This window comes from Camellia sinensis, chromosome 7 (genome assembly GCF_055761805.1).
Source record: "Camellia sinensis isolate YWXY chromosome 7, ASM5576180v1, whole genome shotgun sequence".
Classification (NCBI taxonomy): domain Eukaryota; kingdom Viridiplantae; phylum Streptophyta; class Magnoliopsida; order Ericales; family Theaceae; genus Camellia; species Camellia sinensis.
The window spans coordinates 33,631,331-33,703,419 of NC_138967.1; the positions used below are offsets into that span (position 1 = coordinate 33,631,331).

The following is a 72,089-nucleotide window of genomic DNA, read 5'->3' on the forward strand; positions in this document are numbered from 1 at the left end:
AGGTCTTAAAAGACCGAACAGTAAATGATGGCCATCAATCAGTAAACAGTAGTGGTTCCAACAAAGGAACCGACGGAGATCTCTATAACAGTAGCAGTAAACAGTAGTTGCTAAGGATGCCACAATACAATTCAGAATATAGGACATACATTCATTCAATTAACAGTATCAGTTCAGAAGGCAGTACAGTTCAATTGTTCAGAAGATAATCATTTTGAATATATTTTTACACAGTTGTTACTCACAGAGTTCTGGGCTACAGTAAAGCTAGAGCGCGTCCCTAGTCGCCAACCCTACACAGTTACAGATTGAACACACACTAAGCTACACAGTTAGGAAAATAATAACTTAATCCCTAATTTGCCTCGGTGTGGTTCTACATCTATATCCTCATTAAGATGCCTTAAACTAGGCCTAATAATGCCTAGGATGAGATGAGGATGCAAAGATGCACTTTAAAAGTATTTTTAGAATTTTCAGAAAACAGGGGTCACGCTCGAGCGTAGGTTACTCCGCTTGAGCGGATATGCAGACAAAGGTTTCCGCTCGAGCGTAGGCTTACCCGCTCGAGCGTTCTGCAAAACAGTCAAAAGTGCTGGATAGGTGAAAATCACGCTCGATTGGGCACTCGACACCCGCTCGAGCATGAGACACAATGTCCCGCTCGAGCGTCAATTATTCCGCTCGAGCGGACTTCAAAACAGTGCAAAGTACTGGGAGCATGCATTTCATGCTCGAGTGCCAGTCACCCCGCTCGAGCGTGAGTCCAAATTCTAGAAATTCCAGATTTGAACCTCAAGCTCAAATTCAACTTTTAAAACATAAATTTCAATCCTCTTGGGCCAATTTTCCAGAAAACATCCCAAAACTCATAGTTTAACATGATTCCAAAGCTCAATTGTAAAATCAAAGCCCAAGGGTGTTTCAAACAACTTAATTTCAAACCAATTTTCAAGAATATGAAAAACATGCAAACATGCATGAACTTAAATCATTTCAAAGCTTTAAATACAAGCTCAAATGAGCTAACTCTTACAAAAACATGATGAAACCATGGACTATCACACTATTATGAATATGCATGCACCAATTGCCATGAAATCAACATCAAAATGCAAGGATAAACACATGTATGCATGATACAAGCTTTAATCCAACACTACAAGACCAATTCTTGACTTAGCTCATTAAACTATCATGATCCATGCTAGAAGGGACTTAAATACACAATAAGAATGATGAAATTCGTACCTAGGTTCCTCAATTACAAGTCTAGAGGCTCAATTATGCACTTAAGCTTTCAATTCCTCAAGATTCAAGCCAAATCGTGAAGAACTCAAGCTTTCACTACCTCTCACTCTCTCAAGTCGGCAAGAACAAAGAAAAAGGGCTGATGAAGTGTGTTATGTGATCAAGTGTGTGTAAGGCTCAAATGTTTAGATGATAGGCCACTTAAGTGGCAAAATTGTGAATAAGGCCAACTTGCAATTTATCAATAATTAATCTAATTTAATCATATCAAATCACATTTTAACTAAATATGCCATAAAATCACATAAATTCCAATGATCTCAAAACATCAATCAATTTCAGATTCGGCCGCCGATAAGGCCTTCAATTCGCAATTTAAACACAAACGTATGAATAGATAATCAAACAGTCAACAGATAGACATACAATTAAACAGATATACTTAATCAATTCAGTTCCAGATTTTAGTCAATCAGTTCAGTACTTCAATCAATTCAGTTACCAATCATAATCGGTCTCAGTTTAGCAGTAATCAGTGGTTAATCGGTAAACAGTGACGAGGGTTGTTACATCGCTCGAGCGTGGATTCCTTCATTTGAGCATAGGAGCAGAATTCTGGAATTTCCAGATTTGCTCCCAAGCTTAAAACTCAATTTCAAATCCTTCAAAACACATCCTTTTGGACCAAAACTTAATAAAACATTGAGAAATTCATAGTACATGATGAATTACAAACTATTTTGCAAAATCAAGCCCAAAAGCATGTCAATTGTGCAAAAAAAATTCAACTTGAAATGTAAGAACATGATATCAACATGACATGCATGTATTCACTTCGGCTCGTGGCTTCCAAAACATGATCAAATGAGGTCCAATGGTGAGAAATGGTATGAATTCTTCAAACCATGCTAGAATTACAACATGCATGAGAAAGAATCTTTGAAGACAACTTCAAAATGTTATGAAATATGCATGCATACATGCTATGATCTATACTTCTTCATTCTAGTTCAATTTCAACTTAATTCTCTTGTATTCATTAACTTACCAACTCAAAAGCAAGACTAAAGGCTTGAATTCTTACCTTATACTTTGGATTCACAAGTATAGAGGCTTAAATTTCTAAACTCTCTTCAAGTTTCCAACAATTCCTAGCAATTCACCCCTTCACCCTTGTTGAACTCACTCTCACTTTTGGTCTCTCTCTCTTTCCCCCACGTTTGTAGCTCAAAAAGAATGAAATGAGAGTGTATGGATGCATATAAGAGTCCACTAGTGCCTTAGTTACACTTGGATTAAAGAATTCATCAATTAGTCTTAATTGAGCACTATTTACTCTAATTTAATTGTTCTGAATCGAATTTCAATTAAACCTACCATAAAATTCTAAAAACTCCAAATAACACATTGATCAAGTCAATTTCTGAATCGGATGCCGATAAGGCCTTCAATTTGCAAACCGAAACAAAATCATGAACAGATCTTTCTACATTAAACAGATATAAACACGCATAAGACAACATATGATGCAAAATTTCACTTTAATTAGTTATTAGGCATAATTAAGCATGGATTAACGTTAATCATGGGTCGGGGTTGTTATAGTATGAAAGTGTGGGTATGATCTAGTGACTTTGTCTTGCAATTTTGTCAAACTATGCACAACTGCAACTTCTCTAGTTTAAAAGAAATATCAAATTTATTTATATCTCAAATCAGAATTTAATATAGGATATTTGGTGTGTTTAGAGCTTATGATAATTTTATTAGCCTCTCATTGTGTGTTTTTAGGGCTTGGATATTTCATTTTAAAAATCTGGTCACGAGTCTTTGAAAACAGTCCACTTCTTGCAATTTTATAAAATTCCAAAAAATTCATCTCATGTTGGTTCTTTTGTCAAAATATAGAATTCTGAGTCCTCTTTCCAACAGAATTTATTTGGGTGAAGATCATCGAGTAGATTGAGAGGAAAGCTAGTTTTCTCAAAAGGTGACAAATCTGAACATGTTTTCGAATAGAGCTTGTAGATGAATTTCTGGATGTGCTGTGAACATTCTGAAAATTGGAACTAAAAATAGACATGTTTTTTATTGTTTCTGTGCAATTTCAACACCTAATATTCCCTAGAGGTATTTTTACCAAAGCATTCTTTTTAACTCTGCAGTTCTGAAAAATGCTGAAAATTGTGTCTTATTGTGTTATTTGTCTCTAAGTATTTCAAAGCATGCCTAATATTGTTTGCTTTCTTTACCATACTTATGTATGATTATCATATGCTATATTTCCTCTCTTATGTTTGTCTCATGCTCTTTTATATTACTGAATATGACTAACCTATCAAAATATCTAATAAACGGGAAATGATAAAAGGTTAGCAATGGGTGACGTTCACACTAGTGTTTCATAATAATTTATACATATGAATGACATGAATTATGATGGGATTAATACCAAATCAGTTAAGTCTTGCGCAAGCGGTCTAAGCGAACCCCTAAGATGACACCGATGTATTCAGACTTTATACGGTGGTTTCAGAGTGTAAACGAGCCATTTGGTATATGTAGACACCCCATTTTTGACCGTCCTCAAGACTTGGACGTCACCATTGGAACACTTGGTGATTATCCTTGTTTGTGTTCGTCTTGAGTTCCCGGAGGTTTCGGTTGCGCGCCTTGCCTCAGGATCTCTCGACTCGACCGTGTTGTGTCTGGTTTTGCACCAAACACTTGTGTTTTGCCTTGGAGGGGCAGGGAATGCCTTGTGAGGCATCCCCACACATCACCGGCCATGGCTTGAGGCCACCGGCTAGTGATTTTATGCCATCGGCAATGTATATTGCCGGTCGGCACTCTTTGTTGCCGGTCGGCCATTTATTTTTTCAAAGTGGCAATTTTGGATGGCCGACCACTGTTCATCTACTTTTAGTAGATATTTTGTGCCAGTTGTGATAGCTGGCACCCACTCTGTTCCCCTCCATACACGTGTATGGAGGGATTTCCCTCTTGGATGGCTTGTTTTGGAAGCCTTACAAGAGGGAGTTGCCTATAAGAAGAGGGCTCCTCTCTTGGCATTAGGGTTAGAAAAAATTGTTAGAGAAGCTCTAGTTCTAGGTTTAGGGTTTTGTATCTATCTTATATCTATACCTCTCCTTCTTTTGTATTGTGTGTGTTTAAGCCTTAGTTTTGTACACAAACACACACTACCACACCTTTCCTTGGAGCTGAGGCCCTTGAGGGTTGTTTTTAGAGTTTTGAAGTTGATTTCAACCTCAAGAAATTGCTGGAGCTCCATTGTTGAAGAAGGTCTACAAGGGTAAGACTTTTGTCCCTTTTTACCCCATTTTTGCATAGCTTTTTAGCCTATCTTGAAGCTGTTTTTGAGCTTTGTGTATAACATAAAAAAGTTCTATTTTTAGGCCCTCTAAATAGTTGTTTAAGGTTGCTTCAAGCTTTAGGGTCGTTTGACCCCTCTTAAGCCTTGTAAGGCTCCATTTTGTGCCATCTTGGGAGAGCTCCGAAACCTTGGTGTTTGGGCCTCCTCACCACTGAAATCTTGAGGGATTTCAGAGGTGAGAATGGTGCCTTGAGGTCCCAAGAAGGAAAGGGCCACCCCCTCTCCTTGTTGTCCTTAAAAAGGGCACTTTTTGCCTCTTGAGAGAGCACCTAGCTTAGGCTCTTGTTGACCATGCCTTAGCTGTTATTTATGCTTATTTTGCCATGAAATAGCATTTTTTTAAGTTGGTTTTGGTACACCATGCTTGCTTAGCATACATGCCTTGTAATGCCATTTTGTTGCCTTAACATGTCTTAGGTTGTAAACCATTGTTCTAGCATGCTTTAGGCTTAGCTTTGTGAAGTTTTCATGTTTATTTTGCCATGTTTAAGATCTGTCCTTAGTTGTTTGGGTCGACTTTAGCATGCATTGCATAGCCTCTTTGCATTTTAGCTTGTAGGCTTCAAGTATGTGAGTGTATAGCATGCATTACTTGCTTTGATTTAGTGATTTGGGACTATTTTCCATGTCATTTCAGCTCACTTAGCATGCTTGTATACTTGCATTTCATGGCTCTTTGATGTTTCAAGAGTTTGTGTTTCATGCTCCTTGAAAGTGCATTTGTGCATGCTTCCATGTGTGAGTCATTTAGATGTCATCTAAGTGGTCTTGGGGGTTCATTTTGTCATGCTAAAAACCCTGATTTTAGTTGCTTAATTCATGCCATGTTTGGTCTTGTTAAGTGTGGGTCAATACCTCTTTAGCTTGCTTTGAATCTTGGACTTTGCTTGCATACCTTGATTGCATTGTTTGGGTTGGTTTGGCACCATGTTCTTGCATGATTTTCAAGGCTTAATTTGCATGCTATATGTCCATGTTTGCATCCTCTTGAGTGTGCTTGAGAATTGCTCTTTAATGCTTGAAGTGTTGGAGATCATTTGCATGCGTGTTTGTGTGCCTATTAGCCCTTCATTTTCGAGCACCTTGGCCACTGTTTTAGGCCTAGTAAGGGCTGCCTAAACCATGTTTAAGTCCATCTCTTTGCTTGTTTGCATGCTCAGCTCGCATGGTTGCTTGCATACTTGCATGTACACATTGCATTGCCATGTTGCATCCTTAGCTCGCATGCCTAGGTTGCATTGCCTCACCTCTTAAACTGAGTCATGATAGAGGTAGAAGCCCCTTTGTTTGTTGGTTTGCATTGCATTTGAAATCAACATGCATAATTTGGTCTCTTGGGCCATCACGCATTGAAATGCGCGATGGATGGTCCGAGAACCAAGGACCATGTCCCTTTGAGTCATAAACATGATAAGGGATATGGTTGGTGCATACATTGCTTGAATTGCATTGCCATGCAAAGCTCTGTCCTCTGCTGCTGTCAAACAGATTCTGCAGGAACTTTTTGCCGATCGACTGCACATAGTGCCGACCGGCAATCCATCCGTGGCCGATATCTTCATCAACAGCCGATGATCACATCTTACTGCCGGTGGCCATTCTCCTCAGCCGGTGGTGTCTCCCAATGTCCAGGGAAGCAACTCTGAGACTTTGGAAGTTTTCAGAGGGGCAGAGCAGGGAAAACAGAGGCAGCCTGCGCATGGCAATGGACTTCCGAGCAAGACCCGAGGGCGCGTGCATTGGGCCCTCTTCCCGAGGCCCTTTTTTCTTGCTTTCTTAAATTAATTAATTTGTTTAATTAATTTAGTTGGTCTGTAATAATTAATTAGCTAGGATAGTTAATTCATTATTCAAATTGTATTATTCTTTTGGTCCCTCCGAGCGAGGGCGAATTTGTAATAAGTGTGGGTGAGTATGTGCATGTCTTCCAACCCCCACTTCTTTCTCCCTTTTACTTACCTGCTTTGATGGTTAGTAATAGGTCATGTTTAATTTAGCATACCTTATGCTATGCATGCGTGCATCATTCATCAGTATTGCATGCACCAGGCTCGGTGCATCATGCTAACTACATTAGTATTTCAAATCTAACTTGAATACATGCTACTTGTGCATTTTCACATGTTATTCATAGAATAGCCGAGCCTACTCTAGTGACATTCCGTATGCGTTGCATTAGACATTTAAACATGGACTTGGATCATGCATTGATTGCTAACGAGTTCTTTGTTTTGACACGGAGTACGATGTAAGTATTTATGCTTTAGCATCCTTGCATGCGTGTGAGTGTTGCCATGATAGCATGATTACTATGAGGCTAGCTGCTTATGTGATATAACTGCTTGAATGCCTGTGGGTGAAGGTTGGATTGTCTGAGTTGGAATGGCTCATTGAAATCTGTGTTTTAGCCTACTTGCGAGTAGCAAATTCCAAAACATTTTTCCAAAATAATCGGATATGCAATGCTTATTCCCAAATTAGGCAATCTAGTCTATGCTTTTGTGCTGTGCGCGTAGCATAGTAATTCTAAGCTAATAATCGGGTTAAGAACACATAACGTTTTCAAAACTGGATATCATGGTCAGTAGAGGCCGATCTTCGGATCGGGCGAGAGGGGGTGCTCATAGCTGACCTTCCCTAATCGTACCCAAGTTCCCGAGCCGAGGCAACTTTGGTGATGACGGACACGTGGCCTTTGGCACCGAGTCAGGGTTTCCTAAATTCCCCCTTAAAAAATAATTAGGTGGCGACTCTGTATCTGGCAAAGCAGTCCATGTTTGGCACTTCTTTTTCAAAAATCTATTTCTTAAAACGATTTTCCGGATTTGGACTCTTTGGTTCAGATTAAGAACCGTGACACGAATCGAGTCCGAACTGTAGTAAGGCCCGCGGGCGCATCTACAGTATGATATGCGCAGAGTGTAAGCAAGCCCTAGGCACGATTTGGGTGTAAGCGAGCCTACTTTTGGCCGTCCCTCTTTAGGTCCATCAGTGTCGTTGATCGGTAAATAACCGAGACGTGGGCATAGGTGGTAAGGTCTGCAAAGTAGTAAAAGGGTGAGTTCTAAATAGTCCGGTGTTCAATCCTTGTGGTTGGGTAGAAGGATTTCTTTAGGGGATTCTAGATGTCTAGTCTAACTACTAATTTATAGAACTTTATTGTAACATTGTATTTTATGTTACTCGATTTGTTCTGTATATGGTTGATTGGTTGATAGAAGGTATAGGTGTGTGTGTGGTTTTACTGGGCATTCCAAGCTCATGGTATGTCATGCCAGGTGAGGAAGCAGTTTACGATGGTAAAGGTTATCCCGAAAGCAATCAAGATGAAGTGTATTGTCCCAAAATATTTTTTTTAAATAGTCAGTGCATAAATTAATCGAGTAATATTTGGATTGGAGTGTTGCGTAAAGTAATGTGCAAAAATAGTTCAATTTTGCAATATTTTTTTAATATATATATATATAATTTTCGATCTCAGAAATTATAAAATTTTTATTGTGGTGTTTTTATAAGAGTCTAGCATGTTAGACAAAAATTTCGAAATTTAATGGTGAGCATTTATTTTATGAGAATTTGCAAACTGATTGGTGTTCAATTCAATTTATAGCAGAATTTGAAATTTGAGTTTTAGGTGTTTGGACCATGATTTGAGATAAATTTGTTGGGTCTATTTTGGTATATAATTGGACCATGTTTGACTTATGGGTGGGACTCATGACTTAGATTTAATTTAAATTGAGATTGTTTAATGACTCATGTTTAACTGTTTAGTCCTTTTTAATTAGGTGATTGGTAGTAACCACATTGAGAGTTGTTATTATTTATTATATAGATTATAATAAATATTTGATAGTTGATTTTATGGTGTGTACCATATGGTGAAAAATTATATATTTTTATGGTGAATAAAATGAGAGTATATTTCGTGATGAGCAAAATATTATATTTTGTGGTGAGAAAAATTATATTATTTTATAATTTTTATTATAAAATTTGAGGTATTATTACAAAAAAATTATATTTTTCTTTTGGAAAAATCAATTTTGGGGACACGAACCCACGTAGGGTTATTGCCCCACGCCTTCTCCATTCTTTTCTTCCTTCATTTTCTTTTCTTCTTTCCTTGAACAGAGAGCTCAACTCTCTCTCTCTCTCTCCATGTTCACCATTGTTACTCAATCTTTGAGCTTGAAATGAGAGTTTTTAGAGTGGGATTTTGTAAAAGTTTTGTAAATGAAACTCAGAGAGCTCATCGTGATCTTTGCGATGGTGGTCTCGGATTCATAATCGGGCGATGTTTGCATTTTCAGATTTGTTTTTCTTCATATTTGAGGTAGGGACTTTCTTCATATTATTACATTAAAGCTATGTTAGGAATATTTTGAGAAAATATATCATTATAGGAGGTTTTGTATATATGTATTTCTCAGATTTTTGTTTGGTTAATTTTTGGAAGAAAAATTATGTGAAATGTTAAGAATATTGGTATTTTGAACATGATTTGGGAAAATAATCTTGTGTTGATAATTTTGTATAAAAAAAAAATCGAAAATAAAAATTTAAAAGTTGTGTGGGTTGTATCAACATCATAGTATGATTAGATAATTTATTTTGAGAAATATAAAGTTGAAATATATATATATATATATATATATTCATCTTTGATTTTGGAATTTATTTTTGAGAAAAAAATAAATTGATATTGATGAATATTGTATAAATTGTTAAATTGGAATTATAGAGTTGCTTTGGGATTAAAAACTCTAAAAATGTTATATTCACGATATTTTATAGAAGGGATATGTTGATGATTTAGTTGTGTTCATTTTTGTGAAGATGAAAATGTGAGACGTAGACTTTTGAACTTACAACCTTGAAAATGTTACTCTTGGGCATATTTAATAATTTTTATGTAAATATCATGTTGATTTATTAATTTTAGAAAAGTTGTGAAATTGATAATTGTAGAGATTTAGGGAAAATTGATTAGGCATGAAATGTGGGTGCATTTAAGAGATGAAACATGTGAAGTTATGTTTGGTGTTATTAATTTGGAAAATGGTGAAAATAATGAACTTACTAATTTGATGAATTACATTAGTTTGGTTAATATTTTAAGTCCTTCGTAATTAAAGGGGTGTTATTGGGTTTAATTCATAACTTTAATATTATGAGATTAAAAGTGACGAAGTTGACTAAGTATGAGATTTGGAGAAATAAACGAAATTAAATTGATGTGGTATGGTATTGGGTTCCTAGTTATACTAGTCGAGTAATATTATAATAATAATTTCATACTTCAAAATTTTTATGAGATATTTGAACAGTTTTGGCAGACTTTGAAAAGAAAAGAAAAGAATATGATTTTAGCTCGTTTGGAGCAAATGGATGGATTGGATTAAAACAAAAATGAGTTATTAAAACTTTTATTTATTTATTTATTTATTTCCCTTGGTTTAATTTGATGGGGTTAATGTTAATAATTGGAAAGTGAACACTCGTGTTATATTTTATAATTATAGTCAAGAGGAGATTTTGATATAATTGATTAAGTGTTGGAATATTCACTTATGCTTAGTGAGAATTATGATTGAACTTGAAAATCACGATATTTTACTTGCATGGGAAAAATGGGAATTTGATTCTATTTAATATTTGGGATGGGGATGAGTTTTAGGAAGATTGTAATTGCATTTCATTGATAAAGTATGTGAGTTAGAAATTGATGAAAACTTGAACCCGCTTTGGTGTCATATATTATTACTATTGATGAACCCATTGTTTAGAAGTTTTGGTTTTGGTAATCGGTAGAGGATTACCATGTTGGTATTTAAATGAGATTCTTGGAAAGAAAAGAAAATGTTTGATTTTTGGAAGTTTTGTTGTGTATAAAGAATATGTTGAATTGTTTTGAAAAGACTAAGTTGGAAGTTGTTGATTTACATGTGATAAATACATGAACATTGACATTATTATATTATCTCTTGGGATTGTATCATGGTATTACATTGATAGAGATATGGAAATTGATCACAATGGAGCATTGTGTGGTGGAATTGAAATTGGAACTATTCTAATGCATTGTTGCATATTGCATTGCCATTCCATTTCATTGTTATCATGGATTTCGAATTTGCCATTGAAAACTATTGTTTTGAGAAAGAAATTGCTTTTGGTGAAACAAGATCATTTTGATTTGTTTTGGGTAAATACGTTGGTAAATTCGGATAGGGGATGTAGTTTGATATTGGTTAAGTTGGCCTGAGTGTCCAGGGTGAAAGACCAAAAACACGCGCGGAGGAGGCACCACTGCCCTTCCCGTGAGAGACCGGTAAAGTGGGGATTTGGTAATGCTTGATATGCCTACTTGCAGACACCAGCTTAGGAATTACCTGAATCGTATTTATCACCTTGAAATTTTATTGAAATTGTTGGATTAATGTGTTTTCAAATTGGTATTGTGCATAAGATTTTCAAAAGATGAAAAAAATATTTTGAGCATGATATGGCATATGCATTCATCTCATAAGACTGTATAAAATGTATTTGATGCTTTTTTAAATGTCATTATGAATTGTTTAACTATTTGATTCAATTGACAAATAAGTAATTGAATGAATTGAAAAGGATGTCATGTTGCTATTGAAGCATGTTTATTTATTTAAGTTAATTTGTTGTGATTAATTAAATAAATTGGATTTAAGAGATTATGTAAGAAAATATGATTTTTAACATGGTACGATTTCACGTATATGTATGAGTATCTTTATACCCTCATATCTTCTAATGTTATAATATGAGATTATTTGGTGAGCTAGTGGTTGCTCACCCCCTACCTGTACAAGTGTACAGGGAATGCTTTTCAGATTTGAAGATCAAACAATGGGTTTTACCATTCATAAGTGTAACGTAGTGATGGATTGTATTATTTCATCTGTTTATTTGGCTGAATGCTATCTTTTTGTAAGGAGTAGTGCCCTTTTTTTTATTGTAAGTCTCTGGGCATTTCTTTTATTTGTATGTAAATGTCCTTGTTGTGTAACGAGAAGGAGCATGTATATTTAATTATTCATCTTTTCATCCAATGATGAATTGTCATTTGTAAATGACTTAATTAATGAATATTGATAATGTTATCCGAGTAATAAAATACGGGGCGTGACATGAAGTGTTGGAACCGTGGTTCACTTGAAGACTTAGATTAGTAGTTTTTTTTCTTTTGAATTTTGGTTTGACAGTGTTTTGTAATCCTATAGCGGAACACAAATGAATTATCTATGCTATTAACTCTGTTTATATGTGCATATAAAATATTTTGGTTATCTATCATGTTTGAGTTGTGTGTTGTACAATTTTTTTTTCGGTCTTCAATTTTGGGGCGTAACAAGTGGCTCTGGTCTTCTTCCGACTCCTTCCAGTGATAATCGACTTTTCTGTCAAGCGCTACTACCGAAGTAGTTAAATATCACACTTTGATAAATGAAAATATTTCACTTTTATTGCAAGTGTGATTAAAAAAAAAAAAGATTAATATTTTAATCACACTTGATAGTGTAATAATATTTATTTTTTATGTCACTTTTCGATTAAGTGTGATTATATATATATTTTTTTAATTACACCTTCTAATTAACATGTGATTATATTTATTTTTTATGTCACTTTTCAGTTAAGTGTCATTTTATCTTTCTTTTTTTTAATCACACGCGAAACTGCCAAGCATCGAAAGGTTTGATCGTTTTACTCATAAATACCTTATTCTAATTTTTTATTTTTGTTTTTCTAAACCTTAAATCGATTTGTTGATCAAGGAACTGTTTGATTTGTCAATTATTAGGTGTTTTATGGATATTATTATTGTTCAATTCTTGATGTAGTGATATGTGTTTGTGTTTTTCTATATGTTCAAGAAATTGATATATGTTTGGAATTGGACTCCATTTTTCCTATGTGTATGTGCTTTTCTGTATTTTTTTTTTGGTTTCAACAAATTGATGTTTTTTGTTCAATAAACTTTTTTTTTTTTTTTGCTCTTTCCTTTAAATGTTTCCTGGAAAACAAACAAAGCCCAAAGTATAATTTTACGGTTCAACAAATTGATATGTGTTTGGAATTGGACTCAGTTTTTCCTATTTGTTTTTCCTAATCTTTTTTTTTTTTTTTTTTTTGGTTGGGCAAAAGAATTATTTTTTTGGTTTAACAAACTGATAATTTTTTGTTCAAGAAGCTGATTTTTTTTTTCTATTCAAGAAACTGATATATATATATATATATATATTTTTGCTCTTTCCTTTCAATGTTTACTGGAAAACAGACAAAGTCTAAAGTAATTGTTACTATCAAGTTGTTACTTTCTTTGGTTGCTTTCTTTGTACCACCTTTTTTTTTTTTTTTAATGTGTTTGTGTATTCTTATATGTTCAAGAAACTGATATGGGTTTGAAATTGGACTCCTTTTTTCTTGATATGTGTATGCAGTTGGAAAATAAACAAAAAGGTTCAAAGGTCAAAATGGTTTATATTCATTTTATTATTCGGTTTCTCTTAAATGGTTTATATTTTGCTTCTCCAAGATACAAAACACAATATGCTTAAATAAATTGTGCCCTTTATGTTTCTAAACTTCATTGACCTTTTGACATTCGAATGCAGCTTGGGTTTGTTGTATCATCTATATAACAAGGGAAGGCTATAGATGGGGCACTTGTCCTAGATGTCACCGTGGATGATAAGATTAGTTTTAGAGTAGAAACTGATATTATTCTACTTTAGATCTAATGGTAGTGGTCCATTTTTATCAACAGTTTACCATCTACAACCAAATTACCTCTCACACATTTGAATTTCAAAATTTGAAACTCCATCTACATAGAACCCCAACCAGATTATTCTATCAATATCTCTTTCCCTCATGATAACGCTAACTAGAACCCCAAACAAATTGTTCAAATGACTTGAATTTGATTTGAATATTACCATAAATAATAGAAACTTTTAATTTCTTTTGAACTAGTTTTCTCACCTCTATGACATTGTTGATCTTATATCGATTTTAAATAATTCATCTCTCTGATTGAATTTAGCTCAAATTACTTAAGCTTGGCTTGAATCTATGAAATTGTTTCTTCTTGTGATTCGAATAATCTATTCACGAGGCTGAATCTAAAAAGCATGTAGGTGATTTGATCGGAACTGAATTGGTCCTCAAAATTGTTTTGAACTAGAGTAATGTAGAGACCCTAATTTTTGTAATTACCATTAAATCCCTAACCTTGAGTTTATTTCAATAAAGCCCTTGAATTTTTGCTTAATTGCATTTTAAACCCTAGAATCGGGAAGCATCGCGGATTATATCGAGTAAACCCTAATCGATCCCGTAGATTAATAATCACCTTTAAAACCATATTATTAGTTATTAGACCCTATCATTATATATTAATCACTCTAAAATTTTAATTCCCGGTAATGCCGTTTTTGCTCGGTTTCTCGCATTTGTTTGCGCTTTAATTTAACGGGACCCGAATTTATTATTTTAACTATTTTCTAATGTTAGTATATTAATAACATATATCAAGGTTTCATAAATTTAGACTTGGTCCCAATATACTTTTATTTTATTTCATTTCAACCCTTAATTGTAATATTTTATTAATTCGTGTACTTGTGGCTATTATATTATGTTTATAAAAAAAAATATCTTATATATATATATATATATATATTTCTTGGAGCCCAAGTTGTTGACCATGTGATGGATGAAAAGAGCCATAATGGCAACTTTGACAATTTGCACTTATAAAACTTGGTCCCTAAGAAACCTTCCCAATCTTTTCTCTTTCTCTATATATATATATATGCACACTTCTCTCCCTCATTATATACATTTTCAGCCGTTCACTAGAGGAGTGAGAAAGAGTGATCTTGGAAAAGAGAGAGAGAGAGAGAGAGTGAGAGAGAAGAGGAGAAGAAAAGGAAGAATTGTGTTAGTCTTGTACAACAAAGGTAAACATACAACATCTCTTCTCTCAAGTTCTCTTACCACTTGTTTTTCCCCTCCTAATACATGCTATTTGTATATATTTGTTGTAGTCTAGGCCTACACTCTTGTATAAAGGTGTATTAATCAAGAAATGGTGTGCTTCTCTTTCTTTCTAATTTTCCAGCAGCAAATCGTTTCCCTCTCTTGAATTTATTTTCCTATCAAAACTCCATAAAATCAAAATCTGCTTTTATGGTACAATATTTGGTATGTCTAGAGTATGTGGTAATTTTTGTAGGTCCTAAGGATGTGTTTTATAACCTAAACAAATTTTCTAAGTTTGTTACTCACAGAACCAGAAAAATAGTCAACTTTATCTATTTTTAGAAAATTCCAGAAAATTAACCTTGAGCCCAATTTTATGTCAAAATCTTAATCTTGGTGTTATATTTTAACTAAAATTTGTTTGAACTCAAGAGAGTGAGGGGTTTAAGAGAAAAACCGATTTGCGTAACGATCAACGAATCTGGACAGATCTTGGTAATTCTGATTATCTTAAAATATAAAATACCTATCCTACTTTCATAAATTGAGTTTGAAACTAGACTTATTAATCTACAAACTCACATGAGGCCAGGTTTTTAGGGCCAATAAAACTATTTTTTGCATAGTTATTTTCGAACTGGTTCAAATTTGGAAATTTGTGTTAATATGCTCTTATTTGGTTTGCAACTCTTATATTCTATGTTTCTTGAATGTTTTAGTCTCGATATGTAATCTATGATAAATTGTAAATTTTCTTTACCATGAATAAATTACTTATTGTTTAGTTTGGATTCGTAATTATATTGACCATGCTTTGCTATAACTGAGAACATAATGCACTTAATAAAGGGGAAATCAAATGGGATGGTAATGGGTTGCGATCATAATGAACGATGGATTCAAGAGTATGATATAATGGAATGTATTCCATTTTTGTGAAGTCTTATGCAAGTATGTTTCCGAACCCTAACATGGCACGGGAGATATTCTGGCTGCTTAACGGAAATGGGAGGCATAAGGGTGGCAGTGAGGGTCTCACATAGGGAGAGTATCCCTGGAAGCCCGTTTCCTTGGGGCAGACCGTGATGTCACCACTTGGGTATGTAACCTAGGTGCGTGGGCATCATTGGTAATTGTGCGGTAAGCGACGCACGGGTGGTTATGCGGTAAGCGACGCATTGGTATTGTATTAACCAAGGGGGAGTCAGAATTGACCGTAGCCAGAGTTAGTGGTTAGGTAGGAACGGCATTCCACGGGGAGTTGCCTAGAACTAACTAAAATTGACTATTATTCATGAGAACTGGAATTTAATTATAAGCTCTGCTTAATTTTTGCTTTCATTGTATGTTATGATTATGCCGTTATGTTCTTGTGTATTTGGAATGGGAAAAGGGTCGGGGTTTGTATGTTTATTGGGCATTCCAAGCTCATGGCGTTTTATGCCAGGTGAAGGCGAGTTTTACACCAAGAACAGAATCCCTAAAAGCTTTGTAGAACCATGGCTGCCTTAGAAATTAGATTGTATATTTCCTGTATTTTGGATAATCTTTTTGTATCAAGGAACTGACCTGTATTTAAAGGGTTGAAGAATTTTATCTGTAACTATTATTAATATTTTATTTTAGTGTAATTATTTGTATTTTGTACTTAAAAATGATGTGTATCCTCTAGTTAAACCCCGGTGCATCGTTGTATTATATTATCAAAATTTGAGGCGTCACAACTTGGTATCAGAGCTTAGGTTCAACCCTTACCCACGCGTTCCGACTTGCAATTAGAAACAACCTTGCTACCGACTATATTACATTATCTAGAAACTAGAAGATGTCAAAAAAATTAAAATTTTCTCAACCGACCCTAGGACGTTTCTTCGAATTTCGGGCATGGCAATGTCGATTCGTGAAAGCATGTAGCCGGGCATCGACGATTCTACTATTGGTACCAGGTGCTGAAGAAAGCCTTTTAGACAAGGGTAGTGGAACTAGAATTTCATAATAAAGAAAGGAAAGGTTAGATTCAATCAGCGAACCGAAACATGCAGTTGCCCCAAAGCGACCAAGAGTGGTGATGGAGTCGATGGTTGAGTAAGATTACCTTAGGTGCTTATTAGGTGTTACTTGGATTATATGTTGAGTAGAGCATTTCACTTTAGTAATTTCCTTGACTAACCGCATTAACAAAACCGTAACCTGCACTTAACTGCGCATTTGGCAGATGGTGAACCATACAAGAGCAAACAAATACGTAGGCAACAACAACGCCACCAACCACAATGATGATGCCAGTATAAACAGGAATGTGGCACCTAAGGTTAACAATCACGATCACGCGCCTACATCCGTTGCCAACTTACCCGAGAATGTTGGAAATCAAATTTTGGAAGAATTAGGAAGGCTAAGGAAAACGCGTCAGAATGAGAGGACACATCTATTCTCCGAGTTTCGCAAATAGAGACCACCGATCTTCACTGGCAAACCCGATCCTAAAATTGTTGAAAATTGGATCCGACAAATTGAAAAGATGTTCAACACAATGGGAATAACTGAATACATTGATAGGATTGATCTAGCAATTTACCAACTTGAAGGGGAAGCAGATCATTGGTGGGCTCTGATTCAGGAATCTAGGGACATCGCCGCAATGACGTGGGCGCAGTTTAAGGAGTTATTTTTGAGGAAGTACTTTCTGAACACGGTCAAACAAGAAAGAATTCGTGAATTTCTGAACCTAGAACAAGGCACAATGACGGTGACCCAATACGTGGCAAAGTTCAAGAAGTTAGCGCGTTATGCGACTTGATATGTAGAAAACGATGAAAACAAAGCACGAAAATTTGAATGGGGTCTAAACCCTACAATTCGAGGAAGAGTTTTGCCCATGCGACTTCCCACTTTTGCAGATGTGGTTGACACAACACTTGATTCAGAACGGGAGGTGGCAGATTCCAAGAGGATTTGGAGTTTAAGGAAAGAAAACAATCATTCCAATGTGGGACCCGAAAGAAATAGTCGAAGGCATGCAGCACAGAAGCCGTATTCTAGGGAACTCCAACAACCCCAACAATCGCAGCAGCAAAATCTAAAGGAGAGTTTTCAGACAAGGCCAGCTGGGTTGATCCAGTGCTATCATTGTCAACAGATGGGACACAGGAGGTTTGAATGCCCCCAACTGGCCGGAAATCGAGGAGAGCGCTCGGGAGCAAATACGCAGGTTATTGGCGGGCAGCAACCATGGGTAACTAAGTTAGGAGCTACTAGGCAACAAAATTACAAGGCGGAGAGCAATCAGAAATCTGGGCCGGTTAACAATCAAAGGCCAACAGACAGAATATTTGCACTGCAAGGAGAAGAAAATGAACATATCACTAAGCAGTATCTTGAGGAAGAGCAGTGCACCACATATGAACCCAAGGAACCACAGTACGAGCCATGGCTAACTTGGGAAAAATATAATTAGGATATTACTTATAACTCTTTTGGATGACCTTTTGTAAAATATATATAGACGATGTAAATTTCCTTTTGTGAATATAGTTTTAGAACTCTTGAGTACATGCTTTATTCATCGTATTCTTTCGTCTTTACTATGTGGATGCAAACCTTTAAGAATTGTTTATGCGTTTGATTTTCAATCTCCAAGGCATGAATAGGTCCAAGTATAAAATCATCTTGGACACAGCTTGACTGTTTGTACACCAATCGTGATCGATGGCAACTAGAAGAATAAGATGAGTTACATATTCGTTGGGACACTTTATTATTTAAGGGGGATAGACCAACTTCCCTAATTATCACAAATCAACGAACGTAATGACACCAAAAATCGAGAGAACGATCATCAGGATACATTCATAGTGAGTACGTGGACTACCACATCAGAAATTGGCAATAGGGGTTTTCACAATGAAGCAACGACATCATTACCTATACAACGGGTAGTTTAAAATTTTTGAGATTAAAATACATTGTCAGAATCTACTTGGAAGCACAATGATGCAATGCTGGTAAATTAACCACAACTTTTCGACTACTTAAAATTTCGAGGACGAAATTTGTTTAAGGGGGATAGGTTGTAGAGACCCTAATTTTTGTAATTACCATTAAATCCCTAACCTTGAGTTTATTTCAATAAAGCCCTTGAATTTTCGCTTAATTGCATTTTAAACCCTAGAATCGGGAAGCATCGCGGATTAATTCGAGTAAACCCTAATCGATCCCGTAGATTAATAATCATCTTTAAAACCATATTGTTAGTTATTAGACCCTATCATTATATATTAATCACTCTAAAATTTTAATTCCCGGTAATGCCATTTTTGCTCGGTTTCTCGCATTTGTTTGCCCTTTAATTTAACGGGACACGAATTTATTATTTTAACTATTTTCTAATGTTAGTATATTAATAACATATATCAAGGTTTCATAAATTTAGACTTGGTCCCAATATACTTTTATTTTATTTCATTTCAACCCTTAATTGTAATATTTTATTAATTCGTGTACTTGTGGCTATTATATTATGTTTATAAATAAAACTATCTTATATATATATATATATATATATTTCTTGGAGCCCAAGTTGTTGACCATGTGATGGATGAAAAGAGCCATAATGGCAACTTTGACAATTTGCACTTATAAAACTTGGTCCCTAAGAAACCTTCCCAATCTTTTCTCTTTCTCTATATATATATATATATGCACACTTCTCTCCCTCATTATATACATTTTCAGCCGTTCACTAGAGGAGTGAGAAAGAGTGATCTTGGAAAAGAGAGAGAGAGAGAGAGAGAGAGAGTGAGAGAGAAGAGGAGAAGAAAAGGAAGAATTGTGTTAGTCTTGTACAACAAAGGTAAACATACAACATCTCTTCTCTCAAGTTCTCTTACCACTTGTTTTTCCCCTCCTAATACATGCTATTTGTATATATTTGTTGTAGTCTAGGCCTACACTCTTGTATAAAGGTGTATTAATCAAGAAATGGTGTGCTTCTCTTTCTTTCTAATTTTCCAGCAGCAAATCTTTTCCCTCTCTTGAATTTATTTTCCTATCAAAACTCCATAAACTCAAAATCTGCTTTTATGGTACAATATTTGGTATGTCTAGAGTATGTGGTAATTTTTGTAGGCCCTAAGGATGTGTTTTTATAACCTAAACAAATTTTCTAAGTTTGTTACTCACAGAACCAGAAAAATAGTCAACTTTATCTATTTTTAGAAAATTCCAGAAAATTAATCTTGAGCTCAATTTTATGTCAAAATCTTAATCTTGGTGTTATATTTTAACTAAAATTTGTTTGAACTCAAGAGAGTGAGGAGTTCTAGAGAAAAACCGATTTGCGTAACGATCAACGAATCTGGACAGATCTTGGTAATTCTGAATTATCTTAAAATATAAAATACCTATCCTACTTTCATAAATTGAGTTTGAAACTAGACTTATTAATCTACAAACTCACATGAGGCCAAGTCTTTAGGGCCAATAAAACTATTTTTTGCATAGTTATTTTCAAACTGGTTCAAATCTAGAAATTTGTGTTAATATGCTCTTATTTGGTTTGCAACTCTTATATTCTATGTTTCTTGAATGTTTTAGTCTCGATATGTAATCTATGATAAATTGTAAATTTTCTTTACCATGAATAAATTACTTGTTTAGTTTGGATTCGTAATTATATTGACCATGCTTTGCTATAACTGAGAACATAATGCACTTAATAAAGGAGAAATCAAATGGGATGGTAATGGGTTGCGATCATAAAGAACGATGGATTCAAGAGTATGATATAATGGAATGTATTCCATTTTTGTGAAGTCTTGTGCAAGTATGTTTCCGAACCCTAACATGGCACGGGAGATATTCTGGCTGCTTAACGGAAATGGGAGGCATAAGGGTGGCAGTGAGGGTCTCACACAGGGAGAGTATCCCTGGAAGCCCGTTTCCTTGGGGCAGACCGTGATGTCACCACTTGGGTATGTAACCTAGGTGCGTGGGCATCATTGGTAATTGTGCGGTAAGCGACGCACGGGTGGTTATGCGGTAAGCGACGCATTGGTATTGTATTAACCAAGGGGGAGTCAGAATTGACCGTAGCCAGAGTTAGTGGTTAGGTAGGAATGGCATTCCACGAGGAGTTGCCTAGAACTAACTAAAATTGACTATTATTCATGAGAACTAGAATTTAATTATAAGCTCTGCTTAATTATTGCTTTCATTGTATGTTATGATCATGCCGTTATGTTCTTGTGTATTTGGAATGGGAAAAGGGTCGGGGTGTGTGTGTTTGCTGGGCATTCCAAGCTCATGGCGTTTTATGCCAGGTGAAGGCGAGTTTTACACAAAGAACAGAATCCCTAAAAGCTTTGTGGAACCATGGCTGCCTTAGAAATTAGATTGTATATTTCCTGTAGTTTGGATAATCTTTTTGTATCAAGGAACCGGCCTGTATTTAAAGAGTTGAAGAATTTTATCTGTAACTATTATTAATATTTTATTTTAGTGTAATTATTTGTATTTTGTGCTTAAAAATGATGTGTATCCTCTAGTTAAACCCCGGTGCATCGTTGTATTATATTATCAAAATTTGAGGCGTCACAAGTAAGTTGATGGCATCAACTTTGTACTCTAGTCCTGTACGAATTCTTATCCCTGTCTCATAAATTTCATTCAATTATTTTACTTCTCACATTTGATTTGTTATTGTTTTATTTGATATTTGGTGATTCAACATATATAGATCTATATATTTTGATCAAAGCCTTTTGTTCTATTTGACTATGGTTCTATTTTTGAGATACAAAAGTTTCTTTTGGTTCTAACTGAATTAGACTTTGTTTGTAAGTTTCCTAATTTGGCAATTATCAATTAGACACTCTCCCTCTCTTTGTTTCTCTTACTGCTGCTTGTAGGCACTTTCTATGGATATTTAAGCTTTTATGCTATGTTTGGTGAACTAGAATGAAATACTTATTCAATCATAATGTTGATTTAAGCATTAGACACTCTCCTTCTATTTGTGTAAAATCTAGAGATTGCAACTTGGTCTCTTTGATTAGATGACTAAATTTGATATTGTTAAGACCAACAAGTTTGTACTCTTAGCATAGTTGACATTTCAATAACTCTTCTTCAGTTCCTATTCTATTTTAGAGTTGAAGAAGTTGAAAAGATAATTAGGATATCAGATGATGGTAGTAGAGGGGCAATTATATATGTGCTATTATTGTAATTTTTAATTAAATATTTGTTGTTTTGCTGATCAAAACAAAATTGATTCAAGGTTAATAATTATTCATAAATTACTAAGTGCTTTTAGATAGAGCTGAGCATAAACCTTATCATAGCCATATGCAGAAATTAATATAAAGGCATTTTTACTGTATAGACTTTGAGAACAAGTTTAGAGACTAACATATCACACATTTTCCAATTACAATATAAGAATGATATATAAATAGATATTTTATATACAAATTTTATATATGAAAATTAAGCGAAGTACTTTAAAATTGTAATTAAATAGGGGCTTGAAGTTTTAAAGTGAACTATAACTTGACAACTCAACCCTTGGCCCCCTCTCCGTTGGATTTTCCCTTAATCCACCTCTTGATCTTTACAGTATTATGTAGCATAGCCTATATATAATTCTTTCTAATGTAGTAAATTTTAGTGTTCCTAACTAATATAATTACAACTTTTATTATTTATTTAGCCTCTTTTTGTATTGGTGTTAAAAAGTCCTCCAATTTGGCAATATAATTTCAATGGGTTTAAATCAATTCCTATGTTTGATCAGTCTATTATATATTTATTTTTATTTTGTATTGGCAAAGAAAATTTGAGAGTTACATTGAAAATTAAAGAAAAGTTAGAGAGATCAATTGAAAATCTATGGCTTCTTCATATATTGTTCTCTCCCTCTCTGAGATTGTATACATGTGAATTTCTATGTTTGTAGATGTCACTAGTTGGGTTAAGATTTCCATGTCCTATTGGGTTAAAACAGCTAAAAACATATTAGTAGTTTGTGTTAATGACTTGCTATTTAATATTCATCAAGAAATTAATTTATTTTATGTGAAAATGGGGATAGAGCAATCAATTTATTAGATTTTCATTTAGAAGCAGGTGCACCTTGAGGTTGAAAGATCAAGCTCTATGACTATATTGTAGATGCGTGGCCATTCTCTTCTCTCAAGTATGTAATTTTTAAGATTTTTGGTTTATACAGTTACATTAATGAATTTTATAGCTTGTTTGGCTTGAGACTTGTCTGTTATTGAATTGGAACTTCACCAATTTTCAGTTGTTGTTTTGGATTATGCACATTATTGGTGTTGCCATAGGTGCCAACATAGTTAGGATGTGTGGTTTTGAAAATGATACAATTTAAATCCAAAATATTATCTTTTTCTCATCAATAAATTCTTTTTTGTTGATTAAAAAAAAAAGTAACAAAAAAATATGCTGATTATCTAATTTTTATTCTTCTTTCACATGTGCCACTACCCAAATTATTTTGTAGTCGAAGTGCATAAAACATAATAATCACATTATCTCAATTATTTTGATCCAACACGCATCTTTGTGAATTTCTTGCTTTTATTTTGCATTCAGCCCAAAATTATTTCTAAAGAAGAGGCAAATTTTGCCTCTGAATTAATTTTTGTTTTCACTTTTCAGGTCAGAAATTGTTTGGAGAGATGCAAAATATGGTCAAAGAATTCAAGGACTTTGTGCTTTAAGTTTTTTCATTTTTTTTAATATATGTAATCACAATTAAATTTTTTTATTAATTCCTTTGTATATACTTTTGAACATTCAACTTTTATTTATGAAATATGTGATGTTATTCCATTTAATATGTAGTTGTGATTCAAAAAATAGAATATAGTGTGTATTACATTCTTCAAATGCGTACAAAAACAATATTAATTATTCTTCAAATATGTCAAATCCTTTTTTTGTTACACGCATTAACTGTGATGAGAAATGCATATAACGTGTGATTTTATCTCATTATTAATCACATATTTTATTAGATATTAATCACGCTTAAAATATGTTATCTAAATGTTTATTATTACAAGTTTTATTACTTATACATCACACGTTAAAAGTGTGATCTAAATATTTATTATCACACGTAAAAAGTGTGATTTAAATATTTATTATCACATGCATAACGTGTGATGGAATCATCTTTTAATGACACTCAAAACGTGTGATTAAAAATAACTCTTTTTAATCACACTCTCAAATATTACACTTTAACAAAACCTAAAAAGTGTGATTAAATAACATAAGAAAAATGCGGCAGACCCCCACCCCCAGTGACCCCCAGCCCACGTGGCTGTGGGTGATTGAAAAAAAAAAAAAAAAAAAAAAAAAAAAAAAAAAACTGACTGACCAATGAAAAAAAACTGGGGGTGCTGGGGTGCCCCCACTGGGGTCCTAGCACTGTTGATAACATAAACAGTGCAATCTATTTATAATTTTGTAGTAGTGAAATTTGTAACCTTTCCAATCACACTGCCGATCATTATTGCTATCATCACTTTGATCGGAACATGTCTCCTCATGCTCATGTCACTACCTATGGCCATAGTTCTCCATCATTAGATTGGTTTCCGGATACCGGCGCCAATCATCATGTCACCCCAGATCTTGCTAGCCTATATAATGCTGAGGAATACACTAGTTCTTTGCAAATTCGCATCGATAATGGTATGGGTATTCCTATTTCTCATATCGGTTCTGCATCTCTTCATTCTCCCTTAACTTCCTTCCATCTTTCTAATGTTCTTTATGCTCCTACATTTTACTAAATCATTACTTTATGTTCAACAATTTACCAAAGAAAATAATGTTTTCTTTGAGTTTCACCCTTCTCATTTTTTGGTTAAGGATCAACACGCCAAGAAAACGGTGCTCCATGGCAAGACTGATGCGGTTCTTTATCAGTTCCATGATTCACCACCTTCTCCTCTCTCCGTGTCACCTTCTGCACTTGTTACTTGTGTCTCTCTTGATCACTGGCACATGCGTCTTGGTCATCCTCATGCTCAAGTTCTTCGTCAAATTTTGCGTTCCAGTCACGTTCCGGTTTCCTCAAATAAAATGTATTCTAGTACAATTTGTCATGCTTGTCAACTTGGCAAATCATCTCGACTTTCCTTACGTTCTTCTTCCAATAAAAGTGTTGCTCCTTTTAGCTTGATTTTTAACAATGTATGGGGCCCATCTCTAGTTATTTCTAGTGATAGCTACAAGTATTTTGTTATTTTTTTAGATGATTATTCGAAATATATTTGGTATTAACCGATGGCAAATAAATCTGATGTTCTCACAATTTTTCCACAATTTCAAGCCATGGTTGAATGCCAATTTTCTTGCAAAATTAAATATGTCCAAACTAATTGGGGGGCGAATTTCGCAAACTCCATCTGTATTTTCAAAAATTGGGTGTCCTACATTGCTTGCCTTGTCCTCATACTCATGAGCAAAATGGGTCTGTCGAACGTTGACATCGCAATATTGTTGAAACTGGACTCACCCTACTTGCTCATGGTTTGGTTCCTTATCAATTTTAGAATTTTGCATTTGAAACTGCTGTTTATCTCATTAATCATATGCCAATCCCCTTTCCAGTGCCTCTTTCACAAACCTCTCGACTATACATTTTTGCGTATTTTTTATTGTCTTTGCTTTCCATTTCTACGCCCATGTAACAAAGGTAAAATTTCTTTTCGCTCTGCTCCATATCTTTTCCTCGGGTATATATAGTCCTTCTCATTTGGGTTATCGTTGTCTTGATCCATCTACGGGTAGCATTTACATTTTGGGTCATGTTGGCTTTAATGAACCATCATTTCTCTTTTCCCATCGTTCTTTTCTCCCTGTCCTGCCCTCTTCCATTGCTCTCTCTACTGCTCTTTATGCTTCATTTCCACTTATTTTACCAACCTCTGCTCCACCACCAACTCACCCATCTTCAACCTCATCACCGACAGTCCTACAACCTGTTTCACCGTCTCTTCTCAGCTCACATTCCCTTATTTTCCATTCTAGCCCTTCCATCCCACTACCTACCTCTTCGCCTTTCCTAGTTTCTTTTTCTTAATCCATTCGATCTTCCCTGGGCCTCAATCTTATTGTTGATTTACACTCTACCTCTCACATTCCTCACCGGACTCATCTTATAGTCCTTCGTCATATGTTTTCCAAACCGCTTTTATTACTCGCCTACTCCTCCTCTATTTCTCTTACTGAAATTGAACCTAGTTGCTTTTCCACAGCTAACAAATCACTCGTTTGGCATCAAGCCATGACCGAGGAAATCAATGCTCTCATCTGTAATAACACTTAGAATCTATGTCCTCCTTCTTCTGGTCAAAATGTTGTTGGTTTTAAATGAGTTTTTTGAATTAAAAGGCGTGTCGATGGCATCACTACAGGAAAAAAGGGTTTAGGCGGCGTTTTTTTAACGACGCATTTTAAAACGTCACTTTTTTAATATTTAACGACGTTTATAAAACGTCACCTATTTATTTAACAAAACGACGCCGTTTTATAATATGAAAACGCCTTCAAATGTGTTGTGCCTCACGCGCTTGGTGTCCCCCTCTTTTCAAACCCTAATTTTGAATCTAAGACTCAGCTAAGACCCAAATCTGTAGCGCTCTCTCTCTCTCTAATAAATCTCAGAGCGATTTCGAAGCTCCACCGCTTGTTCATTCTTAGAGCGAGGTAGCGAGAACCAACGAAGGTGAGCTCCACTGTCTCTCTTTCTCTCTATCTCTCTCAACCCTCTCTAAACCCTTATCAGAGCGATTCAGAGATTCATCTCAATGATTTCATCATAGAGATTCAGAGCGATTTCATCTCAGTGATTTCATCGCAGAGATTCAGATCGGTCTCCACCATCTGCACCATCGTCTACTAAGGTGAGCTCCACTCTCTCTCTCTCTCTGAAGCTCCTCCTTCCCATCTCTCTCTCTCTCTCTCTCTCTCTCTCTCTCTTAGTGATTGATGAGTTGTATGTGCTCTGTTTCAGTAATTGTTTTTCACCAATGAGTTGTATATGATCTGTTTCATTGCCTTATCTTTGTTTGGTTGCTGAGAAAACTGGGAAAAAAATATTAAAGAATATAAATCTGGATTGTTTTCTTTTTTCATGCGCTTGATTTTGTTGTTATTTCAGTTCTAGCATTCATTCATTTGAGATTCAAGTTATTCTGAAATCACATAATTACTGTCCTGTCTTCTAACATTTGATAGAAGGAACCTAGGAGATCTTACGCGCTATTGATCATGTTAGTACTTGCAACTATTCTGAAAAAGAAATTGATAAATGTGATATTTTAGAGTTATCATCCATTCAATTTGGTTAGTATATGACACATTTTCTTGGCCAAAACTAGTGGTCTTTATTACATGTATAATATGCCGATCCACTTGAAAGGGCTTTCCTTGATTAACATTTTTAGTAGAGTTTTGATTATTATTATTCCATTTTCTTTATATTTGCCATTGAAAAAATTAGCAGAAACATCATTGAAATGAAAATAAGAATATTACAAAATTGGAATGTGAAACAGAAGGAAATATTTCAAAAAATAGAACATTATTTGAGAGAACCAAAACTTCTTGTGTGTCTTATGCGGGTTATATATTGTTAATTGATTTAGAAAATGCTTAATGATCTCATACTTCAGCAAAAGTGTACTAAAGAAGCCTAACGACATGTAAAAAGGAGAAAAATAGTGAATTGATAGCTCCAGTTGGTCATTCATCTTTTTCTGCTGCCCGTATAAGGGGGAAGATGAAGGATACAGCTTTTTCTTCCTGCATTTCATCATAATACAATAAATTGATTCTTTATGCGTCATATGCTCACTTTTGGAGACTTGATCAACACCATTCAAAATTTTATTTCATCATGTAAACTTGTTAGTAACTCACACGAGGCTGTTATTGGTGGTTTGAATGTCATGTGCATTTGAAGTCTTATCTCTTTGTATGGAAATCTATGTGTGACATCATTATAATCTTCGTCATGTAGGTTATTAAGCAATTGATGTTTTGTATCAAGAATCTTAGTCTGTAATGATTCAATGAATGCCTATTTTTTTCTTCTTGCATCCAGAATGCTTGGTTATGAGGGGATGGAAGTAATTAATCCCGAGGGAGGCAAAGATGATGCTGAAGAGGAAGCTCAGAGAGGAAGATGGCAGCAGGAGGTGAGTTGTGTGTTATTCTCTTTCTCTCAAGATGTGAAGCTTTTTTACTGAAAGTATTTTTACATTATCAAAATTTTAGAAAGAACGTTATATATATATAAAAAGCCTTGTGAAGATTAAATATTGGCCCGCAAGTAAGCTGGTTTGTATATTTGTCTTAAATGTAGAATTGCTTGTTGCTTTATAACATCACCACAGCATGAGTTTACAGTCCTGACAAACAAGTCTTGTTCTGGAAAAATTACTTCAACCTATATCAACTATAATAGCATATATATAATCCTCTGTATCTGGGATCGCAGGTATCCCAGTTTGGTAATTTACTGTACTGTTTTGTCAGTGTGTAGTGGAATAATTGCAAGTTCAATTTTTTTGTCAGTATGAGGATTTGCCTTGTTAGATATCTAGTCTCATATTTGCAATTAGAGAGGAGGCAATGGTCTCCATAAGAACTTTCTCTTTCTTTTGATTGCTTGTGTATATCTTAGGTTGCCATGCTATTGAAAGTCACCTACATTGAAATTTCTTTATTTTATGCATGCTGAAATCATTATTTTCTCGAAGGAAAAGGATAGTTATTGGAAGATGATGCACAAGTATATAGGGTCGAATGTGGCATCGACGGTGACACTTCCAGTCCTTATATTTGAGCCAATGACAATGATACAAATTTATTAAAATATGATGTTAGGTTTCTCACGATTTTGGCTCCCAAATAGCCAAGAATCTAGCAGCCAACAAGTTTTGGCTGATTTGAAATTATTTTATTATTATTTTTTAAATCATGGAGTTTTTTTGCTTGTTGAAACAAAAAGAACATGAATTGTAGGAGTTAAGAGTTAAAATTTAATTTACTATTTTCCTAGGAATTTCCAGTAATCGCATGGAGGATCAGGTTTTGAGAGTTTAAGTTTGTCAGATTAGTTAGTAAGGGGTGGAACATGCAGTTTGATTTTTTTTATGCTTGCTCATTATTGGGCTGCTTTACACTGCTTTAATCACAGTTGCAACAGGTACTCAAATTGTAGAAAAGGAGGAGTTGTAGAAGATCGCCAATCCCACTTCCTTTAGGCACTCTTGGATGGCCTTTTCTCGGCGAAACCATCTCCTTCATCTCCTGTGCTTACTCAGACCACCCTGTGACCTTCATGGACTGACGTCGTCACATGTATGTCTATGTTTGATAGAGTTTATCTGAGTTCTTTATTTTTTATTTTAAGAATCTATTTTAGATTGTTTAGACTGTTACTAATAGTCAAGAGTATAGATGAGGCTGCTACCATATTGTTGCCGCAGACCCCTGACAAGATGAGGGAGTTAGTCGAGCTCACGTTTTGCAAGCCGCCCAAGATCCTGCCTTCATGCGTCCTCACCGATTTCATTCGAGTAAGGTCTTCAAAACTTTATGCTCCTCATACGCAGACTCATACTGCCTAATTCACTTGTTGGAAACTAGGATTGTATGATTTTGTTGCCTTGTCGAGTCTATAATTAGTGTTAGGTGGGGTCATATATCTTAAGTTGGAAAATGCTGCAATCATTTGCTGCTCTTTTTACAGAGCCTGACATGGAAATTTGTGGATGACAAGAATTGTAAGTTCGTAATGTACGTCTGATTATGCCATCATCTATTGAATGTAAAAGTTCATTGTCCAACATTAAGAAAAAGAACTTTTAAGCTATCTGAGTTATGCTGCTGATTTTGAATCAATTTCTGTTTGTGTATAAGATATTGTAGAATTCTTGCGTGTACACCACTTAGCTGCTTTCTACCTGTGAGCATGCTTTACTTTTGACATTATTCTACAAAATACGTAATTTGGAAACCTTTTGAAGCTGGTTTTTTCAATTCTATTTCACCAATTTATATTTATTTGCTTTTGTTTTAGTGGGCTTGAAACTTATTTTGCTAGTTTTTTCTTTTGTTCATGCGATGACAGATGGCTTGTTAAGCTTTTTGTAGCAAGTGGGACATCTTGGTACCCAGCATATTTGGAGACTTTTCGTATGATGTTTCAGAATTATAGTTCAGCCTGTCACTCTACTCAGTTTCATGCTGGTGCATACCATACTTTTTTTTTTAACTTGAAGTATTTTATATTTTTCAGGTAAAAAAACGCTACTTCCATACTCATGATTTGGGCCAGAAAACTGGTTTGCTAAACCTTTCCATTAAAAGGATCTGGAAGATCATTTATACTTATTGAGGATTCATCCGCTCCGATTTTGTTTCCTTCTTCACCAGTGCAACATGAGTGCATACCTCAAGCTATTTTAGGAATGGATGTCATCTGTCAAGCAAAGTCAGGGATGGGGAAAACTGCTGTGTTTGTTCTTTCTACTCTGCAGCAGATTGAACCTGTTGCAGGACAAGTTGCTGCTCTTGTCATGTGTCATACGAGAGAATTAGCTTACCAGGTATGCTGGGAGACCTGGAAGTTAGTATTTAGGCGTATTTGTTTGAGTTCTTGGACATTGTATTTCCAATAATGTGATTTTGTTTCTTAACTAACCATTACTTTTTATTATTTACAGATCTGTCATGAATTTGAGAGGTTCAGTACCTATTTGCCTGACATTAAGGTTGCTGTCTTCTACGGTGGTGTCAATATCAAGGTTCACAAGGATTTACTGAAGAATGAATGTCCTCATATTGTTGTTGGTACTCCTGGAAGAATATTGGCTCTTGCAAGAGATAAGGAACTCGGCTTAAAGAATGTGAGGCATTTTATCCTTGATGAGTGTGACAAGATGCTCGAATCACTTGGTAAGCTTCTGCATATGATTTCTACGGTCAAATGTTTTCAAAAATTTGGCCTGCATTGTTTGTTCTTTTTAGTACCTCTTTCTTTTTCTTTCCTTCAAACATTGATAATTTATTTATTTGTTTTTTTATTTTTATTGTTACCTTATCAGATGTGAGGAGAGATGTGCAGGAAATTTTTAAGATGACTCCTCACGATAAACAAGTTATGATGTTTTCAGCTACACTCAGCAAAGAGATTCGTCCAGTTTGCAAAAAGTTCATGCAAGATGTAATATTCTTTCTCCGCTGTTTCCTTTTTGTTGTGTTAGATTAGGAAAGTCTGCACTTCTAATTTGATTTCCATAAATCTTCTTCTTGGGGACTGTTTACTTGTCTCAAGTTGATATATTAATTTCAGAATTATGTGGTTCTAATATTGCAAAGTTACTTTTATTCTGTAGACTGTGATTTCTGCACTGCAATCTGTTTTACAAGAGGATTTCAAGGCTACTGAGATTGAGGTATTGCCATTTTCTTAGCGACTTCCTGTGTGATATGTTCCACTTCAAAGGTCGTCACTTATTTTAATTACTATTTTATGATGTGTGCATCAGTGATTTTGTTTTATTTTCTATAGCCAAAGTTCTCTCTATGCTTGGCATCCTTCAGAAGGTTCTAAGCCTCATTTCGGCAGCCTCTGTGAGATAAATCTAAAGATATATCTTATTATGCTCTAATAACCCTTACCTAATGTAGTGTTGCTATAGGACAATTATTATTATTATTTTTTTGGTCAAGTATTATTATTATTCTTTTATTATTTTAGTTTTTTTTTCCTTCCCTTCAGTGAAGTATTCTGAATTCTGATAGCATCCATTTGTTGATTAATGCATTTGTGTTCTTGATACTGCTTCCTTTGCAATCATTTAATGTAGAGGTTTTGATGATGAAATGAGAGCAGTGGTTGCAAGAAATCTGGAAGGCAGGCAAATTAATTTGCATCCCAGGACAAATCTGACAGAGGTTTCATGAGAAACAAGCACATTAAGTTAACACATTTACTTTGATCTGTGAAGTAACTTGACAATTATCGTTGTGTTAAATGATTGATTTTTGGTAGTTCTACCAAGATTTGGCAAATTCAGAGAAGGCTCTTGAATGCCTCCAACGGGTCCTGCAAATTGATGGAAGGTATTATGTTGTGGATACATTGTTTTCTTTATCTTTTGGTTTACGAAGATTTTGTGGTGCTTGATTCCCGATGTGATGTCCATTCTCTTCACTTACGTTGGAGATACTTGAGAGTCTTTCTTCTTTAATAGGTTCACCAAAGCAAATTACCTACTTCTCCATGGGATGGGAGAGCACAGGTAACCTGTCCATCAACTTAGTTTTTCTTTTTTTCATCCTTTTCTTTAAGAGTATGTCCAAATCACTAATTTAATGCAACCACCAATGAGTTAACTGAATAGTCTTTATGATGTTATTGACCATCCATATAAACAGCATTGTTTGGTGCTTTTTGCCTCTTATGTGCTATACAAATTCTTATACCAGTTTCACATTTTACCCTATGCACAAGTCTCCCTTGTGTCTTTATCTCGTTTTTTCATTCATTCCATTCCTATCCCTCATTATTGGGTGTTAGGAGGGGTAGATTGGGTCTGAACTTAAATTTACATGTAACATTACAACCTATTGCTTTTATTGTTGCCCTTTGTAATAATCAATGAGAGCATTAATGCTATTGCTTAATATAGAAACATAAACTGCTTTCATTTAACTTTTCTACGTTTTAGTTTCTACTTTCTAGTCTTCCCCGTCATATTAATGGTAATAAAGATAATTCAAATGCCTAATCATGTCCTTTTTCCTTCACCTCTTCTTTTTTCACTTCTCTGTGATTTTATGTTTTTTTTACACGTTTATCTAAACTCTATACTAAACCATTGGAACAGCTTAGCTCAGCTAACTCTAATCCTTAAGGTTTGTTGATGTCTATTGTTTTTATGTTACTGTTTGGTCAGAGCATTTTCATGTGGAAACTCCCATCTTCTGCACAAATATATTGCACCTACATGGTCTTAGCTATGTTTCTAACCATCTTTTGCCTGGCCATACCGTAACTCTCACTCCTGCATTCTTATTCCTGATTGAAGGCAGTGCGACATGGTAGAGCTCTTGTGCGAGTATCATTCAACAGTAATCTGCAGAAGTCGGACTACATTATGGTAACGGCTGATCCTCTTCAAATCCTGGAAATATGTGCCTTTAAAAGCAGATATTCCTTTCTTTCATAGGATATTAGAGTGTTGAAATTGTACAAGAAAACTGCAGGAAAATGTTTACTTTTGCATGATTATGTCTTGAAAATAGCTTGCCTCTATAAACTGCAGTAATTCTAGAAATTATTCAAAATACTAGTCCAGTCATTTTTGCTTAAAAACCCTATTCTCTTTGTAGCATTTTTCTTCGCTCACCATACACATGTGCACACATGTATGCACCCATACATGCGTTTGACTTTTTTGATTGTTTGCAGACACCTGCATAGTGGTGCAAGACCAGACACTAGATGTCTAGAACTAGGATATTGTTGAGGACAATACAATTGAATGTGTAAGGAGAGGCTTCTGTTTGTGCTAGATGACACAAGCAGCAAACGATAGAGGTTTGGAATTCTTTAAGTGAATGTTGAAGCCAGATCTAATGGCTGATAGTTATTTGTTGCAATTATAAATTAAAACCTTATAAGAAATTTATTTTTGAATCACTCAGTTCTCTGTGTCTGAGATTGTTTTACTTTTACATGGATAATTTTAGTTTGGGCTGCATGTGAGCTTATTTATGATTTTGTCTCTGTTCCAATGAGTTCATAATAATTCTAGATTATGTTTAAATAAGTCCTCAATTTATTATTTTTTTTATTCTGCTTTCAGTGCAAGCCTTTTCTGGTATTTTTTATGTAGTCCTCTTTGCAATTTAAAATCACTGTTAAATTGTGAATTTCTTCAGAATGCAGTTGGTTCTCATTTATACCCTCAGAATCCAGTCCTCCGCCTTGGAAGTCAGCTCAACTTCAGTGTAGAAGGTTGGTGTATGATAAAATTTTACATTAATTTTTAGTTGGTCACAACTAAAACTCACAAATCCATTTCGGAAATCTAGATCTAAAAGACAACATTGAATTAATGTTTAAAAAGCCATACTAATTGTATATGTCAGCTAGAAATCTTAGTCTGAAATTGATGAATAATTCAAATGCTATTTTTTTTTGTCTGAAATCTATACTAAACCATTGGAACAGCTTTGCTCAGCTAACTCTAATCCTTAAGTTGGATATGCCCAGTAGTTGCAGGAATGCCATCAAGGATTTATCCGTTGGGTTAAGCTTGAAAGCTCAAACATTGAGTGTTTATATTTAAGAGCTTCTTCCTTCCATGCTATTGGAGCATATAGAGAAGCGGTATTAGGGATTCTTTTTCTTGATTTTCCCATTTAAACTACTGGGCATCATGCTCAATTCTTCTTTGCTTTGGTTTACTAAATTTCATTTTATGATAAAGGTGAAGGATTATGATGCAGAAAATTACAAATTATATGAAGAAGTTGGAAAAGGTGTCAGCGCCACTGTTCACCGGGCTCTCTGCATTCCTTTGTGTTGATTGGGATTTGGGAATGTATCCTGCTCAAAATTGTCTTTGTTGTACATGAACCTATTATGATTAATTGAATACGAATCCCTATTCTGCAGTGTAATGATGTGTAATATGCTTGACTATTCCATTGCATCTGCATGTGCAAGCAAATGACTTAACCTATTTTTTCTTTTTATTTTTTGATTGTGTTTGTTGTTTGATTTTGGTTCAGACACAATCATGTAATGTTTATTTAGTCAATATATTGAAGTAGCTGTAAAATTTTATTCATATTATTGTTATTTTTCAGCTTTATTACAGGTATGTTTTTTAGTTAAATATAACAGATTCAGAACAAATTTTTTTTTTTAAAAAAGAGCTATAACAGCGTTTTTTCAAAACGCCACTACAGTGCCAACGGACATTTTTTTTAAATAAAAAAATCTATCACGGCGTTTTAAAAACGTCGCTAAATATTGGATGACGTCATTTTATCATTATTTATCGCATTTAGCGGCGTTTTTAAAAACGCTGCTTATACTAATTTTACGACGTTTTTAAAGCGTCATAAACTTATAGCGACGGCCGCGTCCTCGACGTTTGGTGATAAGCGTCACTAAAGGAATTAGCGGCGTTTTTCATACATATAGCGGCGTTTTTAAAACGCCGCTAAAAGTCATTTTTCCAGCAGTGCATAATTGAACGTTACAAGGCACGTTTGGTGGCCAAGGGGTTTCATTAACAAGAAGGGCACGATTATTTTGAAATCTTTAGTCCTGTCGTTAAACCCACCACCATCCAAACTGTTTTCTCTCTTGTCCATTCTCATAGTTGGCCTGTTTGACAACTTGATGCTCATAATGCCTTTCTTCATGGGTTTCGTCAAGAGGATGTTTACATGCATCAACCACCTGGTTTTGTTGACCCCAATCATCCTGATTTTATCTGTAAACTCAACAAATCTCTCGATGGGCTGAAGCAAGCACCACGTGCTTGGTTTTCTCGTCTCACCGAATTTTTGCAACGCCTTTATTTTCATCCTTCTCGATCCAATAACTCCTTATTCATCAATGTCAGGATGGTTATACCATTTATATTCTTATTTACGTGGATGATATCCTTATTACTTGCAATTCTCCTTCATAACTCCAACACATTGTCAACACTCTTGGTATTGAATTTGCTATTAAAGACCTTGGTCCACTTACATATTTCTTGGGTATTGAAGCTCACTCATGTTCTATTAGTCTTAGTCTATCCCATAGAAAGTATATTATGGATCTTTTATGCAAATCTGGTATGACAAATTCTAAGCCTGTGAAGACTACTCTTCCTTCCCATTTCCAGCTATGATGATCGGTTTTGTTATACATCTCTTTCCTTTATTTTTTTGGGAATTGTTGAGTCTGGACATCTTCTCTCTAATTGCCATCCTTGTTCGTTTTGAATTTATTTTTCTTTTGTTCCGGAGGGTGCGTGGCCGGGTCCAGAGTGTCCGGAAGTGAGCGGGAAATTCTGGGCTGCTGGGCCAGCGTCGCACGTGCGAGGCCCTAGGCTGCACATGCAGAGTGGGGCCGCTCAAGCGGTGGAGGTGGCCGCACGAGTGGTGAGGGTGGAGTCTCCTGGGCTTGCATTCTGAAATCGACGCACGAGCGGGGGAAATGGGCCGCATGAGCGTTGGAGGTGGCCGCACGAGCGGTGAGGGACGCTGCACATGCGGGGAGGGGCGCTGCACGTGCGGCCAACTGGACAGTCCGAAACTCTATTTTTTACATCTTTTTGGTCCGAATGTATCACTCATTTTACATATTCCTCTCTCACTGTAAACCCTATTTTTCTTTCCCTTCTCTCTAGAAAACCTGTTCAAACACCCAAAATACTTTGATTCTTGCAAATCTTGAGTCAAGATCATCATCATCTACCTCTAATCTTGAAGATCTAGGGCTAGAGCTTCACTTGGTGTGGTGGAAGTCAAGGCTCTTCCATTTTTTGATCTAGCGTTTCATCTCCATTTTTCTTCATCAAGACCTTGAGGTAGGGATTTCTTGAGTCATATATACAAGTTTTTCTATATTGATGTTGATTTAAAAGTGTTCTTGAGGTTTTGTGTTGATTTTAGATTTTGATTCAAAATGTAGAGAGAGTTTTGAATGAGGGTTTGTATCTCAATCTTTTTACTGCTTCTTGAGGGTTTCCCTGTATTAAACTCATGAAGAATGGTTTGATGGAGTTTCTCTTAGAAAATGAGGAAAGTTTGTTTTCAATGAAAACCCTAGAAATTGGGGATTTTGAAAAATAATGAAAATGCCTCTGAAATTATTTATTTTGTTGTATTAAGAGGATGTATGAGAGTAAGTTTCACCAAATGTTTAGTAAAATAGCAATATGCTTGATATATGAGATGTGAGATGTTATTTTAACATTATTACTAACACTTGAACTTGTAATGTGGTGAGATGATAATTGTTGAGCACCATGGATTGTGAAAATTGAAATCTTGGAGGATAATGTTTGAAAATTTCATATAATCTTGGAATGGCTAGAATGTTAACAAAATGTACATGATGAGAAGTTTTTGCCATGTGTTGATAGCATCGGTTGAGCATGTGGTTATTTTGTGAGATGGCATTGGAAAAAGAAAAAATGAAGAAAGTTTATGAGATATTAATTGTTGCATCATATTCGCGTTTAAATTCTTATCATTATTGTACACCTTGTCATGAATTGGAAAGTATTTACATTGAGGAAGATTACATTATAATAAGAACTATGGAATTGTTAAAGGGGTAAATATGTTGGTAAGTTCGGTTAGGCGGTGTAGATCAGTTTGTTATGTTGGCCTGAGTGTCCGGGGTGAAAGACCGAAAACACGTGCAGAGGAGGTACCACTTCCCTTCTGGTTAGCAACCGGTAAAGTGGGGTATTGGTAGAGCTCATAGAGCCTACTTGCAGACACCAACCTAGGGATTACCAGTGTCATATTTACCACCTCCATTGATTTAAATATTAGAAGTCTTGAAATTGATGAGATTGAAGAATATTTTTGAGAATATGGTGATTTTCGAACAGTGCATTGAAGTGAAATTCCCCTTTATTTTTGGCATTTGCATTGCATTACCGTTGCATTTTCAATTGTTAAGGGAATATGCATAACTGCATATACTTTGTGAGAATTCTCTACTGGTCTATGTGCTCACCCCTATGGGTTTTGGTGCAGGTAAAGACGTAGTGATCCCGCCGAATTGAAGGCATGGGAATGTTGTGAAGAGTAATACCCTGTTTTGTTGTGAATTTTTGTAAAGCCAAGGGCTATTTTTGTATGGGTCCAAGAGACCACTTTTGTGTAACCGAGCTATTGCCTTGGAACTTGTAAGCCCTTGAGGGCCTTATTCGTTTTGACTAAATGATTTTACATGCTATAGATTCATGTACTAGTTTATCAATGAATGTATAATCGCATGTGAGATTTCTTTTGTAAAACATTTGGAGTTATGTAAAGGAACATGGTTAATATCTTATTTTGGAAGTGGGTTGATGTAATAGTTATGTGGGATTATTTTGGGGCGTTACACCAGTTCACTAAATCTGGTGGTAAACCCATGTCCGTCCCGAGTTTATATCGCACTATTGTCGGCTCGAAAAATGAGTGAGAGCACTAATTAGTGCTATCACTAATGATGTGGCAGTGGGCCCCACCAGGAATGATTTGATGTTTTGGCCTTGGTGTTGTATTTTTTTTCTTTTTTTATTGAGTGTCATGTCATTAGTGGTCTTTTTAGAGCTCCAAAATTAGTGGTCTCTATCATTGTTGTTGTCGGTAACTTACACTCACTCGACCCGACATTGCCTTTGCCGTTAATCGTGTGTGTCAATACATGCATTCTCCCACCGAAGAGCATTGGCATATTGTGAAATGTATTTTTCGGTATCTCAACCATACCAAGGACCATGGATTTTAATCCTCATCTTCAAGTCTTCACTGACGTTGATTGGACCGATTGTGTTAATGACCGCAAATCAACCGGTGGGTATGTTATCTTTCTTGGCTTGAATTTGGCCTCTTGGTCATCTCGAAAACAACGGACAGTCGCACGATCCTTTACCGAAGTAGAGTATAAAGCCCTTGCTGATGCTAGTGCTGAAATTTCTTGGATTCAGTCCCTCTTATCTGAACTTGGTGTTCCTCTCTCTCAACCTCTAATTTTGTGGTGTGATAACCTTGGTGCAACATACTTGTCTTCCAATCCGGTCTTTCATGGACATACTAAGCATGTGGAAATTGATTTCCACTTTGTTTGTGAAAAGGTTGCCCGTCGTGAGCTTCAAGTTCAATTCATCTCCTCCAAGGACCAAATTGCTGATATTCTAACAAAAAGCTTATCGCCACAGTCCCTTCAATTATTTGGAGACAAGCTGCAAATTTGCTCGTTTGAATCTTCATCTTGTGGGTGCCTGTTGAGATAATATATTTAGTTATTTGGTCCATGTTTATCTATTTGTATAGCAAATCATATCAAGTTGTGATTCTTGCTTATCATTCATGCTTATCAACATGTTGTATATATCAGTCTGTAACAATTTCATTATAAATATGAATTGCCTCAGTACATTGGAGGCAGAGTGGTATTTTATTGCATACAAATTGTTCTCAAACTTATAGCAAGTTAAATACTTTCAAAATGTTGAGAACGGGCCTATCAATGGCTTTTGTGATTGAGAACAAGCGAACACCTTCAAATACGTTGCCTCTGCCTCCCTGAGATCTACTCAAATGTTAAGAGTTGTTCTACATTTTTGTTATTTTTTATCATTTTGTTTCCATGTAATAATAAAGGTGGCCGATAATTTATTCTTTCAATTGTATGAAGTTCGCTTTCTTTGGTGTAAAATAATATTATGAATATTCCAATGTTCATAATCTTTGGCAAGTGTGGTTACTTCGTTTATATGAACTACAATAATTGTGCTTTATATAACAATTCCTAGTTTGGTTAAAAGTCTCAACTTTTTATTGGTCTTTTTTTCTTTTTTATAAAATTGCCATTAACATTAAAAAATAAAAACTTCCTAGGGAAAATGATCATCATCATGTCTTAAGCATGATCAACTTCATTCCACCACTATTTTTATTCATAACAATCCCCTCCCGCTCCAATATATATATATATATATATATATATATATTAGGGTAAATTACACTAACACCCTCTAAAGTTTATATTTATTACAGTTCCCCCTCACATTTGAAAAATTACACTGACCCTTCTTGTCAATGTAATTATTTGATAGTGTTAACTTTTAAGTTAAAATGACATATTTACTCTTAACCTTTACATATACTTTAAAGGATAAATTACATTGACACCCCTTGACGTTTCAATTTAATACGGATCCCCCTGACATTTAAAAAATAAATAAAACTAATTTAATAAAAATAAATATGAAAAAATATATTTAATTTGTGAAAAATTATTTCTAACCACTCAAAAGATAAAAATTATAATTATTTTTAATTTTTTATTTCTTAACCAAATTAATTTTTAATTTTTAAAAAAAAATTCTAAAAATTGAACCATACATAGCGTAAGAATCTTTTGATAAGTCATTTTTTACGTTGGTAACTTATTTAATTATTTACTAATTTTACGACATTTTTACCATCTGAGGCCTGTTTGGTAACCATTTCGTTTACAGTTTTCAATTTATATTTACAAAATTTTAAAAACTATCATAAAAAACTTGTTTGATAATTTTTTTGGTTTATTAATGGTTGTCTCAATTTGTAAATTTGAGAAAAAAAATGTAAATTCAAAAAATGAGTTTACGTTGATTTTTAAATAGAAATTTAAAAATTTGACTAATAAATTTTTTTTTCAATTAATTTTTTTTCCAATTATTTTTTTTTCAACTAATACTAATCGAGAGGGCAATTGGTAATGCTACTTTAAACTTTGGGGAGGGGATTGTAATTTTTAAAATGCGAGGGGTATCAATGTAATTTATCCGGTGAGGGAAAAATTGGTATTTAAAAAAATTAAATTACTAACATCAGTAAAATATATTAGTTGACTTAACAGTCAACTAACTGAGGGAGCAATGTATAATGAAACTTTAAACTTTAGAGAAGGAGATATAATTTCTAAAAAGTAAGGGTGAAAACTGTAAAAAATATAAACCTCATGGAGTGTCAATGTAATTTACCCTATATATTATTAATCTTTGAAGCTACAATATTGAAATCAAACCTATTATTATCTTGATTTCAATCTTATTCTTAAAATTCAATCGTCGGTATTTCAATTTCAATTTTTCACAATCCAATTTTTAATTTTATCAAAATCAACCTTCCACCTTAAGCAAAGATGACTTAATCCATCAAAATTTAAGTGGGTTGGGAGACTTTAGACTTTGACCAACGGCTTAGATTTTACAATTCTTTGCCTTTCAACCTTACTTGTTTTTCTTCTAAAATAACTTGTAAACCACAAAACCATCACCCACCTATAAAGTCAATACATATAAATGAGATAATCACTTTCAAAATGTTAACTGTTTGTGGATAGGAAGTCGTTATATTTTTATATGAATACATTATACTTTGCCTCCTTTCATATTTGCATGTTTTCTTACTTTGATTCATTAAAAAAATTGACTCTTCATATTTCAATTTTTTTTAATTTATTTAAAAAATTAACTTATGTCTAAAATTAGATATAAAAAAAAAACACATTAAGAGTCACATGACTTGAAAATATTTTATTATATAGAATTCAAATCTCTGATACAATTTGAAATACAAATATCAATATAATAATATATTTTTTTATGTAATGTGACAGCTAGTATGGCATTTTTTGTCTAATTTTGAATAGAAATTAACTTTAGGGGTAAATTTACAAAAACTTAAAATATGAAAAACCAAATGAAAAAAAAAAAATTGAAGGGTCAAAATGAGAAAATAGATAAATATAAATGGTACAAAGTAAAATTTACTCATATAAAAATATAACAACTTCCTATCCATAAGAAGAATAAAATAGACGGATAGTTAAACATTTTGAAAGTGATTGAAAATTTTGTGCAAAAGTTTAAAGAGGAGTTATAATTTTAATTTGAAATATGAAGGGTCAAATAAAAAAAATAAAAATAAAAATAAAAAAAAAGATAATTACATCCCAGTGGATGCCAAAAAAATACATATTCATGAAAAAAATTTCACATATTTTGTAATGACTCAAAAAAAAAACTAAAATAAAATAAAATAAAAGTAAGAAATATATTGTGATGATGATTTTTGTGGTGGAGGATTTGTTTTTTTTTTTATATAAGGGAAGTGAATGCTGGAGTGGGGTTCAAGCATGGGAAGGAAAAATATATATATTTTTTTTTATAAAGAAACCCACTTTTACGCACACAGAAAGCACATGGGGAGAAGGCACTCGGGTTCTCTCTCTCCACAGAGTCCTCATCTACTGCCTCAGGTCGAGAGAGCTTGCGATCCGAACAGGGCAGCGTTTTCTCTTAAACGGCTTGATTTTCTTAGGAAGTGTCTTTGTTCTAAGTCGGTTATTATTCCAACACTCACTATAAGAATTAACACTTTTGGCAACAAAAAAATTGGTCGCTAAAAGTCAATTTTTGGTCGGCAAAAGTTATCCGCGACCAATTTTTTTGGTCGCTACTTTGGTCGCCAATTGATGGTCGGCAAAAGTAATTCGCGACCAAAATTGTGGTTGGTCGGCAAAAGTTGGATTTCGCGACTAAATTTTTAGTCGCTAAATGTTTAATTACCGCGACTAATTTATTTTGTCGCCAAAACACTTTGGTCGCGAAAAATGATATTTTCCCGACCAAAAAGTTTGGTCGCCAATTATTACATTCAACGACCAAAAATTTTGGTCGCCAATCGTGACATTTCGCGACCAAAAAATTTGGTCGCCAATTGTGACATACCACGACCAAAATTTGTTTGGTCGCCAATTGTGATATTTCGCGACCAAAAAATTTGGTCGCCAATTGTGACATTCTGCGACCAATATTTTTTTGGTCGCCAATTGTGACATTTCGCGACCAAAAAAATTGGTCGCCAATTGTGACATTCTGCGACCAATATTTTTTTGGTTGCCAATTGTGACATTCTGCGACCAAAATTTGTTTGGTCGCCAATTGGGACATTTCGCGACCAAAAATTATGGTCGCCAATTGTGACATTCTGCGACCAAAATTTTTTTGGTCGCCAATTGTGACATTTCGCGACCAATCAATTGGTCGCCAAAACTATAAAAACAAAACCAAATTTTGGTCGCCAATACTCAACAAAATAAACCTGTAATTTATAATAATTCATCCAATTTATTCAATATAATCTGTAAAAAGAAGAAATCATTCAAACCAACAAATAAATTGAATCATCAACATTCAACAAAATACATATATCAACCATTTCTGAACCTGTTTAATTAAAGTCAGCAACTATTATAAGTTTACATCCGCAAATAATTCGAAACTACATATTTCATCTAGCATAAAAATTAAACACATAACAAGTACTTGTTATTATGTTTTAAATTTTTATCCATGTACATCAACCCAAAAATATAACTAGTAGTCTACCAAATATTTTCTATACACACCCATCCAAAAATATAACTAGTAGTGTATGCAAAAATATAACTACTAGTCTACACTAATATTTTCCATATACATCTATACAAAAATATATAATCCTTCCAAAAATACAAAAAGTGCCAATTTGTCCTGTACAATTTAGCTTTGTGCACGAGTTCATCCATCTGTACCAAAGAAAAAGAGAAATAATGTCAGTTAAAATTGGACAAATAATGAAAAATGTCCATGAAAAGCAAAGGTCACATTAGCAAATTAAAATGACTACCATTATCAAATTGTAAATAAAACAATAGCATTCTTATGTCTATAGAATAAATTGGATGAGCCACAATTCCAGATCCAATATAGTGCCACACAGCAGAAACCAAACACGGCAACTGAAATTGATCCATATTGTCAATAACTCCTATCTTCCTCAATGAACCTTTCATGTGAATTAAATTAAACTCCTATTTTGGCAACCTATATATCTAGATTGATAAATAATGAATGAATGGATGATGAACAGGTTTCATTACATGGCAATATCGGAGCAGATGCCAATGCCGGAAGATCGGATAAGGGGTGTGGCACTTGACTACCCAGAGGCTGTTCGATTGATTAACCCAACCAATTCACTCCTCAAAGGGGAGGTAGGTAGTCTACTTGTAAAACGGAACTTTTTATACCTGGAAAAAAGTTAAGTTTGTGACTATTGGATAGTTTTATTTCTAATCGTTTTTATTTAGAGATAAGTATTAGAAAAACCAAATACTAATATATTACTTTATATTTATCATGCATGTATTGATCAGTGATATAAAAAAATGTTTAAAATAAAAAATAATATATAGCAGCTCTCTAATAAATTTGATACATCGATGATTAATAGTTTGTATTTATAGTTGACTGTCACCTATAAATACAAACTATGAATTGGTGTTGATAGTCACCACCATATATAGTTGACTATTAATTTGTATTCTTTCTTCTGTAACGATGTCATTTGACATCACCACCTGAAGATCATATTCCATCAAAATAAATACAAACACTAACATTTTCATACAACAGAATGTATGGTGTTCTCAGTACTATATTATCTTGAATAAGGCCCACAATTCATGATGATGATTTGTGCACTTTTTTTTTTATTTTAGTTGTTTCTAATGTGTAGCATTTGAAATTTAGAAATTTCCCAATATTTAAAAATCAAGAAGTTTCTCAATTTCTATACAGAAAGTGTGCACTTTTCCAGTTTCTTAAACATTGTAATTTTTTTAGTTTCTCAATTTGAGAAATTGTGAAATTCGACATTTTTTCTTACAAAAATTGTGAAAATTTCTAATTTCACAATATAGACCACCAGTTTACTCCAAAAACAAGCATCCAGACTGATCAGGATGACCATCCAGACAGATGAGGATGATTGACAGATCAGAAAAAAGCAAAACAGATCTGGAGCACACCACCAGAATTGATCTGCTGCAGACCACCACAAGCATCACAGATCTGGAGCAGACCACCACAGATCTGGGCACACCACCAGAATTGATCTGGACCACACCACCACAAGCATCTAGACAGATCTGATGCAGGCCACCAAAATTGCTCCAGATCAGTCCACCTTCATGACTGATGCAATACTTCACCATGCAGACCACCAAAGGAAGAGAAAAGAAGGAAAAAAAAGAAATAGAGAGGAGCTAATTCAGAGCAGTTTTGGACCCCAAACGCCCCGGTTTTGCCTACTTTGTCACACTTTTATGTCCTACATAACTAATAATGTGTCCTATCGAAGCGTTGCTTGCTTTCACAAGTTTGTTTGATCTAGGCCGAGGTGACCGCTACGATCTCGGGTTGTTTCCAGGCTGTTTCCAACTTTTTGCCCCAACCGGCTCGTTTTTGCCTTCTCTATCACATTTTGGTTTCCATGGAACAGTCACAAATTCTTGTTTAACTAGTCATCCTTGGATCAGTGGAACATTACAATGTTTAAAGTTTCTATACTGGTCAACATAAACTAAACTGTAAATTCCATCTTTTATATAGTTAAACAAAAATTAGTGAGAGCTGGTTATCATTGGAGGGTCAACAAAATGTACTGTTGATGCACTGCGAAAGGGGAGGATGGCCTGTGCTTGCATTTATTCTTGCTGGTCTTCTGTTGTACCGAAAACAGTATAGTGGTGAGCAGAAGACTCTTGAAATGGTATACAAGCAAGCTCCTAGGCAAGTTCTTCATCTTTTGTCTCCTTTAAATCCACAACCTTCTCAGCTGAGATATCTTCAGTACATTTCCAGACGGGATTTGGGTTCAGATTGGCCACCATCAGATACTCCCTTAGATTTGGATTGTATTATTCTTAGAGTTATTCCCTTGTTTGACGGAGGAAGGGGTTGCCGACCGGTTGTTCACATTTATGGTCAGGACTCTTCTTCTACCACAGCCACTAAAAGTTCAAAGCTTCTGTTTTCGACTTCCAAGACAAAGAAACGTGCTCGCCATTACCAACAGGTAATGCCAAATTCACACATTTCAAAGCTAAAGGATTATGCGACAAGGATTTGTAGTGTACTTATGACTTCTACCTGCAGGAAGAGTGTGAACTAGTGAAAATAGATATTCATTGTCGTGTTCAAGGGGATGTTGTTCTTGAGTGCATCCACTTGGACAATGACCTAGTAAGGGAGGAAATGATGTTCAGAGTTATGTTCCACACTGCATTTGTCCGTTCAAATGTTTTGATGTTGAATCGTGATGAAGTTGATGTTTTGTGGGGTGCAAAGGACCAGTTTCCAAAGGAGTTCAAAGCAGAGGTATGATCTTGTTTTACTTAGGTGGCATGTCCTTTATCTGAAGCTGTATGGGTTGAATGCATACTCATATTTGTATCAGGTTATCTTTTCGGATGCTGATGCAGTTCTACCTATCATCACCACAGAAAGTGAAGATGAGGATGAAGAAGAAAGTGCTTCCCCTGAAGAATTTTTTGAGGTCGAGGAGATCTTCAGTAATATAGTAGATGGGCAGGACAGAAATGGGAACTTGGATACTCATATAGTTCTTGAGGAGAATAATAAAGTAGTTCTTGAGGAGAATAATAAAGTAGTTTGGACTGAGGCTTTGGAGCCTCATGCATTTGAAGACTGTGCATCGGATGATGGAAATCACAAACAGGATGGGGGTTTTTATTCTAAATCTATTTCAGCTGAAGTCATTGCATTTGACGATAGGGATGAGTCAGGTTCCATAATCATGATTGCTGATGTGCCCAGCAGTTTAGAGAGCAAGGTAGTAACTGCAGATATGAATGGCAAGTTAGAAGAGATGGAGAATAGACAAGAAAGAGAAGACTCTGCTATGCAGAAGAACTTAGAAAGGCAGGATTCACAGCAGAAGTTGAGTGCTCATATTAGTAGACAAAAATCTGATGAGTCACTTCCACCCACACCAGAGGTGGTAACTGCATATATGAGTGGCAGGCTAGAAGAGATGGAGAATGGACAAGAAACAGAAGAATCTGGTATGCAGAAGAACTTAGAAAGGCAGGATTCACAGCAGAAGTTGAGTGCTCATATTAGTGGACACTTATTCAGGTTTGATGCTTGAGTGACAATAATTGCCAAGCATGCTGAAGTATTTCTTCTCTATTTCTATGTTACAACCATATCAATGAACTGCTGTGTTAGACTTCCTGCTTATGTAGAAACTTTGTTCTACCTTAGAATATAAATAAGAGAAAATATGAATGTCTTTACCAAACATTGCCTCAAATTATGGGACATCTTGATTCAAATCCATACCTGAAATGCATGCCAAAGTCCAAATATAAAATTGGTGGTCAACCTCAAACAACCCAGTCTGCTGCACTATTTTAGAGTATTTAATCCACATAAGCTTAGTTTGAGAGCCCAAGACGAAGTGCACGATAAGCCCTACAGAATGAGGAGATGGGGTATTTCTATAGAAGGTAGGTGAGTAAACACCTGTCTTGCACTCATTGCAAAACAGTTCCAAGGCCCAATGTCAAGAACACTAAATGTTTATCTTCACATGCTACTAATGATATTCCACATCAACCAAGCACATACCTTTATATCTATATAATACTTCAGCTATTGTTAAATCATCAGAAATTCAATCAATAGAGACAACATTTTCACTTAGGGAGAGCCAGTCAATTCTTGGCTTGGTTGGGGCTAGGGCTGTAGATCAAGCTTTGTTGCATGTGAAAAAATTCATATAAGCCCATTAGGAGCCCTTTTGAGCTTGATTCTTGTGCATAAATTGGTCGAACTTGAACTTGATTTCAAGATTGAGTAGATAGAGATCAACTCGTAAAAGTTGAATGTCATTTTGTTACCAGCTTAAAGGGCTGCTTCCTTAGCTTTTTAGATGGAGTTATCATTAAGAACTATTTTATAACAAGTTTGTACTTAATTCTAATGATTCTCCATTCGATTTGATTCACAATATGATTCTCAATTTGACAACTATGAATAATTTTCAAAATAAATATGGATTTGCAAAAACAATTTTACAATGCATAAATAATAAATCTACTCATCATAAATTCCAAAATCAGGTTTAACATCAAAAGCAACTACCTGATGTAATTCTCCTAGATGCACACTGTTAGACCATGTTTGATACACGTTATAGAGCGGGGATCCAGAGGGGAGGGGGATTGTCAATCGCATGGATCCACATGTTTTTTTCTTGTTTACTATAACGCATTTGATTGGGAAAAAGAAGTGTGATTGCTAGCACAATGGTATTGCTAATTTCATAGCCATGGGATCAGCCACATCACTCAATCTGATTGTCAAAAATAATTCAATGTTATATCCTACCATAATCAAACATAGTACAACTCCCACAATATATATAATCTGAAAGTTGTTGCCAAAATCCAAAGTTAATAGAAAATCAAAAGAGGATCATTAATATATACTGTTTAACTGTCTACAAAAGTTCATTCACATTTCCTTATCATGAAACCCAGCAAAATAAATTTCAGAGATGCATACTAATGGAAATGTTTGGCAGCATACAGCACAAAAAGTATTTTAACATGACAATCACCTATTCCTTCTTCTTGATCTCTCCCAATCAAAGCAAAAAGTTGGACGAACAACAAAACAAGCAAATTAAATAGACTTAAAGGAACTAAGCAGGAGGAAAGCACGCTATTATCATAGACAATGGCTCAAATGGGCAAAAACCATAGTTAGCATACCTTTGAAGACATAAGTAAAGATGCTACTCTTTTCACCACTAAACTTAATCTACTCTATTTTTTCACAAAGAATTTAGATATTATAAAAAAAACACCTCACATCTTATTTCATTCCTTGCAAACATAACCTTCCTAATACAAAACTCTTGCCCCATAGTACAACTTCAACCCTAAAGGAAACAAGATTTGTTATATTAAATAATGAAGGGTTTGGGTAATTAAATAGGTAAATAGACAGTACTGTTAAAAGATGGAAAGTAAGGACATAAGGGGAAGGGGAGGGGGGCCTTCTTCATATGCTCAAAGAACTCCACATTTCTCTAGCATCGGATTGGACAAAATCATCTAATTCCATTTATATTCATAATTTTTTTTTGGATAAGTAATTTATGTATTCAGAATATCATCTATACATATAACACTTATGAATAAGCATTACGACCAATTAAGAGCATTAATGTAAAATACAAAAATAATTTATTAACTTACCTCTCCAACATATAGCACCTCTTCTACTTCTTCTTCCAGTAGCTTACAGAACCAGTTTGAACCCCTTTGACAGGAAATTATCCCTGCAATAAACAAAATCCAACATATGATGCATCAAGTGACATGAAGGTCACTTAGGAAAGAGGCATTAGAATTTTCATGTCTTACTGCATATAACACTACTGGATGAGAACTCCAGGCTTCCATAAGCAACTGAAATGCATATTGAATAAATGCAGTAGCACTCCATATACGCCATATACACATTTTGTTATTTGAAAAGCCATATACATTATATGTATTCTAGAAGACGTGGGAAATCATCCCTGGAGATGGTAGGAAAGTTAAATTCTGGCATGACCTAATGTGGGGATGTTCCCTTATCGGTGGGGCTTTTCCCGACTAGTTTCAGATTGCAGTGGATAAGGATGCCTTGGGTCTCAAACTACATAAGGATCACTAATACATCATAGTATTTACATTATTAGAATTTGGAGGCAGTGGGTGACTCATTCACATTCTTTATGAGGAGAATGGTGCATGGCCAAAGGAGAATAGGATGGTGTGGAAAGCTAATGGTGAGAGATTATCTGTTAAATCGCTAAAATGGGATTCAACGGGTACCACCGACAAGTCATTGCATGGGACAATATCAAGAAAGTTGGGGTTCACATGAAGGTGTTTGTATGGACTGCAACCTTAGATTCCATCTTGACTTTGGACACCTTGGGAAAGCGGGTGAGATGCTTCCTAATTGGTGTTACATGTGTAGTGGCATTCCAACATGGTTAGTATTTTGGTTACATGAGAAGTTTTGTGACTGTTTAGTCGCTTCTATTGATTTCATAAAAAAATAAAAATTCTTTTGTTGATGTGATATAGCTAGCTTTTCTTTAATACCCCTACTATGTAGATGTTGAACCCCATTTCTAGAACCTTTAATTGAATTGTTTACCTATGAATATATATACATAAATATAGCTTAATCTTTTCTTCATCTTTTTTCTTTTTTGTCGCATGGTATACGTCAAAAAAAGTTTGTGGGGGTTACATGTTAGTTGGGAAGGGAGAATAACAAAGGGATATAACTTAATCTAATTGCAAATAGCATAATTTTTACCATGTTAACTTCTTTTTTTTCTTTAAACTTTTTTAAATATGGCTTGCATAAAACCAGCAGTGATTGCAAGATATATCCTCGTGTCACAAATATGTCTATAATAAACAAGACAAAAGCACGACAAAGGAAGCAATTAGAATTTAAAATTTAAAAAAGCTAATTGACTTGGATGTTAACGTACAATATATTGATCTAATCTTTTTGTTCTTACTTAGCTCCAGAGCAGCCACTATGGCCCCAAATGTAACAGAACAACTAAAAAAAAATTAATTGATAGTTTTGAAACACTCAAATGCAATGTATGCATCCCCAAGAACGAACCTGCTTACCCAAACACATAAAAATCAACTTGTAAACAAGTCCAAAATTTCAGAAAAGGCCAAATTGAGACAGAAAAAAGGGAAGTGTATGTATAATTAACATGACTTACAAAAATTGGGAAGTGTATGTATAATTAACATGATTTACAAAAATTGGAAGCCCTAAAACATGTATAGATTCTTGGGTGGAATTGTGGAGTCAATTCTTTGAGGCAATTTATCGAACATGTAGAGGACATTAGAGAAAACCCTCTACACATTGAAAAACCTATCATCAAGCAATCTACCAAAGCAAATACAAACAAAAACAGATTAAAATTGAAATGTTAATGGGTTACCTGGAAGAGGATTCGACGTTTCTGACGAGACCAGGAAGTTTGGGGAGCAAGACAGAAACACGGGATTTGAGAGCAGAGGAAGGAGAAGAGAGGTTTTCGTCTTTGCAAAGGTAGCAAATGACATCGACCATGCAGACTTTTCCGACACAGCGACACTCCTCGGCGGCGGATTTGGAGTGGTCACAGGTCCATACGCTGAGGCAGGTGTCGGAGGAGGATTTGAGGGCGGACAAGGCGTCGGCCACGGTGGCGGAGATTGAGAGAGATTTGAGAGGCAGCTTGCCTAGGCAGAGGTCAGCTACCTCGTATGCTAGCAAGCGAACTGCCATACAAAACTGAATATGGGGGTTTTTTGACAGAGAAAGAGAAGATGTGGAGGAGGATTCCTAGATAGATAGAAAGAGAGAAAGAAAGGCTGAGACTTGGCAGTGAGGCTTGGTAGAGAGAGTGGGCACCGATTGAGAGAACGAAAATTCAAATCCCGCCCCACTGAAAATCAAATTTCCCTCCCAAATTTTTGGCGACCAAAATATCATATTAGTCGCAGAAAATGTACTTTCGCCGACAAAATTTTTTAGTCGCCAAATCTCAATCAACGGCGACTAAAATATTAGTTGCTAAAAGTACTAATTTGGCGACTAATTTTTTTTTGTTTGCTGAAAATAAGTTTTTGGCGACCAAATTTTTGGTCGCTAAAAAATATGTGACATTCCGCGACCAAATTTGTAGTTGGTCGGCAAAAGTATATCACTTTCTGCGACCAACTCAATTTTTGGTCGCCAAAATATAACCTTCTGCGACCAATAATATTTGGTCGCCAAAAATAATGATCATTCGCGACTAATTAATATTTGGTAGCCAAATATCATTTTTTTGCGACAAAAATTTTTTTGGTCGGCAAAAGTGGTCGCCAATTGTGTAAATTCTTGTAGTGACTACAATGGATATTACCTGATCATTGCCCACTGATTGTTTCTCAAGAACCACACTTATTTGATGGGATTTTAGAACTTTATTCTTCTTTGCGTCTTGGACTCCTACAACTCGTTATGGTTTTATCCATTGTACATATTCAGCTTTATTATAAGCAGCATGTGGTGTTGGAGATAAAAATGAATAACACTGAAAACAGAGGCAAAGAAATATATAAAATCTGAACTGTTGGGTCCTCTTATTCAAGTTAAAAATACTGAAGCAAATGTGCCTATATATAGGCTTACAAACTAAGCTACCATAACAGAATTTTATGTACCACTAAGGCACTAACTTAGACCACTACAGGCACTAGCATAATATCAGCAACAACTACCCAATTGACTAAACAAACTCAGAAAATTACGGACACTACTAACAACCTGAAAAGACCAAGTCAGACTTTGAATCATTCTTCAACACTCCCCCTTGATTCAAAGTTGCAAACGCCAAGGAAAGCTCTGAAGTAGAAAAACTTTTCTTTTGACAAAGACTTCGTTAGTATATCAATCAGCTGCTCATGAGTGCTACAATACTTCAAAGTTACCTCCTCCTTCGCAACCAAATCACGAATGAAATAGAGACGCATATCTATATGTTTTGTTCTGCTATGAAATGCTGGATTTTTTGTTATGAAGATGGTTGCCTTGTTGTCACAAAAGATCTCCGTTGCTCCCTCTTGCCTTTGTTGAAGTTCAGCCAACATTCTTCTTAACCATATGGCTTGACAAGCTGCTGAAGTGGCTGCAACGTACTCAGCTTCTGAGGACGACAATGCTTCTTTGAGCTCCATGTGATTACTCTTGATCCAAGAGTAAAAACATTTGCTAAAATACTCCGCCTATCATCCAAAGAACTCGCCCAATCGCTGTCCATGAACCCACATAATTTGAAATTGAAAACTTTTGAGTACCAAATCCCATAATCCATAGTTCCAGTGATGTAACGCAAGACCCGCTTCGCTGCTCCAAAATGAAGCTTTGAAGGATGTTGCATAAACCTGGAAATCATACCAACAGAAAATGCAATATCGGGTCGAGTGTGGGTTAGATAAATTAAACCACCAACCAAGCTTCTGAACCTGCTAGCATCAGCCATTTCTGCCCCATCTTCACACTGCAATTTTTCATTGATATTCATGGGTGTAGTTGCTGGTTTACAATTAAGCATGCCAAATTTATTAAGAAGATCCTTGGCATATTTTCTTTGGGAAATAAAAATCCCATCTTCTGCTTGTTGGGCCTCAAGGCCAAGAAAATAATGTAGCAAACCCATATCAGACATTTAAAACTCATGCATCATACGTGATTTAAACTCAGCCACAAGAGAACTAGAGGAGCTTGTATAAATGATATCATCAACATAAAGACAAATAATGATGAAATCATTTTTACCTTCCTTCTTCACGTAGAGAGTGGGCTCATTCTCACTTCTCAAGAATCCATTTTGCTGAAAGTATCCATCAATTTTGCTATACCATGCCTGAGGAGCCTGCTTTAATCCTTAAAACGCCTTTCTCAACTTGTACACCTTTGTCTCTTTCCCTTTAATCATGAAACCTTCTGGTTGAGTTACATAAACTTCCTCTTGTAGATCTCCATTTAAAAATGCTGACTTCACCTCAAGTTGATAAACAGGCCATTGTAATTGTGCAGCCAATGCTAAAATAATTCTCACCATTTCAAACCGAGCTACTGGAGAAAAAGTTTCTTCGAAATCAATGCCATGTTGTTGTGCGTATCCCTTCGCCACAAGCCAAGCTTTGTGCTTTTGTATACTTCCATCTGCACCAAATTTTGTCTTAAATACCCACTTCAAACCAATTGCATTTTTGCCTTCCGGCAAGTCCATCATCTCCCATGTTCTGTTCTTTTCAATTGCTGTCAATTCTTCCACCATTGCTCTTTGCCAGTATTCTTTTGTAGCTGCTTCTCCATAAGTCATAGGAACTGAAACAGTAAGAGCAAATTGGCAAGACTCATAAATGTCTCTCAAGGATCTAAACTTTCTGGGTGGTGTTTCATCCGAAGACTCTTCAAGAGTGGACGAAGAGTCTCTCCTTGGTGAACTTGGTGACGCCATAGAGGAACCGAATGAACTTGTAGGAATTTGCACTTGACTTTCATTTGGAGAGATTCCAATGGACATAGGAACAGATGGTTTTGTGCCACGCCAAGCTTCAACCGGAGTTCGATTCATGACTGCCCTTGTGGGAGAAAGATTCAATAAATAAACTGATGTAGCCACAGCTTCAGCCCAAAATTCGTTCAAAAGTCCCTTTGCTTGTAACTTGCTTCTTGCCATCTCCACAACAGTTCGATTCCTCCGCTCGGCGACTCCATTTTGCTCTGGAGTGTAAGGAGTTGTCAACTCTCTTTGAATGCCATTTTGTTCACAAAAAAGATCAAAATCTTTGGATAAAAATTCTCCACCTCGATCAGTGCGAAGAACTTTGATGCAAAATCCACTTTGCTTTTCAACTTTAGCTTTGAAGTGTCTAAATTTCTCAAAGGCTTCGGATTTGTTTTCCAAAAAATAAACCCAACTCAAGCGACTATAATCGTCAGTAAATAGCAAGAAATAACGACTTCCACCAAAAGATTTAGTTTGCATAGGTCCACATAAATCAGCATGAATTAATTCGAGACACGTTGAAGCTCTCCAGGCCTTTCCAACTGGAAATGACTTTCTAGTTTGTTTCCCATAGATGCACCCTCACATAATTTAATGGAACCAATTTTCGGTAGTCCAAAAACCATACCTTTTTCTTTTAGCAATTTTAGACCCTTGATGTTGAGATGCCCGTATCGCCAATGCCATAGCTTCGAGTCATCCTTTCCACTAGCGGCAAAGACAAAATTCTCTATGCTTGAAACTTCCAATGGGAAAATTTTGTTTTGAGTCATGTTGATATTGATCAACGTATGGCCTGAGTGCTTGTCTCTAATAACACGTGCATCATTATCAAATGAGATGGAATATCCAGCAGCCATTAATTGCCCAACACTTAGCAAATTATATCCCAAATCAAGTACAAATTGAACATTATGCAAGAGCTTTATGTTACCATGGGTAGTTTTAATGCTCACTGTACCTTTCCCTTCAACTTGCATTTCTTTGGCATTTCCAAGCTACACCTTCAACTTTTGTGTCTCATCAAGCTCTTTGAACAAGGATTTCATCCCTGTCATATGATTCGAACAGCCGCTGTCTACGAACCACACATCGCTTGACATATTGTTAGGATCAAAATGAGTCATAAAAAGCTTACTACTTTCTTCTCCATTTTTTGTTGCATAATTCACTTGTTGACCTTTGTACCAACAATCAGCTTTTATATGACCATACCTCTTACAATGATAGCATTGAGCACCATTCTTGTTGTTTCTTTGCTCACCGGACTGCCGTTGCCCGTCGAAACGACCTCCGCCTCTTCCGTTACCATGACCATAACCACGACCACGACCACGGAATCCTTCTCTTCCACGGCCTTTGCTTGTCGAACTGTCACATTCTGCAACTTTGGTGACTATGTCCTTCACTTGAAATGCCTTTTCTTCATTCTTTTCAAGTGATCAATTAATTCTTATCTCATGTGCTTGCAAGGACCCCATCAGTTCATCAAAGGAAAAAACTGACAAATCCTTAAATTCTTCTATGGCAGCAACAACGTGATCAAACTTCGGAGTCAAACTTCTCAGTACCTTTGCAACAACCGTTTCATCAGAAATCTTCTCGTCATACGATCGCATTTGACTGACTATTGTCATGACCCGAGACAAAAAATCAGCAATTAATTCTCCATTCTTCATGTACAAGGTTTCAAAGTCACGCCGTAGTGATTGCAATTTCACCACGATAACTTTTGAGTCACCTTGAAACTCCTTCTGCAGAGTTGACCAAGCTTGCTTCGATGTGGTTGCCGTTGCAATTCCTGAGAAGATGCTGTCATGAACAACCTGTTGAATAATCACCAACGCCTTCGAATCTTTCTTCTTATTCTCCTTCAATCTTGTTTCTCCATCAGGATCTACGTAGCCTTGTTCTACCAAATCCCAAAGATCTTGAGATTTGAATAGGATCATCATTCGGATACTCTAGAATCCATAGCCTTCTCCCTTAAAGACAGGGATGAGTGGTTGTGCAGAACTCATTGCATTGTCGTTGCTGGCCATTGGTTTTTCCTCTCAGGTGTTTCATTCAACTCACGTGTTTACCCTCTCTTCTCACTCTCTCAACCTGGCTTTGATACCAAATTTGTTGGAGATAAAAATGAATAACACTGAAAACAGAGGCAAAAACCAAGAAAACAGAGGCAAAGAAATATATAAAATCTGAACTGTTGGGTCCTCTTATTCAAGTTAAAAATACTGGAGCAAATATGCCTATATATATGCTTACAAACTAAGCTACCAGAATAGAATTTTATGTACCACTAAGGCACTAACTTAGACCACTACAACCACTAGCATAATATCAGTAACAACTACCCAATTGACTAAACAAACTCAAAAAAATACAGACACTACTAACAGCCTGAAAAGACCAAGTTAGACTTTGAATCATTCTTTAACATGTGGTACAATGACATTGCTAAGTATGGTGATTAAGAATAAAGGCTACGATGGAGCTAAAGCAGTGATTTGTTGGTGCTCCATGAGTGGGTTGCGTCATTTCTGGTGCTGGTCTATTCGAGTTTGTATCTTCTCTGGCGACGGTTAACAGATTGGCCTTTCGGGTTTGACCTGGTTTGGGTTCTAATTTAGTGGTTTTGCAATGCATAATTGGTCTCCACCGATCTGCTTCACCATGGTGTTGTTGCTGGAGTCACGGTATTCTGGTTCTGTATGCTGTCGCCGGTGCTACACTGGCGATGGCCATGCTAAAGAGTAGCGTGTGGTTCACATCCCATGCGCTTGTTCTGGATGCTGCGTGGACTCACGCTTCTTCGCATGGGCTATTGGTGATATTGATGGCTGGATGTGCTCCTGTAGCAACAGTGCTGTTAGTGTTGCTTACAGCTGTGTTTTCTTTGGTCGAGAATTGGAGGGATTTTAAAAAAGAAAAACGCTTTGGACCTCTAATTTTTTAGCTCTAAAGTAGTTCTAATTTTTGAGCTCTAAAGTAGTTTTAATGAGTTGGCAGTGAGTTCCACTCACAGTGATGTGATGTTTTGGTCTTGATTTGTTTTTATTTTATTTTATTTTTCATTGCCATGCCATTAGTGCTCTATTAAAGCATCAAAATTAGTGGTCTAAATCATTGCTGTTTAAAAAAATTGGTAATGAAGAAGTGGGTTTGACCCATGTCTTTGGTTGATAAGTGTGAGATGATGAGGGTGTTTGGCCAGTGGGAAGAGGAATTCACGTGGGTGCACTTTAGTTATACATGTAGATTGTGATGTTTTGAGGCTAAAGCAAGTTAAGGTATGATGATAATAGTACATGGGCTGCCCCAAGGATATCCCTTATCTTTATATTATATATATATATATATATATTTTTGAGTTGATTTGCAATTTTTCCATCCAATTGGGAACACTGTTACTACAATAGGAGGGCCACCACGTGGGCATGGTTATTAGTAGGGTACCGATGCTAGCTGGTTGATTGCGTGTTGCTGCCTCTTGTGGTGATTCAAAATTGATTTGGTTTTTGAATGGATCTGGTGGGGCTCGAAGCACGTGGGTTTACATGAGGTGAGGTTTAAGGAATCATATTGAAAGTCAGAGAGCTTGTCGTGATTTTCACAATGATGATCTCGGATCCATAATCAGGTGATGTCTGCATTTTTTGATTAGCTCTTCTTCAAACTTGAGGTAGGGATTTTCTTTGAGTTATATATATATATATATGTTTTTGCAAGATCTAGATGATTTTCGAAATCATCCTTTGATTAGTTTTGAAAATTGATTGTTGATTCAAGAAGATACGTGATTTTGAAAGTGGGTTTATTTCATTTTCCTTTAAAAATAGAAATTGAGGGTTTTTAAACTATGTTAATGAAAAAAAGATGTTTTTGGTGAGATCTTCTCAAATATTTAAAGATGAATGGCTTTTGATGAGAAAACCTAGAAATTGGGGATTTTTAAGAAACATGTTGAAAATCCTTAGAATATGTTATTATATTTATTTTGTGTGCCAAAATAAATAATGTTTGAAAATTGTTTATTTATTACATATAAATGATGTTTTCATGGAATAAGAGAATTGTTGAAGTTTTGGAAATTGTTGTTTAAAAGTGTTGATATAGTCTTGAAATGATTAAGTTGTTGAAAATATTTGAAATGTGGGAATTATGTTATCCCTTGGATGAATTGAAATAAAAGTATTTATTCATCTTGTGAAATTGCATTGGCGTATCAATTCATTTGATAATGAAGAGCTTTGAAATTTGATTTGAAAACTTTGCATTTAGAAACAAATGTTGAGAAACAAGTTTTCATGAAATGGTTTTAGGGTAAATACGGTGGTAAGCCTTGACAGATGGTGTAGAGGATAGGTGTCGAGCCTTCCAGTTAATACTCGTAAAAATGACAAATTGGTAGTACTTGTATAGTCTACTTGCAAACATCAGCCTAAGGATTGAAAGGTGGTGTAGATGATAGGTGTCGAGCCTTCCGGTTCATACCAGTAAAAATAACAAATTGGTAGTACTTGTATAGTCTACTTGCTGACACTGACCTAGAGATTACCAGAGTTGTATTTACTACCCCTTGAATTAAATTGATAAATTTTGAACAGTTGAAGTTGCATAACATCATTGAGCATGATGGTTTTCAAAAGATGAAGATGTGTTTTATTTTCAAAAAGGCATGGCATGGCATGTGCATTCATCTCTTGAGACTTGTATAAAATAGATATACTTTGTGAAAGATTTCCTACTGGGCTTTATGCTCACCCTACGGGATTTTTGTGCAGGGAAAGACGTGGTGAATCTGCTTAACTGAGGGCGTGAAAATGTGTGTGCTGAGAGCATAAGGTTCTCATTTGCTGTGATTCTATTTGCAAGCCAAGGACTTTGTATCTGTGGGTTTGAATAACCGTTTTTGTATAACCAGACTTAAGCCTTGGAAACTTGTAACCCTTGGAGGTATTGATTTGTTTCTTTACTTGATGTCGGATTAAAATATAATCGCATGAGAAAACTATTTACATTATGAAATGCAAATGCAGCATTATATAATTGGTTTTTCCTTTAAAGGGACCATGATTATTGCATTATCATTTGAGCTAGAAAATTGGGGCGTTACAACTTGGTATCAGAGCATACCTGGTTCGAATACTTTGGGTACGTGGGGAGTGGTTAGTACCACAGTGGGTTTATCTCGCTTGATAGAGATATCTGTATGATGAGGTGCTATGTGATAACATGCTTATGTGATTATATGGGTATAGGGTTTGATTTCTGAGATGTTGATTGGGTCTGTGAGTTCCTGGAAATCCAGTTGGAAGAGCACTTGATCACTGCTATTTCTGATTGGAACTCTAGCAATGTCATGGGACAATCATTATCTAGAAAGAAAATATGTATGTGCTTATGTGACTATGTGCTTATATGGAATGAATTAACGGTTGTCCATTGCCTTAGAACGTGAATGAGTTAGCTTCGACACGCTTATGACAGTGCCAATCTCGAGTGTTACATTTATTAGGATGTCAGGACGTGGAAGGGGAAGTGGTAGGCATAGTAGGCCTAGGAGGCACGAGATGCCAATACCGGATGAGATTCCGGTGCAGGAAGAGGGGACAGGGTAGGCAAATGTGGCTAAGCCAGTTAGGCAACAGACCATGGGTGCTTTGGCACGAGAGATAGCAGGGGTACTGAACATGCTAAGGGCTAAGAACCTAGCACAGGCCCCAACTGCCCCAGTTGCAGAGGCAGGACCACTCTTGCTAAAAAAGGAGTTCTTCCGAACCAATCCGGATATTTTTGTGGGAGATCCTAAGGAGCCACTAAAGGCTGAATGAGTGGCATCATAGCTTGTGGTTATATCTTTTAGAATTTGGGTAGAAGCGAGCTGACTAGAGACTTCAAAGAAGATTTCAAAATCACTACAACTATGAGTATTTGGTGGGAGAACTTTAGTATTGTTAGAATGTACATCTAGTTTTAATGAATTCTATGTAGACTCGAAGTGCATTGTGTAAGCGTTGAATTATTTTCTTAAAGCCCTCGTTACTTGAATTAATTCGAATCTTGTCAATTAGCAAATTTCTATTTCTTTTATTTTTATTTTATCAAAACAGAAATTCCCTAACCTAATTTAATTCTACCTAGGTTACATGTAGTTAACTTCAAGCCCTCACATATTTTTTTATTATTTCAAAACTTGCCCAAAATAGTACTTATATCTTGTACCTTGGTATGCCATCAATCTTGCTATATATATATATATGTGTGTGTGTGTGTGTGTGTATATACACCTTGAGGGATGTGCCTAGAACATAAAATAATTAAAAATTAGTCCCTTCACACTTTCCTATGGCTGGCCCTTCCTTGGAGGAGGTGAGAAATCTATTTCCAAGACACACCATCATGAGATTCTAGGAAAAAAACACAACCTAGTGACCTACCTAAGATACAAGATCCAAGAATTAGTTTTATTACAACTAGAGGTGGCCTAAACCAATGGAACACACCTCCTAAGTCCCTTCCACTCCTTTAGAATTTAAGCAAAATCCTAACTTTCCATCCAATTCCAACTAAAGGGCTTTTATGTCCTTTTACCCCAAATTTGCCTATATATACCACACCCTCCCTATCTTGCAAACATACACACAACACACTCACTCACACACACATTTTGGTTACATAGAGGGAGGAGAGCAAGGAAGAGGAGCCTAGAGGAGAGGGAAGAAGAAGAGAGTTTCTTGTGCAAAGCTAGAAGGTAAGCCACCAACACAACCTTCTGTTCATTTTCTTTTCTAATGCATGTTCTTTTAAAGATTTTAAGTGATGTTTCAGATCTGTTATTATCATGTTCTTATGTTCAAAATACCAAGATTTGAGTATTGTTTCCATCTCTCTTGTATTTTCCTCATTTTGGTACAAACCATCTTCTTTTTGTACAAATCTCTCAACTTTTCAAGGGTACTCTTTCAAAAAAAATTTCTGAGTTAAACATGTGATGGTTAGCATATTTTCTTCACAAAAGAAATGAAACCTTCCCATGGTGGAACCCCCTTTTTATAAATTTCCTTGTTTTGGGCATTCCACCTTAAAACCTGTTTTTTTCAGTCAACTTTCAAAAATTCCAGAAAAATGTACAAAAATATTCTGAACCTCTATTTTATGTCAAAACCTTCCTTAATGGGTTATCTTTCAACTAAAATTGGTTTCATCAAAAAAACACTGAGTGGTTTGCAAGAAAATCAAGTTTTCGTAACAGTCGACAGATCTGGGCAGATTCTGGACAGATTCTGGAACAGTGCTGGACTATTTTCTAAATAACTTAAAACGGGAAAAGCAATCCCATTTCTGAAAAATTTTCTAGGAACTAGATCAAATTCTCTACGAACCATAGGAAAACCGAGTCCGGTGGATGAACCTAAGTAGTCCTTCCATATTAACCTTCATGTGATGTTAAATCTGAAAATTTGTTATGTTTGGATGTTTTATACCCTTGTATTCATGAAAATGTTTAATGGCCTATTATCATATCTTGGCATAATGTTGTATGGGTATGTTATGTTAATTATCTTCTTATCTTGAGGAGGCATGCTTATGTGAATTTTATTTTATCGTTTAGTTAGACTAACCTTGACTTAAAACACTTAATTCAACGGGAAACCTAATTGGGTGGGTATTGGGTTTTCTAACATTTGAGTAATGAAAAGATGAGAATATGTGGTATATGGTATGTTGGGATGCGTTCCCTATTTAAAAGTTAAAGTCTTGCGCAAGTGGTTTTCGGAACCCTTGAACGGAGAGGTTGTATTCGGACCCTAGGTGGTTTGGTGTAAGGAGGGATTCGGGCAAGGCCCTATTTTACCGTCTCTTTTGAGGCCATGCGGTTGGCGCTACACGGTACATAACCGTTGGTAGGCATCCGAGGTTAGGTCTGCAACAAAGCAGCAAAAGAGGGGGCATACCGAATAATCCGCGTCCAATTTTTGTGGTTGGGAGGACGAAATCTCTTTGGGGGATTTCTAGTTTGCTAACATCTAACTAAAACCTTTATTTATTTAATTGAGTATCATTCTTATTACTTGATGTTATAGTTGTGACTGTGTATTGGACTGGAAAAAAAGGGGTAGCGTGTGTGTGTGTTTACTGGGCATTCAAAGCTCACGGCGTATCATGCCAGGTGACGAAGCGAAACTCATAGCGGAAGACGACGAGCCGGAAACCTTTGAAGACTTTTGGCTATCTTAGGAATACTAGAAATTTCCTTTTTGTTATTTTGTAAGACTCATATGAAGTTTAAAACTTTCTTTTTGGGATGTAATATAATGGAACAATCTTTTGAAGCAAGTATATTGTGGTTATTATGTATTTATATTCTATGTATGAACCTTATCGTTGCTTATGAGACCTTGTGTCAATGCCTTGTAAGATCTGTCAAAAAGGTAGTGCGCTGCCTAAGAAAGCTGGACTTGGAAGGGAGGCTATTTTGACTCCTCCGGCGATCTGGGATCTTACTTGGTTATTAGCCATAGGACTCACTAGTGACTCTCCCTTGACTGCAACCTATAGTGTAGAATCGAGCCGTCACAGTTCGGGTAAATTCTATGTTAGAGTGAAATTGTGTGGATGGATGTAGACAAGTTTGCGTAAACTATTAGTTGGTTCGTCGAGTGAAAAAAATAGAATGGATAGGTAAAAATAATACATAAATTGTTTGGTTGGGCAACTACAGTTGTGGCTGAGAATTTTTGAGTAGTGTGTTTGGCATGATTGCATTATGTTTCGTAAAGGTTGGTGTTTCTTCTTGTTCAAGTAAAGTAGTTAAGGCTAACGTGATCTGTGAATTTTGCTTTTGGAATAATTCATGGAAGAATATGATTGTACTAAGGGACGAATGGAGGTTCTCATGGGATGAAATATTTGGAGTCATTGTTTGTGTTAGTTTTATTCAATTGGGTAACTGAGTATGAACTCATTTTAATATTGAGATGAGTTAGTTGTCGTGTGACGGTTGCAATTACAAAATATATCATTGAATTGTGTCTTTAAAGGGAGGGTGTTCTCATTGGTTAAGAGTCTTGAGATAATCACTTTGGATGGATATTAAGTAAATTATTGCACTAGATTAAAAAAAAAACAAAAACAAAAAGAGAAAACTGATTTTATTGAAATCAAGGGATGACATCCCCGATTACAGAGATAACAAAAAAAAGAAAAAAAAAAGAGGGATCTTGTTTTTGATAACGGCCATACGCTGACTTCACTTACTCGACTCTCCCGCCGAGCTCTTCATTTTTTTGTCGCCTTGGAAGACCCTTGAAGGCTCTGCCTGAGTGCGTACAGGACCGCCGAAAGAGTTGATTCCCTGCTGGTTGTCAAAGGCGAAGTACGAAGGTGCTCCGAATTAGGTTATGACGGTGGTCTTCCGTTTCAACTCCTTGTTCTCCGCCTTTAGGGCGCAAATCTCTGCTCGCGCATCTTTGTACATGCGCTGGAGTAGAGAAAATTGGGCATTTAACTGTTGTACTTCACTGGTCCTATTCTGCAACCGGTGAGATAATTTGGTAACTGCAGTCACTGTTTCCATACAAGAGCTCAGTGTGAAGTGGTTGGCCTCAATGTCAGATTGAGCAACCATGATTTGCTCAACTGACATCATGGGAAAGTTAAGAAGAATGGGAGCAGGAGCACTCAGTCCAGGAAGGTTAGGAAGAGTAGGAGCAGGGGTACTCAGTCCAAGAAGGTTAGGAAGGGTAGGAACAGGGGCACTTGGTCTAGGAGAGCTTGGATCATTGAGGTTCGGAAAGAGAGTGAGGGGACGAGATGAGGCCATGTGTGGTGAGAGATGTAAAGAGAAAGAAATGAGAGTTAGAGAAATAGCAAAGAATAGACTGAGTTTTGGGACAACTTTTCTCCTCCGTTCAGTCTCCTTTTTTCTCTCGATGAGAAAAAAGAAAACAGAAGAGAGTGATGAAGAAGAAGGAGATGGAAGAGAATGATGAAGAAGAAGGAGAAATGGGTGAATAAGTAGAAGAGGGAAGATACTGATTCAGAAGAATGCAGAAGAGAAGAAGAAAATGAGGGAGAGATAGCCAAGGCGAGCGGCAATCGGTCTACTTTTGTCGGCCAACTGACGCAAAAGCAAGACCACGTGTCAGACGCAGTTTTCGAAGGAAGAGAGAGAAGCGAGAAAGTTGTCACATTATATACATTTATTTACTCATTATTTACTCAGTATATATACTCATTATATGTATCTATTTTTGTCACAAGAGTGACTTGGGTTCAGTGGTTTGGCTCAGTAGTTGAGGGACCAAGGGACGAAGCCTGAGGTTAGGGGTTTGAAACCCCGTATCCCTGCATTCGTGTTTTACTTCTTTTTTGCATGTTTTTCTTATGCACGATGATGTCAACTTACGGAAGATTCCGTCGCAGTAATGGCATATGCTCGCTGACGTCCATAGTTAGAATATTCCTTGTCAGTAACGGCATATTCTCCAAATGTGTCTGTGTATCTTTTGTTCGTATTTGTCCCTTGGTGAGAATGTTGTGGAGACACCACGGGGTTGAGGAGGCGACTTGGGAACGTGAGGTTGAAGTCCGTGAGAAGTATTCGGACCTATTTATTGATATTTGGGAATTGTGATAGAAATGTTATTTTGATATTAGGATGTACATAGTATATGCTATGGAATAGGGTGAATCTCTTATGTTTAATTGGGAGGCTATGTTATCATGCCATGATTATGTTTCTACAGTTGTAATTGATTTTAATTCAGCGAGGTTAATTTATCATATGATAGTGGTAAATTACATTTCTCAATATAGTAATTTTTTCATGTTTTGTAAAGTCTAAAAATTATAATTTGTCTTATGTTATAAGATTTACGTAAAAATGAATTAGAATTTACTTGTGATATTAAATTTAGGCTTAACATTAGATTTACGCCAAGTTGTCTTTCACCTAATAATTAAAAATTGTTTTGTTCTGTTCCCAACTTATATGAATCATTTGACTTATCTATTTATTAAATTAGTAAATAAATATTTGTAAATATTTTTTTATAATAAAAATAAGAAATATGGACTTATTTTATGCATACTTATTAAAAAGTTCGAATTATAGTTTTTTTAAAAAAAAAACTATATATTTATGTTTAAAACAATTAAATTAATAGTTATATATATATATATATATATATTTATGTATAAAAAAATTATTTGAGATAAAGCCATCCTAAATTGTACGTCATATTCTAGCCCAAATAAATTTAAATTTTATATTTAAATTATATCATAGTTTATTAGCTCGTGACTGATATGAGCTAATTTTGGAGTTCTAATATTGGATTAAACGCTAAAAAGTCGCCGACAAAAATTAGTTCAAGTCGATTTTTTTTGCTAATAATTCTTGATTTAAGCCTAATCCTTATAGAATCGTCTAGTTCATGTCCAATCCATGAGTTAGTAGACCTACCTATTTATTTAATTTTTAATTAGCAAATATATTTTTTTAAAAAATTTATAACAAAAATAGAAAATATGTACATATTTGTTTGGTATATTTATTAACAATTTCAAAATTAATTAAGAAATTATGTACTTATTCTTAAAAAGATAAATTACATTGGTAATCCGTATATTTTAACTCTTGTGTCATTTTTGTCCTTGCAATTTTAATTTGATCAATTTTGATCTTAAATTTATAATTTTGTCTCAATTTGGTGCAATTGTTATAATTGCTAGTGGTTTTTTTAATAAAAATACACACATGAGTAGCATCTGTTATATTTTTATAGACAAAATTATAAACTTGTTCAACTCATTAAGTTAATCTCAACCAACTCAACAACTATTTTCTTTCAAAAATCTTAACTGACATTATCAATTGAACCCAATTAATACAAAATCTAAAATTATGGGTAAAAATCAAACTGATTGAAATTACAGAGACCAAATTAACACAAGAGATAAAATGCGGAGACTATCGATATAATTTACCTATCTTAAAATATGTCTAATAGTGATTGTATTAATATTAAGATATATTTATATCTGAAAAATTATTTAAGACTAGATCAGGCTAAAATATGAATAAAAAATTAATGGCTTATTAAAAATATTTAATAATTATAAATTCAAATTTGATCAAATTTTCATTTAAATTTTTTCATAGAATTAGACTGTTTGATAATTTTAATATATAGTTCCAATTTTTCCTTGTATTTTTTTAAAAATATTTTAAAATTATATATAATTATAATTTCTTTTGAAATTTCCTTTTGAATCTCAAATTAGTTATAACTTGAATTTGTTAAAATTGAATTTTGACTTCTCATATACAAAAACTAACAATAAACATAAATTAATTTTTTGAACATTGTAAAAAGGTAAATAAAGAAATATATTATCAATAATAATAATAACAAAACATATTTTTATTTATCATGCGACGTCTTGCTACTGCACTGATAATAGACATTAATAATGAAATTCATTACAATAATACAACAATAATATATCAAATGATAAGTAACATGTGATCACAATAATTTTTTATAGTTATACAAAAGTACCCAAAATTATATATAAAAAACAATATATGATCCATATTCAATTTTTATATGGTAAACCACACATTAGTTTTCTAAATCAATTCGTCACCCAAACTATCTACTATTCTTTTAATATTCACCATTTCAAAATCCACCCAAGCAATGCCCTGGTCGAGCTCATCATCACCCTTGTTGTTGCCATGCTCACCACCACCACTAACCATTATGCAAGTCCGGTCTAATTTTTTTATCTTTGTAAATATAAAAGGACAATGTTGTGGAAATAAAAATATACTGTTGGAGTTTTAAAGAGTTGAAAATGAAAAACAAAAAAATGCATGATTTTAGGTTTTCTAATTCCATATATGGGTGTTAAATTTTTTTTTTAAATCCATAAATTATGGAATAGTGTTCATTATTTAAAATTTTATTTACTGATGGGAAGTCAATTAAATGTTTTAATTTTTTACAAATAAAAAATTTGAAAATTTTGTTTAAGAAATTTTAAAAATGGCCAAATCATAAAGAACAATATAAGACACCTTATTCTAAAAATAAAAAAATATTTATATTATCAATTCACATATATCAAAACAAATAATAACAGGCATATAAAAAATACACAAACATCCACCAAAAAAAAACTTCAAACCAACTCCCAAAACAAAGACAGATAGCATATATATATATTTATTATCAATTTAGTTGGAAAAAAAATACATTGGAAAAAAAAAGGTCATATAGAGAAAAAAAAATACTCAACTAAAAATATAAATTTTTAAAAAAAAAATCTCAAACAAACAAACATGAAATAAGTTTGGACTATTGGTAAAGAGAGAGAATAACCATTGCGTCATTACATTTGGGGAGGAATTGGCCGGGTGGGAAAAAAAGATCAAATATTGAGTATTTTAAAGAGAGAATTGTATTGAATTTTTAATTTGCTTGGATTTTTAAAATTTTAGATTTTTATTATTTTCGAAAAAAGTGAGAGTGGGATGAATGTGGCTTGCCATATTATTTTGAATTTTTAAATTCAAAATCATAGATAATTTGTGTCTTTATTTTATTTTTTTATTTGAATTGTTTTCATCAACATTATTTTTGGAAAGAGTGAGAGTGACTTATCATATTATTTTAAATTTTAAAATTCAAAATTGTAGATAATTAGAATTTTTTTGTTTTTAGATTTTTGACTTAAGAAACTAACCAATAGTTTTTTTTATTTATTTAAAAATTAACAAATTAATAAAATTAGTTTGGCAGTTTGGAGTTTCCACAATTATTGTTCTTAAAAAGAACCTTCTCCTTATATATATACTAGCATAAAAGCTGTGCTATGTTGGACAATCTTCACTGTAATTAAATTAATTAATTCTGTTTGGGTACTAAACGACAAACAGAATATAAAAGAAAAATAGGAAAGGAGAGAGAAAGTTTGATTACAAAAAATCAAACTAGAAATAGAATTAAATAAATAAAAAAAGATTTTATTTTGTTACAAAAACAAAATTAAAATCTGATTTAAATAAATAATAAAACAGAAAATAAATAAATAACTTACTTGATTAATATCTTGAATAGTATTATGATCAAGTCCAGTGTTCGACACTGTCTCCTTAAGACAGATTCGTCCTCTCCATGATGCTTTCAGAATATAGACGTCTATCTCCCAGGATGAAATGATCAACTACAAATAAATGCAGCACTACAATTTATTTGTTCAACGAACACACTAAGTGTTTACACTCTTTCTCACAAAAAATTAAATGTAGCAAAATGAAGAATAAATTTACAGAGGAGAAGTACGAAATTTATGAATCTAAAACATCAAATGAGGGGCTAGTCTATTTATAGGCAAAATTGTGGTTGTTAGTTTTGAATTAAACAGGTGCAAACCTGTTCAATTTAAATTAAACAGATAGGCACTGTTTGGACAGATTCAAAACTGTTCGGTTTTGACTTTACCTAGTAACCGAATCTGTTGCTAAGAATTGAGCTTGTTTCGGACAGATAAATTCTATACATATTTGAATTTAATCTGTACAAAATTTGAAGAGATGCAAAGTAATTTGAATTCAAACAGATTTTATTTGCCAAAAATAAAATAAAATTCAAATATTTTTTGCCCAAAAAGATTAGTATTGGGCCGGACAAGCCCAACCCAACCACACACCACACACCCGCACCGAAGCCCAGGCCCAAGCCAACTCGCCCGGACGGACGGACGGCGCGCGCGTGTGTGGTGATTTTTGGGTCCAATGGGTCAAGCCCATTTTGCCCATAACCTCCCTCTCTACAAAACTTGGGTATCCCTTGGGGCACACCCTAAGTTCTAATCCCATGCCTTATAAACCCATTCAGAACTTCTCAACAAATCAATGTAGGACAAGCCATTTTCCAACCTTACGGAATTTCCACCAAAACTCCATTTCTATGGAACTCACTTTGGCTTCAATTTTCCATTCACTCGATAATGGTTTTGAGCAACCAAATATACCATGTGAATCACGCCGCGGCATAGAACGCGTTACCACTTTGACCCGCCAAATTTGACGCTCAGGTCCCACCTAAATAATAGACCAAAGTTAGGAGAAAATTCTGGTTCCAACCATTTCCAACATGCTATGCACAGGAGATTCAAAATTTTATTTATAAATTAAAAATAATAAAGCCTTTTAAAGTATATATATATATATATATATATGTATTGGACAATCTTAATTTATATATCTCTTTGTTTTTAATGTTTTATTAAAAATATTTAAATTTGAAAGAGAAAAAGAGATGTGAATTTAGTTGTGGTGTGAATCTAAGGTGGAGTTAGCAGATTTTGATTATGATAGAGATTTAATGTGGTAATTTTTAGTAGTGAAACATGCATCAAAGTTAGGCCTTATCTTGTTGGGTGTTCTAAATTTTGAACCTTTACACAATAAGAATTTTTTTTTTTTTTTAAGTGAACATGTGGTGACATGGTAAATAGTCTAATGATTATGATTTTTTTTTTAATTTTTTTTTATTTATTGCCTTTTTTATAATCAAATAGTTATGATTGAGATATAGTCAAATATCTGACCCAATTGATTATGACCACATATGCCAATTAATTTATCTAATACCTAAGTGTTTTCACCACCTAAAAGAAATTAGGTGTTTTTATTTTTTTATTTTTTTATATTTGTAGTAGAATAAGATAAGTATTTTTAATGTTCAATTTTTTTTTTTAAAGTTTAATAAATAGTTATGATTAAGTTACACAGTCAAAATGTTTAACCCAATTGGATTATGCCCCATATAATAGATGTTTTTAATTTTAAAATTTTAAATTTAGCCAATAGATATAATTGAATTGTCGTCATGTCTAATCCCATTAAATTGTGTTACTTATATCAATAAGATAGTTGTTTTTAATTTTTAAATTTAGCAAACATAATTAAAGGATAATTCAATAGAAACCAAATTGACACTGTTGGTTGATCAGTTTTTTTCCATAAGGAGTCCCAAGTTTTTTTCGAAAGGAAATAAGATCAAGAAGAAAAATATCTTAATATAAAACTAATCATTTAATAAAAAGAGCCATAATATCTCATACTTAAGCTAAACAATATGAATAATATCTAACAACTGACTTTCGCTGATCCAAATATATATATATATATATATGTGTGTGTGTGTGTGTGTATGTGTGTGTGTGTGTGTGTGAATAATTATTCAAACTAAATATTGATAATTTTTATACCACACAATTTATTGATAATTTTTATACCACACAATTTATTAATAAAGTTTTCACATAAACAATAGAATAGACAAAAGTGAGAATAAAAACAATACATATAGCGATCCCGGATTTTAACCCTGCTCTTATGGTATTCCGAACTCGGGTCTTGTGGTTAATGCTGTTATTTATGCCCTTTCTCTTTTCCACTCTTTGAATTTGAGTTTTGGAATGTCTTGGGCGTGTTTAGAACAGGTTGGTTGCTAATTGATCTAGAACCTTGTTGCCCAGAATTTTGGTCTTCCGCTCGAGCGGGTCTTCTTGCGCTCGAGCGGGGTTTGCAATCATTCAGTACTTTGTGCACCTGCAAGAAATGCTGTTGAAGTGTTTTTCACGCTCAAGCGGAGTTTATTACGCTCAAGCGGGTCTGTGCTCGAGCGGTCTTCCTTACGCTCGAGCGATTGTCTGAAGTCACGAGTGCATTCTACGCTCGAGCGAGTCTTATTGCGCTCGAGCGGGTCGTTGTTGTTGTGTCTGACGCTCGAGCAGACTACGCATTTATCAGATCGTAAAAATGACTTTTTACATAACTTTTTCATTTTTTTTCACCCAAACCCCTAAGTTGAGAGCCTCACTCTCTAAAATACTCTCTCTCTCTCTCTCTACATTTTGACCTAGATCTAGTGATCTCCTCACCTTCCTTCCTTTGATAAAAAGATTGAGCTCTTCAAGATCTCTATTTTCAACCGAGTCAAAGTTGGTTTCATCACTTTCGAAGTTTATCTCGTGCTTGGCTTTTCTCCTTGGGGCTTCTTCACTTGAGGTAGGGATATTCTACTCTCCTATATGGGTTTTAACATAGATATTTGTCATTTGGTATAAATGGTGGGATTTGGGAAGTTTGGGTGAAGTTAGGGTTTGAAATTGAAATGTTTGAATGAGGGGTATTCTAATTTGGGTTCCCTATGGGTATGAGAGGTCTTGAACATGCTATTGCTTGGATATAATTGGTGAAATTGGGTCTTAAGTACCATGTATGTTAAAGGGGGAAAATGCCCTAATTTGAATTAAATAAATTATTTGTATTATTAATGAAATTAAGGGTGGAAATATGAAATTGGTTTGGAAATTATGAGATTAGGGAAAAATGTGATTAAATGGTGTAGTTGGATTGATAAATCACTCACCTATGGTAAAGCTGATAAATCATTTGTTTGATAGATTTATTTATCTGTTTAGAAATAACTGTTTTGGGCTATCGGTGAAAGATAGCCATGATTGTTGTAGGAAATGCATGATGATTAGGTAAATTGAAACTAATCAATTGAATTATGTCATTGAATATGACAGTTGGATTAACACATTGAATATGTGATTTAATTGGTTATTGTATATGATAACCTGTTTAAATACATTGCATATGTATCTTGTTTGGAGAGGAGATAGAAGATGTACTCCATTGTTTGGGAAGGAGATAGGGGATGTACTCCATTGTTTGGGAGGAGATAGGAGATGGACTCCATTGATAATTAAGTTGGCCGGAGTGTCCAGGGTGAAAGTTCCAAAATCTTATATATATTTGGGTGCCGGTTCCCTCAGACGTAGTTCCGTAAAATGGCAAGTGAATGGAAGTGTACGAATGATGTTTATGATTGAAGTGTTAATATATGCGTTGTAGTCTCATTTTGAATTGTTTGGATAATAATGAACTATATCAATATTCACTACAAGAAAAAGTATCTTTAGCGACTAAAAAAGCACCTTTGGTCGCTGAAAGTATAGGTTTTGGCGACTAAATATAATTTAGTCGCCAAAAGTAAAATTTTTGGCGACTAAAAAAATTTAGTAGCCAAAAGTATAAGTTTTGGCAACTAACAATCTGTTTGGTCGCCGATATAAGGTTTTTACGAACTAAAAATAATTTAGTAGTCAAAAGTGAGGCATTGGGCGACTTTAGTAGCCAAATGTGATGTTTTTACCGACTAAAAAAATTTTAGTAGCCAAAAGTGAGGCTTTTGGCTACTAAAAAAAATTTAGTAGCCAAAAGTGAGGCATTGGGCGACTAAAAACATGTTTAGTAGCCAAATGTGATACTTTTACCGACAAATAAAATTTTAGTAGCCAAAAGTGAGGCTTTTTGGCGACTAAAAATAATGTAGCAGCTAAATGTGAGGCTTTTTGGCAACTAAAAAGAAGTTTAGTCGCCAAAAGTGGTAATTTTAGCGCGGGAATTAATTTTTTTAGCGACTACAAAAATTAGTAGCCAAAGTATAGAATTGGTGACTAAAAAGAAGTTTAG

The 72,089-nt window shown here is 34.9% G+C and overlaps 3 protein-coding genes and 2 long non-coding RNA genes across 5 annotated transcripts; 3 read left to right on the top strand and 2 right to left on the bottom strand.

Annotated features, from left to right (window-relative positions):
* Nucleotides 1-29,192: 29,192 nt before the first annotated feature.
* Nucleotides 29,193-31,913, top strand: LOC145795723 (ATP-dependent RNA helicase sub2-like). The gene is made up of 7 exons (XM_082880592.1): nt 29,193-29,298; nt 29,853-30,330; nt 30,448-30,750; nt 31,120-31,179; nt 31,296-31,330; nt 31,594-31,681; nt 31,779-31,913. Exons 2-7 carry the CDS (start codon nt 30,193-30,195, stop codon nt 31,911-31,913), a joined length of 759 nt encoding a protein of 252 aa, XP_082736718.1. The 5' UTR covers nt 29,193-29,298; nt 29,853-30,192.
* Nucleotides 31,914-31,970: 57 nt separating this feature from the next.
* LOC145794625 (uncharacterized) lies at nt 31,971-34,587 on the top strand. The gene is made up of 2 exons (XR_014334550.1): nt 31,971-32,889; nt 33,674-34,587. It is a non-coding gene; the product is annotated as an uncharacterized LOC145794625 (long non-coding RNA).
* An 8,141-nt stretch (nt 34,588-42,728) lies between these two features.
* LOC145794626 (uncharacterized) lies at nt 42,729-43,593 on the bottom strand. The gene is made up of 2 exons (XR_014334551.1): nt 43,443-43,593; nt 42,729-43,088 (listed from the first exon to the last, which is right to left on the bottom strand). It is a non-coding gene; the product is annotated as an uncharacterized LOC145794626 (long non-coding RNA).
* A 1,382-nt stretch (nt 43,594-44,975) lies between these two features.
* Nucleotides 44,976-47,076, top strand: LOC145795033 (formin-like protein 20). The gene is made up of 3 exons (XM_082877710.1): nt 44,976-45,421; nt 45,502-45,723; nt 45,803-47,076. Exons 1-3 carry the CDS (start codon nt 45,014-45,016, stop codon nt 46,514-46,516), a joined length of 1,344 nt encoding a protein of 447 aa, XP_082733836.1. The 5' UTR covers nt 44,976-45,013; the 3' UTR covers nt 46,517-47,076.
* A 7,440-nt stretch (nt 47,077-54,516) lies between these two features.
* On the bottom strand, nt 54,517-55,473 carry LOC145795724 (uncharacterized). Its single transcript, XM_082880594.1, has 2 exons — nt 55,090-55,473; nt 54,517-54,948 (listed from the first exon to the last, which is right to left on the bottom strand). Exons 1-2 carry the CDS (start codon nt 55,471-55,473, stop codon nt 54,517-54,519), a joined length of 816 nt encoding a protein of 271 aa, XP_082736720.1.
* Between the last annotated feature and the right edge of the window lie 16,616 nt (nt 55,474-72,089).

Excerpts from the sequence above, each read along its gene's own strand:
- LOC145795723 (XM_082880592.1), top strand. The coding sequence starts at position 30,193 with ATGGATGTCATCTGTCAAGCAAAGTCAGGGATGGGGAAAACTGCTGTG. Across the intron at positions 30,751-31,119 it reads TGCATTGTTTGTTCTTTTTA|ACTGTGATTTCTGCACTGCA; the intron begins GTACCTCTTTCT and ends TTTATTCTGTAG. Across the intron at positions 31,331-31,593 it reads TGCTTGGCATCCTTCAGAAG|AGGTTTTGATGATGAAATGA; the intron begins GTTCTAAGCCTC and ends CATTTAATGTAG.
- LOC145795033 (XM_082877710.1), top strand. The coding sequence starts at position 45,014 with ATGCACTGCGAAAGGGGAGGATGGCCTGTGCTTGCATTTATTCTTGCT. Across the intron at positions 45,422-45,501 it reads GTGCTCGCCATTACCAACAG|GAAGAGTGTGAACTAGTGAA; the intron begins GTAATGCCAAAT and ends TTCTACCTGCAG. Across the intron at positions 45,724-45,802 it reads CAAAGGAGTTCAAAGCAGAG|GTTATCTTTTCGGATGCTGA; the intron begins GTATGATCTTGT and ends TATTTGTATCAG.
- LOC145795724 (XM_082880594.1), bottom strand. The coding sequence starts at position 55,473 with ATGATGATCCTATTCAAATCTCAAGATCTTTGGGATTTGGTAGAACAA. Across the intron at positions 54,949-55,089 it reads ATGAAACGGTTGTTGCAAAG|AATGAAGAAAAGGCATTTCA; the intron begins GTACTGAGAAGT and ends TCACTTGAAAAG.